The sequence below is a fragment of the Rhododendron vialii genome, chromosome 8a (assembly GCF_030253575.1).
Source record: "Rhododendron vialii isolate Sample 1 chromosome 8a, ASM3025357v1".
NCBI lineage: Eukaryota > Viridiplantae > Streptophyta > Magnoliopsida > Ericales > Ericaceae > Rhododendron > Rhododendron vialii.
In genome coordinates, this window is record NC_080564.1 from 12,568,017 (window position 1) to 12,625,368 (window position 57,352).

General features: G+C 37.0%; 4 protein-coding genes and 1 non-coding gene across 7 annotated transcripts in view; 2 read left to right on the plus strand and 3 right to left on the minus strand.

Moving 5' to 3' along the window:
- Nucleotides 1–3,646, plus strand: part of LOC131336676 (beta-amyrin 28-monooxygenase-like) — an 8,800-nt gene extending 5,154 nt beyond the window's left edge. The window contains exons 2-3 of one of the 2 annotated variants that reach the window (XM_058372593.1): nucleotides 2,062–2,249; nucleotides 2,898–3,646. In XM_058372593.1, the coding sequence (XP_058228576.1) occupies nucleotides 2,062–2,249; nucleotides 2,898–3,206 (497 nt within the window). In that variant the 3' untranslated portion in view covers nucleotides 3,207–3,646. The remainder of the gene's footprint in view (nucleotides 1–2,061; nucleotides 2,250–2,897) is intronic. The other variant, XM_058372592.1, reaches the window with a different exon arrangement.
- A 14,437-nt stretch (nucleotides 3,647–18,083) lies between these two features.
- Nucleotides 18,084–19,805, plus strand: LOC131298564 (beta-amyrin 28-monooxygenase-like). The gene is made up of 4 exons (XM_058324045.1): nucleotides 18,084–18,642; nucleotides 18,713–18,745; nucleotides 19,505–19,692; nucleotides 19,788–19,805. The coding sequence occupies exons 1-4, from the start codon at nucleotides 18,084–18,086 to the stop codon at nucleotides 19,803–19,805; spliced, it is 798 nt and encodes a 265-aa protein (XP_058180028.1).
- Nucleotides 19,806–22,125: 2,320 nt separating this feature from the next.
- On the minus strand, nucleotides 22,126–29,054 carry LOC131336677 (uncharacterized). 2 transcript variants are annotated; one of them, XM_058372594.1, is made up of 4 exons: nucleotides 28,549–29,054; nucleotides 23,617–24,240; nucleotides 23,149–23,324; nucleotides 22,126–22,975 (listed from the first exon to the last, which is right to left on the minus strand). In XM_058372594.1, exons 1-4 carry the CDS (start codon nucleotides 28,551–28,553, stop codon nucleotides 22,377–22,379), a joined length of 1,404 nt encoding a protein of 467 aa, XP_058228577.1. In that variant the 5' UTR covers nucleotides 28,554–29,054; the 3' UTR covers nucleotides 22,126–22,376. The 2 variants fall into 2 exon arrangements, with proteins under 2 accessions (XP_058228577.1, XP_058228579.1); XM_058372596.1 differs by lacking the exon at nucleotides 28,549–29,054 and adding an exon at nucleotides 24,380–24,522.
- LOC131299296 (small nucleolar RNA snoR100) lies at nucleotides 24,844–24,950 on the minus strand. The gene has a single exon (XR_009190681.1). It is a non-coding gene; the product is annotated as a small nucleolar RNA snoR100 (small nucleolar RNA).
- Nucleotides 29,055–31,054: 2,000 nt separating the features above from the next.
- On the minus strand, nucleotides 31,055–39,284 carry LOC131336678 (uncharacterized). The gene is made up of 4 exons (XM_058372597.1): nucleotides 38,898–39,284; nucleotides 32,649–33,272; nucleotides 32,184–32,359; nucleotides 31,055–32,015 (listed from the first exon to the last, which is right to left on the minus strand). Exons 1-4 carry the CDS (start codon nucleotides 38,975–38,977, stop codon nucleotides 31,417–31,419), a joined length of 1,479 nt encoding a protein of 492 aa, XP_058228580.1. The 5' UTR covers nucleotides 38,978–39,284; the 3' UTR covers nucleotides 31,055–31,416.
- Between the last annotated feature and the right edge of the window lie 18,068 nt (nucleotides 39,285–57,352).

A 57,352-nucleotide genomic window follows, 5' to 3' on the forward strand; every position in this document is an offset into this window, starting at 1 on the left:
CGCTTTGATTTTTCTGCTTTTTTTTTTTTAATGCAAGTCTTCGTTCGGAACTTGTGTAATGGATGGGCAGAGAAGGGAAAACTTAAAATTTTCTTTTTTTCCGTACTGTTTGGTTGTAGAAGAAATTGAAACAAAACACCAAAATAAAGTATTAAGCAATAAGCATAGTAAAATTTTTCCTGTACTTCTTCATACTTTCGTTCTTAATTATTTTTTCTAGACTTCCGCTCCTTTTCTTAAGTTACAAGAGGCTTTAAAGAACAAGTATTGTAGGAAATTTTTTTGCTACCCAGATGGACATCTCAAACATGCTTCTAATAAGGAACTTAAATGCGGACCTCATAGTTCCAGCTTTTTGGGTCATATTTTGATGATTCAAATCGTTCAACTTGTCTAAAACATATTTTTAATGGTTTCCGTAAGAAATCGGCTCAAAATATAATCGGGAAGTGCTTGATTCAAATATTTTTTACATAGAACAATTTCTGTCAAGCTTTATAAAAAAACTATTTGGATCAAGCACTTTTCAGTAATATTTTGAGCTAATTTCTTATGGGTATCTTAAAAACATGTTCTAAACAAGTTAAACGGTTTTGATCATTATAATATGACCTAAAAATGGAAGTCTGCATTTCAACAAAATGAGGAATCCCTTAGTAGAAGGGAATTGTCCCAAACATACGCTTTCATATATCATTTCCGACCGAAGCACCAGAAAAAAGAAAGGGAAATTTATAGAAATGGTCCTCCTAGTTTCATCCGAGTCTCATTTTCGTCCTTCAAGTATCAATTGTAACTCTTTTGACCTTCAAGTTTAGTTTTCGTACCAAGTTGGTCCAATTGATAACATCTGTCAGCCAAATTGGACGGAAAAAATCAGATTGAGGGCAGACATTATCAATTGGACCAACTTGGTATGAACTGCAACGTCCAAACTGCGATCAATCTAATTTTTTTCGTCCATTTTGTCTGATAGAAGTTATCAATTGGACCGATTTTGTACAAAAACCAAACTTGAAGGTCAAAAGAGTTGCAATTGATACTTGGAGGACGAAAATGAGACTCGGATGAAACTAGAAGGACAAATTTCCCAAAAAGAAAACACACACACGCACACAATATCCTTAGGGCGCTGTTATTCGCAGCTCTTTATTTTCTCTCATAACCCACTACATTTCGGTAAATGGTTGTTGAAAATCATACATAACATTTCGGTAAATAGCTGTTGAAAACAAGATTATATTTCGGTAACTACATGTCGAAAATATGTTCAAATTTCGGTAAACAAATGCCGAACATACATTTTCGGTAAATAACTGTTGAAAAAAATATTATATTTTGGTAATTGGATGCTGAAAATATATCTCAATTCGGTAACTAACTGTCGAGTATAATTGAAAATTTTTTAACGGCCTATGGGAGAAAATAAAGGGTTGCAAATAGCAGCGCCCTATCCTTATAGGACAGAGTTGCTTCTACTTGTTTTTGGGAAAAATTAGCCATAAGGACGATACAATAGTTTCATTTAGAGAAAGAACGCCAGTAAAATAATTTTTAGTGGAGGTCCTTCAACTTTTTGAGTTTTTTAACCATATGACCAAAACATGTTTAGGCACTTTCATAGAGTTTTAGGATGCACCTTCCTTTTATAGGTTTTAGTGATTCAGGCACTTTCATATGATACAATAGGGTTTTAGGCACTTTCATATATAGGGTACCCTAGGATTTTAGGCACTTTCATAGTACACATTTGTCTTTATGTTTGATTGCAAAAGGTGCTTGTTCTTGAGCTCAAAAAATATAAATATGAGAGATTTTTTGCTTAAGTCTCCCCTATTAATTAAAAGTACATGGTCTTGGAAAAAAACTTTTTATTTCTCTTATCTTAATTTCGGATTTATGCCTTTTAAGATTCATACCTGCATTGTGAGGTTGCGATTGCATTCAGAACAAACTTGCAAGATTTGTGGTACTGACCGGTAATCCATGGCAAGATTTTTTTGTCAATTAACTTTGATGTCTTTCTATGGGCCCTTTTTTTTTTCTTTTTTTTTTTTTAAGAGCAAATGCAGATTGCAAATGAAAAAGGACCCGAGGAGCTACTAACTTGGGGGGACATAAAAAGGATGAGGTATTCTTGGAATGTTGTAAATGAAGTGTTGAGGCTCTCACCACCCCTCCAGGGAACTTTCAGAGAAGCCATTACCGACTTCACGTACGAAGGGTTCCTTATTCCCAAGGGATGGAAGGTAAGTTTCACAACTTCACTTAGAAATGTTGGGCCCGGAGTGTCCACATGCATGGATTTGGTTACACAATGTCACTCTCTGCGACCGCTCTAAAAACAGAGTTGCGGGCGCGATGTCGAATGCCAAAAAAAACTTAATTGAAACCTTCCCTAGCTAACACCAATTGGATTTAGCAGAGATGGTGAAAAAACGGTCCGACAAGAAGAAAGATGAAAACTCGTAATAGAGACATAGGGGATGTTAATTTTTCGAATGGAAAATAATTTTTTTCGCTCCGCTTCATTTTATAAAATGAATTTCGAAATTTGTCTTTGGTGCAATGTTAAGCACTAAAAGATAAATTTTTTATGCATTAATAAAAAGGTGGAGCGCAGAAACGGTGGCTTTCTTTAAGAAATGCTTTAAATAGAATTTCCTGGGTCTTTTCCATTACTTCTCACTAACTTATCTTGAGATTGGAAAAAGGCTGCTGATTTTGTCACTCTATTTTTTTGTTAACGTCACTCTCCTGCAAGTATATTTTTGGTGTAAAAATACACTTGCAGAGAAATGACGTTAACAAAAAAGGGAATGACAAAATCATTTCCCTTGGGAAAATGTTAATGAAGTACTCCTAACTTTGATTGTTTTTTTTTTCTTTTCCTTAAGATACATTGGAATGCCTACTCCACACACAAGAACCCGGAATACTTCCCGGATCCGGAGAGGTTTGACCCGTCTAGACATGAAGGCGATGGACCGCTGCCTTATTCGTTTGTTCCGTTTGGAGGAGGACCACGGATGTGTCCTGGGATGGAATATGCCCGATTGGAAATACTAACTTTCTTGCATAATTTGGTGACCAAGTTCAGGTGGGAGAAGGTGTTCCCGGATGAGAAAATCATAATTGATCCGATTCCATTGCCTGCTAGAGGACTTCCAATTCGACTTCATCCTCACAAAATTCAGAATTCTTAAATAATCACATGAAATTGAGTACCCTTTCTCCGCGATTGCCTGTTCCCTGGTTCAACTTGTGTAGTAGAACTTCATCCTTTCATTTTGAATTCATCTTTGTCAGACAATTTCCAGTAAATGGGGCAATGCTACTCATCAGACACCTCACAAATACACCACGTAATAGCGTGAGTTCTGCTACCTATTTTGACGATCTAAACCGTTTCGTTGTTAGGCCTCTTCATGTAATTTGTTGGATACTACTAGCAATCTGGAAAATTACATTTCTTGGGAAAATTGGGCCATTATAATTCTCACCATTCATCAACTGATTGGAATCACGTACGTATTGATATTTGATCAATCTAATTTATTGCAACGAACAAGTTACACGTCGGGACTGAGAAAGTGAACGGCTCGGATGGTCATAACAAGCTGTGGGACCCAACACTTTATGGTGGTGTGTTTGAGAGGTCTATCCACAATATGTGTTGGTAATATCACTCAGCTAAAAAATAATGTATACCTTTTTATAATGTTCTTCGCTCGCAGAATGCTCTTCGTTTTATTTTCATGGTTGGCAATGCTTAGCATGTATTTAAGTCAATGAGTTTGAGAGTACATATACACGGCCTGTTTGTTAGCTTTTAAGAGCAAGTACACCAGTTTAGCTAAAATATGAGCTAAAAATGTTTGTGAACAGTGTAGATTTTGCTATTCTTTAGTATCACCACTACACCAATATTATTCATTTTACATACACTTCATTAAAATACTCATTTTGCTGGGTTCTCTTATACTACGTGTGCTGAGTTGGAGCTAGGAGAGAGGAGAGAGACAGCTAAAAGTAAAAATAATACTAGTATTTAATTCAATGCTTGTGAACAGGTCTTAGCGAAAAGTACCGAAGCATTATAGACAACGGTAAAATATATACCACTTTACCTAATCTGGTACACCTCTCTTTTTGAGTTTTTCTTCTTCAAAATAGCTAAAAATGTATTTTACATAGACTGATGTACATGCTCTAAAGAGGGGGATATAGCTTGCCCGGGGATATACATATCCCCCTTGCCTATATACCTTGTTTGTCAGAAAAGAAAACCAGGACTATTTAATACCATTAATCCCCTTCCAGCCTCCATAACTTTGGACACCCCTCCCCCTATCTAAAACTTATCCCCCTTCCCACTTTACCATAATACCCCCATGGACCCACGTTTTTCCCTTCTCCCGCCTTTTTCTTCCGCCTTTTTTCCTTAACTCTGTACTTGTACTTTTGGAAGGACATAAATGGAATTTTACATCATTTACATCATCCACCCCCTCGTATCAACTACAAAACAAACCAATCATATACATATCCCCCATCTAAAATAATCCCCCCTCATTTCATATCCCCTTTCTCCCCTCTAAAACATATCCATTTACCAAATAAGTCGATACTGTATTTAGAATCATTAGATGGAAAACCCAGTTCAAGAGAACAATAACACCATGAAGGCGCCCTTTTGTTACTTGTGCAGTTTCCACTTGTTTAATTCATTCATGGAAATTACAAAAAACAAAAAACAAAATGGGTTCACATGAATTTTTTACTATGAGTTAAAAATTATTTTTATCTCGTAATTTAGATTCTGTGGTTTTGTTATTCGTAACTCCCCCACCAAAGATCAACTTCCCTATGGTTCCTAATTCCTATTGCATTATTAGCCCTCCCCCATGGCACGAGTCTCTCACATTCAATGTTTTTATCTCATAATTTAGATTCTGTGATTTTGTTATTCATTGTTTAATTTCAGGTCATATCCGTAGATGGATTGTTAGAGATTTTCAAAATAAAAGAGTAGTCGTTTTGGTTTTGTAAATTTTCTTGTTTCTTTAGAATGCTTATTTTTCTCTTTGTGAGCTTTGTCCCACATTGGTTAGTTGAGAGATGTTGGAGTGGTATATATTAGGGAACATTCCTAATTTGATTAAATAATGATCTTGTGTGGTGCAGCTATATGGTGCTTTGGCTCACACACGCGCGCGGCGTGGGATGTGTGGCGTGGGCTATGGTGCATTGTGGTGCTTTAGCGGCGCACTTTGCACTTAGCACGTCAGCGCTAGGCGCCTTGTAGGCGCCATTTCTTATTGTAAGGTGGCGCTGACGTGGATGCCGCGTGTCACACGTGTGGCAGGTGAGTCACACGGAGCGGTTTCGATCAGGTGCAACTCGAGTCTACAGGTGCACTGGTCAGCGCTAGGCGCCTTGTAGGCGCCATTTCTTATTGTAAGGTGGCGCTGACGTGGATGCCGCGTGTCACGCGCGTGGCAGGTGAGTCACACGGAGTGGTTTCGATCAGGTGCAACTCGAGTCTACAGGTGCACTGGTTCGTGGAGGTGTGATCACAGCCATCGGCCGTGAATGGGCACGATCCAGACACCAGTTCGGTGTGACTGGTTGATCAAGACCGTAGGATCTAATCTAATGGTCAGGCTAGATCGGGTGCATATCCATTCACAATGGGTGCGTAGTGGCCTATGAATAGACCACTACTTGACAAAATCTGGACACACACATGCCGAATTTCTCCCACATCTCTCTCTATATTTTCTAGCATTCATTCTGTTTTGCTGCAGAAAATAAAATTTAGTGGTTCTTGGTTCTTATATTCGTCAGCAGGTATTCTGTCCGTTTCATTAGTGCAAACGCAAACGGAAGAACTTCGAGTTCGGGCTTCGATTTATCTTGAAGGCATATTTGCTGTAACTCTTTGCATACCATCTAGTGGGGGCAAATACTGTCTTTAGGAAAGCGACATAGTCGTAACTCGAAGTGTATTACAGCATTTGTGGAGGTTTCGCCAACAGTTCACTGTTTGCAGCAGACGTTTTTCCAACAATATAAAGACAGTATTCAGCGATGGCAATGTCTCTACAAAAGATGACGCGAGACTTTCTGAAATTGGAGTGGTTTGAAGGTGGGAATTTCAGGCTTTGGCAAAAGAAGATGCACTTCTTGCTAACCACCATGAAAGTGGTTTATGTTCTGACTACTCCAAGTCTGGTGATACCGAAGGAGCCAGATGATGAAACTATGGAGTAGGCTCGTGAAAGGAGCAAATGGGAGAATGATGACTACATCTGTAGAGGACACATTCTCAATGCGCTGTCGGATGCACTATTTGATGTCCCTCAGAATTCAATGACAGCAAAGGAACTTTGGGATGCACTCAACGATAAGTATCTTTCTAATGATACTATAAGTAAGAAGTTTCTTGTTAGTCAATTTATGAATTATCGCATGGTTGATACAAAGAGGTCATTGTCAGTTGCATGAGATTCAGCATATCCTCAGTCAGTTTAAGGTTAAGAATATGCATATGGATGAGTCTATTGTTGTCTCCTCTGTTATTAACAAACTGCCTACATCTTGAAAAGATTACAGAAAGAAACTCAAACATAAGACCAAGGAATTTACCCTTGATCAGTTGGCCCAACACCTTTGGGTGGAGGAAAAGACAAGGCGTCAGAAGGGTAAGGATAATTCTACTTCCAAAGTTCATGTGGTGGAAGAAAGTTCCAACAAGAAATGCAAGAACAAGGGCGGTGATAAGTCTTCTGGTAAGTGGAAGAAGCAGAAATTGGAAGCTACCGACACTAGTTGCTGCATTGCGGCAAAACTGGACATCTTAAGAAAGATTGCCGATCCTTGAAAAGGAAGAACTCTGGTGGAAATCTAGGAGCATCTAGGGCAAAGAATTCTAAATTCATTGCTGTTGTTTCCGAGGCGAATATCCTCGAAGATGCTGAAGATTGGTGGCTTGATTCTGGTGCGACAAAGCATGCAATGACAAGAGGTTCTTTACTAAGTATAAACCAGTTGCAGATGGCACCATTCTTTTCATGGGAAATGCATCAACTACACCAGTTAAGGGTAAAGGAAAAGTGGATTTGGAGTTCACTTCTGACAAGACTCTAACTCTTACTGATGTGTATCATGTACCGGAAGTTAAGAAGAATTTCGTGTTTGCAAGTCTACTTAATAAGTATGGCTTTAAAGTAGTGATTGAGTCGGACAAAATTGTTGTGCCCACGAGTGGTGTATTTGTTGGCAAAGGCTATGTAATCGAGGGGATGTTTAAGCTTAATATCAATAACACAGTTGTTTATGCTTATATGCTTGATTCTTTTTCTTTATAGCATACTCATTTAGGACATATTAGTACAAGGAAAATAGATTGCATGGTTAAATCAGGACCAATTCCTAAATCTGATAATGATATGGTTGATAAATGCAAGATTTTTTTGGAATCAAGGATAACCAAATTGCGTTTTCCTAATATTGAGAGGACTTCTTCATTACTTGAATTGATTCATAGTGATGTACATGATTTTCATAGCACTCCTACTAGAAGCGGTAAACATTATATGGCAACATTCATAAATGATTATTCAAAATTTTGCTATGTCTATTTACTTCATTCCAAAGATGAAGTGCTTGATATATTTGTTGCATATAAGACTGAAGTTGAAAATCAATGTGGTTTGAAGATAAAACATCTTAGGTCTGACAGGGGTGGTGAATATCACTGCCCTAATTATTGTGAATCAGTGGGGATAATACATGAAGTACCTGCACCTTATACATCACAACAGAATGGAGTGGCCGAAAGGAAGAATAAAACTTTATCTAAGATGGTGGTTGCTATGCTAAGCAATGCAGGATTAAGTAAATGTTTGTGGGGCGAAGCCATACTTACCGCTGCTTATATCCTAAATAGAGTATCTCTCAAAAAGTCTAACATTACTCCATATGTATAACGACTCGGATTTTCGACCCCATTTTTTTAATACAAATTTATATTGTTAAATTCCTAATTCAATAATTAATTAGATTGAATAATTAAAATATATTATTATTTGTACAATTGATATTATTTACACTATTGTATAAGATATATATTTATACTTTAGATATACAGGGAATCATGGATTCATATTCATCTCTTATCTTTTCTATCTAAACCCTAACTAGAACTCTATTCAAACTAACTCTTCACTTCCCTCTCACACTCTACCACCTCTATCTTTATCCTTCAAACTACACCCCACATTTAAGGGATTTTGTTCCCCTATTTCTCTCTTTCTCATCATATACATACACGCGTCCACATACATTAGAATTAAAGAAAACCCCACCAAATGTGGCACTTGTCTCATATTCTTCTTATCATTATTAGTATCCCTCTCCTTCACTCTCCTTCCCCATTCAACCACTTCCACACTTATCCTCTCACCTTCTTACTACCTTATTCTCTCTCATTATATATGCCCACATAAATTCAAAAATTGAACACCAGTATATTATTTCACTCTCAATTCTATTGTTGAGTCTAGAATAAAGAGAGAAAGAAAGAAAGAAAAACAGATTTCTACATAAAATTCATCCGTGCATCACATTCAGGTTCCCAATCAACAACTACATCACCAAGCATCTACAAACCACCTTCCAATCATTTCGAGTCAGCCCCGAGTCCCCCGCTGCCGCCGCCATCTTTTTCATTTTATCGAGATCGTCCGCAAACTAGTACTCGCTTTTTCGGCCGGATTTAAGGTAGATTAATCTCTATCCTACCATCTCCTAAGTATATTTAGTTCCTAGATGTTAGTTTTAATGGATTATAGTGCTAGAAATCGAGCCCATGCATCAAAACCCATGAACCGAGATTTTTCTCTGCTTTTCAGAAAGCTACTGTAGCTGAACATTGAGTTTTAAAAATGTTGTGCTAGAATTACACTTAGGTCCCTGTACTTACTTCCGCACTAGATTCGGCCCTCAACTTGTTTTTCACTTATTATCATCATTTACATTTTAAAGTATGAAATGACAAATGCATGTTTATCCATGATTAATGTTAATGTGATTATAATGTATATAAGTATACATTAACTAAACTGTAGGTAAAATAGTGAACATGCTAAAATAAATAATAATCTATAAGGGACTTATAAATGGATTAGATGAAAAGAGAAATTAGTAGTAATAATGAAAAAAAAACAAAAACAAAAAAATAGTTAAATAACTAAACTTACTGTTAACTTAAAAGATTTGTATTAACTGTTATATTAATGTCTTACTAAGTGAAAGTGTGAGGTGGATTGATCAAAATTAGGTATGTCCAAGTATTCTAAGGTTTACGAGATACTACAAGATTAATAATTTCAAGTATAATAAAGATGGAAACAAAACCTATTCAATAAAAACATAATAATCCGAAAGGCACCGGTCCAATTCAAAACCCTTATGTGTTTAATTACTTGCATGTATCAATTGTTATATTTTGTTATGTCATTGAAATGTATCATTTGTATGCGTTATCTTGTTATTGATAAATCATGTACGTGCTAGATTGGACTTAGGTTCACTGGGTGGTTATGAGTAGTGAATCATGTAGACGATGATAAGTAAATGGAAAATGATAAAGTGTTGAAAGTGTGAGTACTGTGTGGATTGTGAATTGAGTCATGGCGATGGCAAGGGTAACTTATGGGGCCCTGTGTTGAAATGGGTTACCTGCAGGGCCCAGTGATGAGATATGTTGTGACACTAACGTATGATACGTCATGGAAAGTTTCTCTTTGATGAAGAGAATGGGTCCCATGAAACGGTTATAGTTGGTGAGACGTTAATGTATGATACGTCATGGGAAGTTTTTCTTTAGGGAAGAGAATGGGTCCCATGAGACGATTATAGTTAGCGTAGCATATTGGATGTCCGACACTAATGTATGATACGTCATGGGATGACTCGATCCTCCTGTTATGGTCTTAAGTAAGAATATGTTCGGTACATAACTTAGGTGCGCTCACCCAGGATCCTGGTACAGGATAAACAAGATGAATGGTGGACCCATGAGACTGTTGTAGTTAGTGGATGTGGGAGGAAAGGATCTTGTAGAGATGATCCTTAGATTTCATGTAAGATGATGGATAGTAAAGAAAAAGACGATGTGCTATAATTCTGTACCTCTCGTGTATTATCAATTGTGATATTATTGTTATTATTGAATGCTAATTGTAGAGTAAGGGGTTGGTAGGATTGGGATTATTCTACTGGGTGAATTATCACTCACGGATACGTTTGTATCCTAGTAAATCGGTTGCTTCGGCGATCAATTTGGCAGAGGGTACAGGGTTCAATGATGGAGCAATTTGACACAGGAGGAATACCAAGAGTGAATACCGAGGATGCTTGAGATCTGTATCAACACTAGAGTCGCTTTGAAGATGTTTAAATAAAATGTTAGATTTTTTTTAATTTTTAAATGTAAATTTTGTATAACGACAAATAGGTGTAGGTGGACAAATTCAAGTAGTGCTCTGAATAGCACTGGAATGCAATGGCTTCGCGTGCCTCTCGAACGGAACCCTAGTTTGTCAATGAAACCCTCGTCCTGCAAAACAGACAAGGAGTGAGTGCACCTTTGCCTCTATTGGCAAAGGCCCTCCGATGGCTTTGTTAGTATTTCGTACTAATGGAGTCCTAATTATCAGTAGGTAAATATCGAATAATGCAATGAATTGCGTACCTTTTACCTCTAGGTTTACCTCTTTATTTATAGATTTGCATATGCTTGCTGGCCAAGCATCCATGTTGCCCTAGGATTCCTAACTCGTATAGGAAACCCAGGATATCAAAGATTCTCGTTTCCTTTATCAGTTTATTTCCTTAATCCTTGTAGGACTCTTTCCATAACAAGCCGAACATCCCATACTCGTTGGGTATCTTTCTTAGATCCTATATTCTTGGGATCTCATCCTTTAACGGAATACCAGTGATTCTGGACCCTTCTAGAATGTTCCCTCTAATAGGACTTCTCTCTTTGTTTGGCCATCTCATGGCTGAACAGACGGCCTGGACCAGTTACTTCACATGTAACTGGTCCTAAAGAAACAATGTGGACCATATCCTTCTTAAGGAGCTGTCCTCCTGTTCGGCTCTCTCTTGCCGAACAAGTTTCTTGAACAATGGCATCTCATGTTATTTTCCTTGTATTTGGTCCAATAACATCTCGTGTTATTGCACCGAGAATCGTGCAACCTCTCTGGACCATTGACTTCTCATGTCACTGGTCCATAGCGTGTTGACCTTTTCTTTGACCGTGCTCGGGCCCGTTTTGTACCTGTTCAGGAATACCTCCCTACAATAGGGACCTAGTAGTTTGTAAAATTCAGTGTATTTTAGGGTTAATGCTTCCGAAATTTCGTGAAAATTCGGGACGTTACAATATGAGCTCTGGTCAAAAAGGAAACCAAACCTGAGTTATTTTAAGACTTGGGAGTGTAGGGCAATTGTGAGGCTGCCTGGACCTAAAAGGAATAAACTAGGTCCAAAAGGAAGTGAGTGTGTATTCCTTGGATAAGTTTTGCACAGTAAAGCATATAGGTTCCTATGGCTGAGCCTAATGATGTTGTGTCCATCAACACCATCATTGAATCTCGAGATGCAGTGTTTTATGAAAATAGATTTGACAGAATTCCAAGGTTAAAATCTAGTAAGGATTTTGAATCTAATAAAGATTTGGAAGAGTTTCCTTTAATGTCCGAAAAGGATAATGAGCCTTTAGAGGTTCTGGTTGAAGGAAATGAACCTGAGGAACAGGTCAAATTGAGAAAGAGCAAACGAGTTCGAATAGAAAGAACGGTTGGTCCTGATTTCATAGTTTATCTAGTTGAAGGCACTAGAGAGACTTCATGTGCTTACAATGTGTTTTCACTTCATGTGGAAAATGATCCATTGACGTTTGAGGAAACAATGAAATCACAAGACGTGACTTTCTGGAAGGAGGCTATCCAAGATGAGATGGACTCTATTATGAGTAATAATACATGAATTTTGGCGGATTTACCACCTGGTTCTAAACCAATTGCTTATAAATGGATTTTCAAAAAGAAAATGAAAATTAATGGAACTATTGATAAGTTCAAGGCCAGACTTGTAGCCAAAGGTTTTACCCAAAAAGAGGGTATTGATTACTTTGATACCTATACCCCGGTTGCTAAAATCTCAACAATTAGAGTTTTAATAGCTCTTGCTTCCATATACAAGTTTGAGATACACCAAATGGATGTCAAGACTGCATTCTTTAATGGTGAGTTAGATGAGTAAATCTATATGAAGCAATCAGAGGGGTTCGTTGTGCAAGGTTATGAGCACAAAGTTTGCAAGCTTATAAAGTCTCTTTAGAGACTTAAGCAAGCGCCTAAGCAATGGCATGAGAAGTTTAACAAAGTGATTGTGTCAAATGGTTTTACAATACACCAATCTGATAAATGCGTGTATAATAAATTTAATGCAAACGAGGAGTCATTATCTGTTTGTACGTAGACGATATGCTCATTTTTTATACAGACCAAGAAAGCATTCAAAGTACAAAATATTTTCTTTCTGCTAACTTTAATATTAAAGATATGGGTGTTGCTGATGTAATATTAGGTATAAAAATTAAAAGGAATGGTGGTCATTTAATTCTATCCCAGGAACATTACATTGAGAAGATTTTAGAGAAGTTTAATCATTTTGAAAGCAAATCGGTGTCTACTCCGTATGACTCTCAATCGCCATTGGATCATAATAAGGGGAGAGCGGTGTCACAACTAGAGTATTCTAGAGTGATTGGCAGTTTGATGTATGCCATGACAAGTACAAGACCGGACATTGGGTATGCGGTGGGGAGGCTTAGTAGGTATACTAATAGTCCTGGGCATGTACGTTGGCACGCAGTACATAAAGTACTGCGATACCTCAAAGGTACTATAGATTATGGAATAGTTTATAGTGGGTATCCTTCGGCTTTAGAAGGATACACTGACGCTAGTTGGATTACTGAGCGGAATGATCACTCTTCAACGAGTGGTTGGGTTTTTAACTTGGTGGAGGGTCAATCTCCTGGGAATCTAAGAAGCAAACGTTGATAACAGACTCGACCATGGTAGCCGAGTTTGTAGCATTAGCTTCTGGTAATAAGGAGGCAGAATGGCTAAGAAATCTATTGCTGGAAATTCCAGTGTGGCCTAAGCCTATGCCACATGTATCGCTATATTGTGATAGTCAAGCTACGTTGTCACGAGCGTATAACCAAGTGTATAATGAAAAGTCCAAGCATATAGGACGAAAACATAGCGATGTGAGACAATTGATTGTTGATGGGGTGATAGCCATTGATTTTGTTAAGTCAAGTCAAAATTTAGCGAATCCTTTTACGAAAGGCCTTATAAGGGATTTGGTGTTGAAAACATCAAAGGGAATGAGACTTTTGCCCAATTAGTTTAATCACTCCGTTCAAAACTCAACAGCTGCAACCGGTTGATACTCTCAATCTCTTGAATTCAATGAGAAATTACACCACATTTTCGTGATTGGAAACACTCTAAAGTTATTGTACACATTCCCAAGGTAAAGTGTTTTGTACCTATAATGTGAATACAAAGGAGGTTGAACTACTTAGTTCTTAATAGATTGATTTGTGTTAATGTTATAGGAGCATGGATAGCGATCTACCTATGTGAATGTGGAGGTGGTGCCGCTTCCTATAGGTCACAGGGGCTAGACCTTAAAGCGTTCATAAATTCAAGATAAAAGACCCAAAGCTAGTTCACGGGTTAACCGATTAGGATATCTGCATTATTTGGAGGATTATATGTGAGAGACGTCCGGTTGGTCGACAGAGGACAACTAGTTCAAAGACACGACTACTATGCTGCCCTGACCAGCTTTGATATGTTTTCACTAAGTGAATAGTTGTAGTTGCAAGACACTATTTATGTATGCATAAACCTTGTAATAAGAACTGAGAATATTTCATCTGTATTTCGAAAATGGTGGGGGATTGTTAGAGATTTTCAAAATAAAAGAGTAGTCATTTTGGTTTTGTAAATTTCCTTACTTCCTTGGAATGCTTGTATTCCTCTTTGTGAGCTTTATCCCACATTAGTTAGTTGAAAGATGTTGAAGTGGTATATATATTAGGGAACATTCCTAATATGATTAAATAATGATCTAGTGTGGTGAGCATCCGCAATGGGAATAACCAAAATCAATAACCAAAATGTGTCACGTCAATATTTGATTATCCATTTAGTTCATAATCAAACTTAACAAACTTTACCTCCAGATTGGTTATTTTTGCATCCCTATAAAAAAAAATCCTCACAATACGCAATGCACCTATGTCCAATTACAAACGAGTTCTAATCACGCACCCGACCACACCAAATTATTCTTCTCAATGAGACGATTCTAATGTGGGGTGTTTTTTAGTTTTTTAGTTTTGAATTTGGTTATTGGGTTTGATTATTGAGTTTTAGTTATTGGTAAAAGTTGTTAAGTTTGGTTATAGAATTGGTAGAATTTAGTTATTTGCTAAAAGACTTGTAACTTTGTTTATTACAATGTGAGGTATTTTTTTAGCATTATTGTTAAATTTGCTTATCCATACCAATTTGTTTATTACAATGTGGATGCTCTAATATGATTAAATAATGATCTAGTGTGATGCAGCTCTATGGTGCTTTGCACTATACCGGCTCTGCCAGTGCTTCGAACCAGTACACACTCACGCGCGCGTAGCGTGGACTATGTGGCGTGGGTTGTGGTGCATTGTCGCGCTTTAATGATGCACTTTGCACTTAGCACGTCAGCGCTTTGTAGGCGCCATTTCTTATTGCGAATTGGCAGTAAGGTGGCACTGATATGGATGCCGCGTGTCACACGCGTGGCAGGTGAGTCACACAGAGCGGTTTCGATCAGATGCAACTCGAGCCTACAGGTGCACTGGTTCGTGGAGGTGCGATCATAGCCATCGGCCGCGAATGGGCAAGATCCAACGGATTGATCAAATCCGATTGGGTGTGAATGAAACAGTACATCAATTCTTATTGCGAGTTGGCAGTAAGGTGGCATTGACGTGGATGCCGCATGTCACAAGCTTGGCAAGTGAGTCACACGGAGCGGTTCCGATCGGGTGCAACTCGAGCCTATAGGTGCACTGGTTCATGGAGGTGCGATCACAGCCATCGGCCACGAATGGGCATGATCCAATGGATTGGATCAAATCCAATTGGGTGTGAATGAATTCGGTGTGACTGGTCGATCAAGACCTTAGGATCTGATCCAATGGTTAGGCTAGATCGGGTGCGTACCCATTCACAATTCAAGATAAAAGACCCAAAGTCAGTTCACGGGTCAACCGATTGAGATTTTTGCATTATTTGGAGGATTATGTGTGAGACACATCCGGTTGGTCGGCAGAGAACAACTAGTTCAAAGACACGTCTACTATGCTGCCCTGACCAGCTTTGATATGTTTTCACTAAGTGAATACGTTAAGTCGCAAGACACTATTTACGTATGCATAAACCTTGTAATAAGAACAGAGAATATTTCATATGTATTTCGAAAATGGTGAGAGATTGTTAGAGATTTTCAAAATAAAAGAGTAGTCGTTTTGGTTTTGTAAATTTCCTTGTTTCCTTGGAATGCTTGTTTTCCACTTTGTGAGTTTTGTCCCGTATTGGTTAGTTGAGATATGTTGGAGTGATATATATTAGGGAACATTCCTAATATGATTAAATAATGATCTAGTGTGGTGCAGCTCTATGGTGCTTCGCACCAGTACACACTCACACGCGCGCGCGGCGTGGGCTATGTGGCGTGAGCTGTGGTGCATTGTAGCACTTTAACGGCGCACTTTGCACTTAGCACGTCAGCGCTTTGTAGCCGCCATTTCATATTGCGAGTTGGCAATAAGGTGGCGCTAACGTGAATGCCACGTGTCACACGCGTGGCAGGTGAGTCACACGGAGCGGTTTCGATCGGGTGCAACTCAAGCCTACAGGTGCACTGGTTCGTGGAGGTGCGATCACAGCCATCGGCCGCGAATAGGCACGATCCAACGAATTGGATCAAATCTGATTGGGTGTGAATGAAACAGTACATCAGTTCTTATTGCGAGTTGGCAGTAAGGTGGTACTGACGTGGATGTCGTGTGTCACACGCGTGGCAGGTGAGTCACATGGAACGGTTTCGATCAGGTGCAACTTGAGCCTATAGGTGCACTAGTTCATGGAGGTGCAATCACAACCATCGGCCGCGAATGGGCACGATCCAACGGATTGGATCAAATCCGATTGGGTGTGAATGAAACATTACACCAGTTCGGTGTGACTGGTCGATCAAGACCTTAGGATCTGATCCAATGGTCAGGCTAGATCGGGTGCGTACCCATTCACAATTCAAGATAAAAGACCCAAAGTCAGTTCACGGGTCAACCGATTGAGATTTTTGCATTATTTGGAGGATTATATGTGAGACACGTCCGGTTGGTCAACAGAGGACAACTAGTTCAAAGACACGTCTATTATGCTGCCCTAACCAGCTTTGATATGTTTTCACTAAATGAATAGGTTAAGTCGCAAGACACTATTTATGTATACATAAACCTTGTAATAAGAACTAAGAATATTTCATCTGCATTTCGAAAATGGTGGGGGATTGTTAAAGATTTTCAAAATAAAAGAGTAGTCATTTTTGTTTTGTAAATTTCCTTGTTTCCTTGAACTACTTGTTTTCCTCTTTGTGAGTTTTGTCCCACATTAGTTAGTTGAGAGATGTTGGAGTGGTATATATTAGGGAACATTCCTAATATGATTAAATAATGATCTAGTGTGGTGCAACTCTATGGTTCTTCGCACCATACTGGCGAAGCCGGTTCTTCGCACCAATACACACTCACACGCGCGCGGCATGGGCTATGTGGCGTGGGCTGTGGTGCATTGTGGCGCTTAGCGGCGCAGTTTGCACTTTGCACGTCAGAGCTTTGTAGGTGCCATTTCTTATTGTGAGTTGGCAGTAAGGTGGCGCTGACGTGGATGCCGCGTGTCACACGCGTGGCAGGTGAGTCACACAGAGCGGTTTCGATCGGGTGCAACTCGAGCCTACAGGTGCACTGGTTCGTGGAGGTGCGATCACAGTCATCAGCCGCGAATGGGCACGATCCAACGAATTGGATCAAATCCGAATGGGTGTGAATGAAACAGTACATCAGTTCTTATTGCGAGTTGGCAGTAAGGTGGCACTGACGTGTATGCCGCGTGTCGCATGCGTGACAAGTGAGTCACATGGAGCGGTTTCGATCGGGTACAACTCGAGCCTACAGATGCACTTGTTCATGGAGGTGCGATCACAACCATCGGCCGCGAATGGGCACGATCCAACGGATTGAATCAAATCCGATTGGGTGTGAATGAAACAGTAAACCAGTTCGGTGTGACTGGGTGTGACTGGTCGATCATGATCGTAGGATCTTATCCAATGGTCAGGCAAGATCGAGTGCATACCCATTCACAATGGGTGCGTAGTGGCCTATAAATAGACCACTACTTGACAAAATCTGGATACTCACATATGCCGAATTTCTCCTACATCTCTCTATATTTTCTAGCATTCATTCTGCATTCTGTTTTGCTGCAGAAAATAGAATTTAGTGGTTTTCGGTTCTTATATTCGTCAGCAGGTATTCTGTCCATTTCTTTAGTGCAAACGCAAACGGAAGAACTTCGAGTTCAGGCTTCAATTTATCTTGAAGGCAGATTTGATGTAACTCTTTGCATACCGTCTAGTGGGGGCAAATACTGTCTTTAGGAAAGCAACATAGTCGTGACTCGAAGTGTATTACAGCATTTGTGGTGGTTTCGCCAACAGTTCAGTGTTTGCAGCAGACGTTTTTCCAACATGGATTCACTGGGCTATACATAGATTTTTTAACTATATGTTTGAGCACATAATCTAGCTACCTGTGGATTACCAAATACTCCTCTAAAGTCTTTTGCATGTCATTGCTGGGAGAACCCATGGTAATCTTATGCGGTGCTGAGGGCAATGAATTCTTGTTCTCCAATGAGGGCAAGGTAGTCCAAGTTTGGTTTCCAAGTGCCATTAGCAAAGTATTTCCTAAACCAAAGGATGAGTCTATGCATGAGTCGGCGATAAAAGTACGCAAAATTCTTGTTCCGTTTCTCAAAGCAGATGCTCTTCACAAGTACATTGCTATTATGGACTCAGTAATTAAGCAGCATTTAGAAACATACTGGAATGGGAAAGAAGTAGTAAAGGTTTCGGATGTTGCCCCAAGGTACACAATCGCAATGGCGTGCCGATTGCTTTTAAGCATTGAGGATCCCAAAAAGTTTGAAAAACTCGGGAAGCAGATTGGGGATGTGGTGGAAGGGACCATGTCACTGCCTATTACTTTTCTAGGGACAGCTTTCCACTCTTCCATAAAAGCATCTCAGGCAGTGAGGAAAGAGCTTACAGGAGTAATCACGCAGAGGAAAATAGATCTTTCAGAGAAAAGAGTGTCTCCAACACAGGATGTATTGTCCCAAATGCTCATGGCCAGTGATGAGAATGGTTGGTTTGCTTCATGGTGGTACTTACACTCTCAATGCTGCGATGACTTTCATTATGATGTATTTGGCAGAGATTCCTCATGTTTACAATGAGGTGCTTAGAGGTTAATTGGACCAAAATTGACACAGCGGAAATAACAAAAAGATTAGTTGCGTACTAATTAAACGAATGATAGGTACTCATAGCCACGAGCAATTCTTGAATCCTCAAGAGAAAAGGACAAAGTCTAAATATTATTGATAAAAAGCTGCTTAAACATTAGGTTACAACCCCTTTTATAGGAAAAAGGCTTAGCAAAAACCTAACTCAAAAATGAAAATTCCCAAAATTTGGGGAAAATAATAAAATTGGAAAAAGGAAAGAAAAACATGACTTTTCCAAAAAGAATCAACTTCTACGGAATTATACGCTAAAAGCTATTAACGAAACAAATATTTCTTAAAACGGCAAAAACGTCCAATTTGAGGCCTAATCGAAGGAATTAGGCCCAAAAACACCATTGATCATCAACTAGGGTTAATGTTTATTGACAGCATCGCGAAAATAAGTCAACCATCAAGTTTGGGCCCGATCCGAGCTCATCCGAAAGTTGCCAAATTGGGTAATTTGCAATTAAACAACGTTTGGGCTTTCGAAGCTTCGACCAGTCCAATTGATCATGAAATTGGGCCTTCACGTGTTCTACATCAAAAACCTGTATGTGCATCAATTCATTTCTCCTTTGTGTTTTATCCCCATTAGTCTCCCTCCACAAATCCAATATACGAACTTAAGCTTATGGATTTTACAGCTTTGATATCAGTACGTCTGCCTAGCGAATCTTGGTGTTTGTATTTCTTGATTTGATTGTTTGGGGAAAAAGAGCAACTTGAGATAGCAATATCAAAAGAAGCGAAAGTGTTGCTTAATTGGGAGGACATAAGTAAGATGAGGTACTCATGGAATGTTGCAAACGAAGTGCTTAGGCGGAGACCACCATCTTTTGGTACATTCAGAAAGGCTATTATCGAGTTCACCTACTCAGGGTACAAGATTCCGAAGGGATTGAAAGTAAGCCATTAACTACAATTTTTCTCTATAAAATCTCTGGATGTTTGGATTGAAAATAAACAAGTATTGATGTTGACTTGTCCTGTTGTTCACAGTTACCCTGGATGTGCTAGAAAAAATAATTTGTAATCTTCTAGAATAATTATTTAAATATCTAAGTTAAAAATAATTAGAAGTGTGTAGAAGTAATAATTACACTAAAAGATATTTATATTTATGCACATGGGTAAAATTAGATAATTCTAGAAGATAGGAGATTCTTGTAATTAAAGCACATGTGCTTATCTCTAGACAAGGGCGCTGCTATTCGCAGCCCTCTATTTACTCCCATAACGCGTTAAAAATTTTCAATTATACTCGACAGTTAGTTACCGAAATTGAGATATATTTTCAGCATCCAATTACCGAAATATAATATTTTTTTCAACAGATGTTTACCGAAAATGCATGTTCGGCAGTTGTTTACCGAAAGTTAAACATATTTTCGACATGTAGTTACCGAAATATAATCTTGTTTTCAACAGCAATTTACCGAAATGCTATTTATGATTTTCAACAACCATTTACCGAAATGTAATGGGCTACGGGAGAAAATAAAGGGCTGCGAATAGTAGCGCCCCTAGACAATTCTAGAGAATTGGAGGTTGGTAGAAGTGCACCTTATAGCACCTCCCACCCATCCTTTCTTTATAAATCCCAATCTTTTGTCCAAATTACTTCAAAATCTAACCTAGCACCCCAACAGGATGTCCCATTCTACACAAAGACCCGGAGAAATTTGACCCATCAAGATTTGAGGGAAATGGACTGCCTCCATATACGTTTGTTCCTTTTGGATGGGGACCTCAAATGTGTCCTGGGAATTAAAGAGTATGCAAGGCTAAGGATACTTGTTTTCAGACATAATGTGGTGACAAATTTCAGATGGGAGAAGATAAATCCTCATGAAAAAGTTGTCAATGATCCTCTCCCAAGGCCAACTCAAGGACTTCCGGTTCATCTTCACCATCACAACCCCTGAATTGGCATGTCCATTTGACTCCGTTTTTGTTTTCTGCATGTACTCTTCTTGAAATGTGCTAATTACAATTTGAAATTGGAAAAAATGCACCTTCCTTGCTAGTGTTACGATACGATATTCAGGTACTAGGTAATTATTGATTTTGGCTCAACATGATAATTCTCACTATATAGGAATATGCATGTGTTGAGTTTGATTAGAACCCGTGCATTATCAGCGAGGTTTTAAGCTTTTTTTCAAGCTGGTGATTAAACCATGGAATTTAAGGTCAAAGCTTAATTCCCTCAAAGTGACACAGTTAGGAGCTGGAGAAAGAGAAAAAGTAATAAAATCGTCGGCCATTCCTTTATTCGAATAGAGACCTTTTAGTCGTCAGAACTCTTTGGCTAATAGAGCGGTCGACAAGGTTGATTTTGGAAATATGTGATCTGATGCAATTATATATACGTGTCAACAATGGGTTTGCTGGGTACAAATCGAATGGATATTCACTTAGTAACTGACTCAAAAGAACCAAAAGGTTTGCATTTGTACGACAAACACCGATGCACTTGTGGAATGTTGCAAATGAAGTATGGGGGACTAAAACAAAAAAATTACTGAGCGCTCACAGAGAACCGTCATTCCTTCTCAGAGACGTCTCACCATTGGCGTGAGCTCTACCCACAAAGTACGTGACTCTTACTCCAATATACTCCTATACTGGGAAAGGGTCCTAAAACACCAAGTAGCAGTCCTCCGAATAATCACTCTCTCTGACTAAAAGTATCACTAACTGGACCTATCACCTATGCCAGATCACTTATTCCAAACAATGAAAAACAATGATAGAAGGGCCTATAAATTCTCTACTGGTTTTGAAGGCATGCATATATGAATGAAAGTTGTTCACGATACCCTCACACTTGTTATTTGTAGTTATATTTTATCACAACCACCAGGAGTATTTTATTTTTGATGTGAAAATTAAACTTTCGTATTAGACCAATAATAATTTCTTCGCCAAAATTATTTCTAGTTTGGAACGAAAGGAGTACATGGGTTCATTTAATTGCTCGATGCGCTGTTACTATTTTCCATCTTCTTTAGGTAACCCCTTTGTCGGCTCCTCTCCTTTATGCTTTCATCTTATTTTCTTGCGTGTGTTCTCTTGACATAGAATTTCGCTGTAAAAGAAAATTTCCTTTTGTTTCTTTGAAGTATCTATTTTGGAGGAAAATGTTTACCACTTGAAAAAATAAAAGTTGCGATTTCATAACTTTCTTGATAACTGAACACCTTTGAAAGTTACAAAAAAGATTGATCTTCCCACAGTTTCTCATCTTTTCCATCTAACTACACGGGGCCTGCTCCTGCTTCCTCACTGTCCGAGCCAGCAGCTCTCAAAATAACGCATAAATGACAGGGTAAGCTTACAGAACATCACTGAGAATAGAATGAGTGAAGAAGTTAGTTTCTTCCCTACAATGCAGGTCTCCCGTTATAAAACATCCCTTGCGGAGATGCAAAGCGGATCGCTCCGCAAAAAAATGGCCCAAAGGCTAGCCAATACACAGTATGACTCACCTTTTAAGAAAACAAATCTCGATACGTGATGTCTCCAAGACATGATTGAAGAAAAACTTCTCCATAAATCAATACGCTGAAACCCCAATACAGCTGTTCAAATCATCGCTTCTTCCTTCAAACTGCCCATTCTAGCATTGTCGCGGTCTCTCCTGAAAAAACGATACAAAGGCGTGTAAAACAAGCAACACAAACCGAACGGAACTGCCATCATCGAGAAAAGCCCTCTCGACAATGCAAAGGCTTCCCTCGGAGAACCCAAAATTGGATCGACTGATTTCGAATCGTATCCATATATCTTCTCTGCAAGGATACCAACAACGGGGGCGGCAAAAGAAGAGAAGGAAACTTCAAAAGCGCGATCAAATGCATAAATCATGGTCCGGTGTTTCGGGGGTACCACCTCAGCAAACATGGGGCCATTTGCAGCAGTGGCATTCCAGCTGATGGTGAGACCCATGAGGAAAAGGGTGACAGCATAGGTATAATAGCTGCTGACTGACTGGGGGATCCCTTTAAGAAGGAACCATGAGAAAGGGATGCCCATGAAAGAACTAAACTGCGCACAAATGATTCGACCGTAGTGAGGGTAGATTTGTGACATTCGGTCTGCTATTATTCCACCGACGAGGGATCCAATTGCACATCCGGCGGCAAAAAGACTGAGTAGTGCAGCTGCACTGTTATGATCAAAACCTGGAAATAAAGAACCAACTCGAAGTCATGCATCAGACATGCTTTTGTAGATTTCTCCCTTTTCGAAGTGTTTGAATTAGCATATTCGCAAAGGAACTGATTTCCAATTCCAGCTATTTTGCACTGCAGACTGACTAAGGAAACAATTTGCCGAAATTCGGCTAAATGCTTACCAATTAGTTCAAACCACAATGTGAAGAACACCATGGCTGTCCATGGTAGTGAACCCACAAGGCCCTGCATAACAATAATCCGAAATGTCGGCACTTTCACAACTGCTTTTGTAGCTGTCCACGACTCCCGCCAAATTGATGCTGCATTGACAGTGCTCTTATCTACTAACTCTTCCCTGCAAGAGCAAACAACTGAGGCACTACTAACGGAAAGAAATTAATTGAAACTGGAAAGACTTTTGCGGTACCTCCTTTATGCTTTTCACAACCACAAAGTTTGACCTTTGTGGTATCTTCGGTTTTAGTCTCGAAAAAAACAGTTCATGAAGATTAAAGAAACATCTTTATGTATGTCATGAAAGTGGGTCACTGGGTTGTTTTCAGAAAATTTTCCAGAATTACTTCCTTAAATAAGTTTCTTGTGATCCTCAGAAACAGAAAAACTGCCAAACAGACCCTTCATATTACCTATCAGAAAAATCAGCACCATCGTGATCAAGGGTAACTCTTCGTCTTGGATCAACCACAAACAGAAATACAAGGAACCCAATAAGGGAACTCAGAGTAGCCATCATAATGAAGGCAACACGCCAGCCAGGCAGCCCCCAAAACTCATGACCAGCCATAACTGTAGCGAGAACGCCACCTCCAATTCCACCCACAGTCCCGACAAGATTCAAAAACCCAAATCCAGCCCCCCTCACACCATCCAAATAGCTATCAGCAATGAATGACTGAAGTGCTGGAATCACTATAGCCAGTCCAAACCCATTTACTGCTCTCCAGAATGCTACTTGCATAAGATGCTGGCTTGCGCCCACTGCAGCTGTTGATAAGGCCCAGCACAGGGTACCCATTGCAAGAACTGTAGGTCGGTCATAGCTGATTACTAATATACCTGCCAAGGGTGATGCCAGTCCCTGCACAAAGTTCCTTGTAAATGTCAGATACCCCAGATCAGATGGCCCAGCACTGAAAGCTTCACTGACTTCTTTGTAGACAGATGGGAGGAGGTTTTCATCTGCACGCTCCATTATAGCGGCCATGTTGATGATAAGTAAAGAGAGAGAAATCCCAAAAAGTTTTCTTGTTCTGTAAAAGGTAGGGGAAAAAATACAATCAGAGATAAGTGCAAGTGCAAAAGGTTACTTTATTCTGACAGAGCAACTAAATTATCGAAGCGATGACTGTACATCGAAGACCATCTCGACTAGTTGGACAAAATCCCTACCATTTCCAAAATTTGGCAGAAATGAGCAAAAGTGCAGCTCCATTAGTTGACCAATTCAATGTCAAGATTTGTCAAATCCATTTCGTGAGCCAAATTTGGCATCAAGTTTGGCTTTGGAAAACTTGCCACATCATAAAATGGTTCTGCCAAAATGAATGCCATTTTTTAGCCTTTTGACACTATAGTAAGCAAAGAATGACTAAACTTGCAAGATGGCAATAAACCAGAGATGCTCTAAGTTGCTTCCAATTCTTATTCTTGTAAGGAAAATGAAGCTAAAATTAACCTTATCTACAACAACAACAATAACAGAACACATCTAGTCCCCAACCATTGAGGGTATGGGCGGTGGAGGATTGGAGACAAACCTAACCTTTGGCAATACATTCATAAACTAGCTGCTCTCAAAATACCACTGAAACAGTGGCCTCCCTATACCTCCAAGAACCGAGGAGCTAAAGGGACATTTTGCTCCAGAACCATGCCGCCAAATCAAAGCGAAAGGCATCAGAGAGGGCATGCCTAGAGACCCAAATCAATTTTTGTGCACATTACCATGCTTCCTTCATTCCTAGTTCGGAGCATCGGAAAGCACAGCAATTAACCCTATCTACCAACAAGAAATATTGGGTAACAGAATGCACAAGGGAGCCCTTGGAGGGACTTATCAGATTTGATACCCAGGCTCTTGGGAAGTGTTTATCATTTATTTGAGAAACCAATATCCATTATCTACTCATAATTTTCCTAATTTGAGATGTAGTGGTATTCTACTTGATGCTTTCAAACATGGTCCAAAAAAAGATTTCAAACCACAGAATGGCATTAACTTAACCACGCATCAGAAATCTATGCTCCATGAGTAGTAGCTGCAAGAGAAAATGCTTCTCAAAGTAGTGATTCCAACATTTTGTGCTGCCAATCAGGAAAAAAATAGCAAAGAAAACGAGTAGCAGCTGGTTTTCAATGCAAATTAGCAAGCCAACATAGTAAACATTCTCCACATGGTTACAGCTCGTCCATCTTAACATCTGTATATCAGCTGCTATCCAACCCTCATCATTACTAGCATTTTCTAACATAAAGCATGCATACTAGCATTATTTATGACTTTCATGCTTTGTTCAATCACACAAAACAAGAGCCATAGAAATATTCTGATGGACAAATTCTCCATATGCCTCTCCATTCGGCACCTGTTTTGGCGTAGTAAAACATCAAAGTACGAGAACCACACTTCTTGGAAGGATCAAGCAAAAGATTAGGATTAAGACTAATCGTTAAAAATATTCTCAATAGAAGTTATGTTCAAACTAGGAAGAACTAACTCCACTACATTATTCTTGCATGATTCAATGAACTACAGGAAGAGCCCAAGAGACCTGATGCATAAATAAAACCAGGTTTGGTCAGAGGAGCTTTAAGATTCATAAAGCCTTCACCAATCAAATCAGGCCACTTAGGGCCCATTTGGTAACTCACAAAGAACTAGTAAGCGCCATAAGTAAGTCCAATAATAAGCAAACTTGTTTGGTTACAAATTCATTATTCTTCATTGTCGAGGTTCGTTTATTTTAATAAGCAATTGGGGCGTGCCTGATTGCTTCTTTTGAAGCAAACAAGCAAGGTAACCAAACTTTCCTTAATGCTATGATGAAGTGTCAAGGACTAACGGCACGACATGGTAGGTAAAAGAACACTTAGCACTAAATCAGAGCAACGTTCGGATGGGAGTTTGTAATTACCTGGATGTGCAGCAAATAAAGAAAAATAATCTTGAAATGTCTATGAGAACTGGAAACTACAACTATTACAGAATGAGGACACCTGGTTCTAACATTAGACATGTTCAATAGGCTTCATTTGGGTGGCAGGAATAGGAGTTGTGGAACAAAATTTCATTACAAACAATCACACTATTCTAGCAAGACTCCTAACCAAGCATAGTCATAGATCTTATGGAAAAATTCTCTTTCAAATTTGGTCTATGATTGGGAATCAGATATGGCCTTTGAAAGAGAAAATGATAACAAAAATAAAAGGCAATGTGAAAGCAGCCCTGCCACTTCATTTCATCTAATAAAATGTGTGGGCGTGGAAGACATTCATTATCAATTTTGCTGCAAATCCCCATCGAGGGACAAGAGAACAACTAAAAGCTACAGATGAAATGGCATTTTTCTAGCAGCTGTGTCTCACAAGACAGATGGTGCATGAGAAGTTCTCATATTCATCTACTATGTGTACTGTAAATATGTTACTGATGTTTACTTAACCCACCCACCTGCTACCCATAAGAAAGAGAGAGAAAATGGACAAGAACACAAGACATGAATATGGTGCAACATCCACACGCTGACACCAAAATTCAAGACCGTCACCACACAATTAGACGGGAACACAACAATAAACAAAAATAATTTTGCTGTGAACAATTGTTTCCTCAGTTTTACATGACATTACAAGACATCTACAATTTATCTCATCTTGTTTAATGCTCATCAATAATTTTTATAGATAAGACATCAAGAGGATGCCACCCATGTACAAAAGAAAACCAAGAACAAAAAGGTTGCCTAAACCAATGTAGGAAAACCGTGCACTCTAGTGCTCCACTATACTCCATCCTTGAAAAATATCTATCATATTAAGGAATTTGTCAAGGGTAGGATTTCATACCATCCACTCCCAACTATGCAAACTAGAAAGGAAGGGAAATTTCCTATAAAAAACAAAAAAAACTAGAAACGAAAAGAGTCAAAAGACTCTTAAGCGGTAAGCCTAAACATAGGCCTCTCCGCCACATCAAACTATCTACTATTTTGCTCTCTCCAATAAGCCATATCAAGGAAAGGAAGATCAAAATTCAGAGCTTCTGTCTTCATCAACCCCCTCCAGCTGCGAACCATTTTTGAATTAGCTCAACCACTGTACATGGAAAAACCACAAAATATTCCACCATACAATTTATTGTATTGAGCAAGTAAGATAGAAATTCTTGCATTGTACAATTCCAAATAGCAAAAAGTCATGGTATCAACTTTAGAAATCTCTTTCAAGAACAAATTAAAAAGTTGTGACTTTAAGAGTTCCAGTGCGAAGTGTAAAGAAGAGGATATTAATAGCCGTAAATCCATATTGTTTCTACCATTAAGTCTAAATTACGTTGTTCAAACTTACAACGTACTTCATGTCTCTCTAAGCATTTGACACCTGTGTCATTGAATTTTGTCCGACAAGTGTCTATACGACGTAAGTTTTACCCATTCATGTAAAAACGCTGGGAACATGCTTGTTTCAAGTTGGACAAAGATGGGAACAATGCAGGGTTGACTTAATTTTTAACAATATATGTTGCGAGTTAAATTACAATATTCAAAAAGTAAAGAAGCTATGCCATTAAAAACAATCTCAACATAATAGAACCCTCGCTTAACTTATAACATATAAAAAATTAAAGGTTATGAATTGCCAACTAAAGGATTTTTGAACATAATGTTCGTTGAATAGCACCTAATGACATCTTAAAGTATGCATATTTATTTCTGTAATCGCTCATCATGTTCTCCTCCATGTCCGCGTTCTTGTATTTTGAGAATCGTCGTATGTCTATATATGCGTTCACATCTGTATCCACGCTTCTCAGGTGTAATCTATGTTTCTTAGCCTCCCCCAAACTATTACAAGGCATGACTCCAACATTGCGTTGTTGGTTAGATGGAGGCGATCCTTATCCTTTTGTCTACATCTACTAAAACAAACAAAGCAACCAAAAGGAGAGTAATGAACGGAGAACAAGCCGATGAAGTAAAGGAAGTTGCACGAACACAAAGACCCGTCCTAAATTGGCCAGTATTCTCTGTATATTCATAATGTTCATAAATAAGGAGTTTGAAATACGAAAGGGAATTTATCTGTTCAATAAAACAAAAATCAAAAAAGTGGGGGCAACCAAACAGAAAGTGTAACTAACAAATTCAGCAGTAGGACTCCCATTATTTGTCCACATATACCAATCAAACAGTAGTAATAAATAGCTACCCAGAAAACTATAAAGGCCGCGGGCAACCAAACAAAAGAGACGGTTAAAAGATGAATCAGTACAGCAACAATTCATAAGCATAGGCTGAAATCAGAGAGAGAGAGAGAGAGAGAGAGAGAGAGCATACTTCATGATGGTTTTGAGTTGTGGTGAAGGAGGGGGGTTAGAATTGGATCGAGGGTCAAGACGACTAAATCTGGAGGTCCTAAGGCCCTTGATCGATGACCCAGTTGCAGTTAGTCTGTCAAAATACTACTAGCTAGTGGTCCTCCGTCCAACTCCAACAGCTACAAAATGGGGGATATCGATCTTCTCCTTCTCCTTCTCCCATGCTGATTGATTACACCAATATACACACCGTTGACGATGATATTGTTGTTTATGATGAGAGAGTACTAGTGTAGCGCAAAAGGACCCGCCGGTAAGTAATCTCAGAGAAAAGCATATTCTAAAGAATCTAAACTGTTTGAATAGTGGTTACTATCATGTATTCATGTGCATCTTTGTTTTTTATCATATCAGACAGACACATGTATCTCGATCCATGGATAGGTTAGTACGTACTTGAGTTTTATATGAAACTGACAAAAGGAAAAACCAGACAACTGAAGATTCATCTCTCTCTCTCTCTCTCTCTCTCTCTCTCTCTCTCTCTCCAATTGGAGTAACGGTTTGGAAAAGAACTGTGCTACACACAGCAATCTGTGCACAGATTGTGCACAGATTTTGTTGTGGGGCCCATCACGGGTCCCACACAAATCATCTGATCCGTTCATTAAATGTAAAATATTTTTTTAAGGGTCCCCATAAAAAATAAGCTTAATCCAATACCTATAGGTACTTCATCCAACCATCTAACTTTTCATTCAGATTTTCGGATAATTAAAAGTTGTATGATTGGATCGAGCACCCATAGGTATCGGATTGAGATTATTTTTTGCAGGGGACCTTTGAAAAAATGTTTTACATTTAATGAACGGCTTGGATGATTTGTGTGGGACCTGTGGTGGACCTCACAATAAAATCTGTGCACAATCAGTGTACAATCTTTGTATGTGTGTGTAGACTTTCTGTTTGGAAAAACGGAGGGGGTAATTCCGTAATTGGGTGGAAATATTTTCTGGAAAGTAAAGAACTGACCAAGCCGACTGAACTGATTTTTTTCAACAATTCTTAAAAAGGTACTCTTAGTATTTTAAACAAATGGACCGGGCTCCGATCATTTGTGTGAAGTCCCGAGATGGATTCTACACAACGAGGTATGGAAATGATGTACCCCAAAGGTGTAGACTCCTCCATCCCCTCTCTCTACAATTGTAAAAGATTGGAAAAGCCGAGGAAGGTAGCCACCATTTTTTAAGAGATTCTGCAGAGATGGGTGTGTACATGTAAATAATCTGAATCGTTCATTAATTTTAAAATAATATTTCAAGTTTTTTTGTTAAAAATAAACTCAATCATATAAATAGAGGTGATTGTTCCAATCTTTCGAATTTTCATTCAGGACCCTATATTCTGAATGAATTTTATAAAAAAAAATTGACAATTTGATCAAATAATTACAGCCATTCGATTGAGTTGATATTTTACGAAGAAACTGGAAAATTTTATTTTAAACTCTGGGATTGTTTGTGCGAGAGATTCCAGAATTGACTCCACACACCCATCTATGCAGAATGCACAAGTGGCTGGTCCCCATAATTTTACGGAAACGAGAGGGGGTTGATTAATTAAATGGAAATATGGGATTTGGATAACTGACTTTTTCTTTTTTCTTTTTGCTGTTTTGGATAACTGACTTGGGAGGTTCTTTTGATTGTGCCGGCCTGAGATTTGATTTGACTCTGTAATACAGATGCAGCTTCATCCTGTCCTCTTAGTTACAATGCAGTCCGGTCCAGTCAGCCCTCTATCTATGCATCCCGAGCAAATAAAGATAATCTGAATCACTCATATCATCAAATTCGCTGAGGACTAAGATGTGCATTTACATTGAAAATTAAATTGCTCAGTCATTGGTGTTCATGTGGACAAAATAGATTTGCTTCTAGATAAAATAATAAAGCCGGAAAATTTCGAACTGTGTTTGTTGATCCCTTTTTTTACCAAATAAATTTGTTTTGTTCGTGTACTAATCAATGTCTGACCAATTTGAATTTTGCATTAAAGATCTTCTTGGCAGTTTTTAAAGTATATAAACTGTTGCAATTACTTCTATGAACCCAAGATTTGCTCTCTGAGAACTAAAATGTTTCATTTACATTGAAAATTAAATTGCTCAGTCATTGATGTTCATGTGGACAAAATAGATTTGTTTCTAGTCTAGATAAAATAATAAAGCCGGAAAATTTCGAACTGTGTTTGTTGATCCCTTTTTCCACCAAATAAATTTGTTTTGTTCGTGTACTTATCAATATCTGACCAATTTGATTTTTGCATTAAAGATCTTCTTGGCAGTTTTTAAAGTATATAAACTGTTCCAATTACTTCTATGAACCCAAGATATGCTTACGAAAGAAGTAAATGGACCAGAATGGATGATTATGGAGCAACTAGATGGGAGCTTCCTCCCTGCAATCCAAAAAAAAAGAAAGAAAATGTGAGCAAACAATTTCATGCTTGAACTCGATAAGTTCTACAAAATGAACATTTTCAATCATTACCATGAGCCCATACAAAAATCCAAAACTCTCTCTTAATCGTTGAATCGTTAAGCAGCTTAAAATACACATAAACCACAGGGTAAGCTTACAGAACATCACCAAGAATAGAATGTGTTCAGAAGTTGGTTCACTACGATTCTAGTCTACCTGTTACTATAAAGCATCCCGTGGGGAAATGCAAAGAGGATCGCTCTTTAAAAACAAAAAATGGCCTAAAGGATAGCCAATACACAATATGTGAAGAAAATTTCGATACGTGTAGTGATGTCACCTAGACTTGATTGGAGAAAATTTCTTGTAAGATCAGTACGCCTACAACCCGATACAGCTGGTCAAGTCATCTCTCTTCCTTTGAAACTTGCCATTCTAGCATTGTCGCGGTCCCTCCAGAAAAAATGATACAAAAGCGTGTAAAACAAGCAACACAAACCGAACGGAACTGCCATCATCGAGAAAAGCCCTCTCGACAATGCATAGGCTTCCCTCGGAGAACCCGAAACTAGATCAACTGATTTAGGATCGTATCCATATATCTTCTCTGCAATGATTCCAACAATGGGGGCGGCAAAAGAAGAGAAGGAACCTTCAAAAGCGCGATCAAATGCATAAATCATGGTCCGGTGTTTGGCAGGTACCACCTCAGCAAACATGGGGCCATTTGCAGCAGTGGTACACCAGCTGATGGTGAGACCCATGAGGAAAAGGGTGACAGCAAAGGTAAAATAGCTGCTGACTGACTGGGGGATCACCGTAAGTAGGAACCACGAGAAAGGGATGCCCATGAAAGCACTGAACTGTGCACAAATTATGCGACCCCAGTGAGGGTAGATTTGTGACATTCGGTCTCCTATTAATCCACCGGCGAGGGCTCCAATGCCACATCCGGCAGCAAAAAGACTGAGTAGTGCAGCAGTACTATTATGATCGAAACCTGGAAATAAATAACCAACTTGAAGTCATGCATCACACAGGCTTTAGCAGATTGCTCCTTTTTTAGTGTTTGAATTAGCATATTCCCAAAAGTAAATGAGTACCCATTCCATCTATTTTGCAGTTTGGACTAAGGAAACGGATGACTATAATTCAACTAAATGCTCACCAATTAGTTCAAACCATAATGTGAAGAAAACCATAGCTGTCCATGGTAGTGAACCCATAAGGCCCTGCAAAACAATGATCCGAAATGTTGGCACTTTCAGAATAGCTTTCATGGCTGTCCACGACTCCAGCCAAATTGATGCTGAATTGACAGTGCTCTTATCTACCAACTCTTCCCTGTAAGAGGAACTGCGTTAATGTTAACCAAAAGAAACTAACCGAAAAGCCATTTGCTCCTCTATGCTTCCCAACCACCAAGTTTGTCATTCGTGGTATCTTCGGGGTTTCATTTTTGAACAAAACAGTTAATGAAGATTAAAAAAACATCTTTTTGTATCTCAGGAAAAGTGAGTCACTGGGTTATTTTCAGAAAATTTCCCAGAATATAGTTTATCAAATAAGTTTCTTGGGCTCTCCAGAAACAGAAAATGGAAAAGCAGAAAAAATGCCATCTTCAGATCCATACCTATCAGAATATTCGACACTATCATGATCTGCGCTAACTCTTCGTCTTGGGTCAACAACAAACAGAAACACTAGGAGCCCAATAAGGGAACTCAGAGTAGCCATCATAATGAAGGCCACACGCCAGCCAGCCAACCCCCAGAACTCATGACCAGCCATAACCGTAGCAACAACTCCACCTCCAATACCACCCACCATCCCGACAAGACTCAAACACCCAAATCCAGCCCCCCTCACACCATCCAAATAGCTGTCAGCAATGAACGACTGAAGTGACGGAATCACGATAGCCAGTCCAACCCCATTTACTGCTCTCCAGAATGCCACTTGCATAAAATGCTGGCTTGCACCCACTGCAGCTGTTGATAAGGCCCAGCACAGGGTACCCATTGCAAGAACTGTTGGCCGGTCATAGCTGATTACCAATACACCTGCCAAGGGTGATGCCAGTCCCCGCACAAAGTTCCTTATGAATGTGAGATACCCTAGGTCAGATGGCCCAGCACTGAAAGCTTCACTGACTTCTTTGTAAACAGATGGAAGGAGGTTTTCATCGGCACGCTCCATTATAGCGGCCATGTTGATGATAAGAAGAGAGAGAGAAATCCCAAAAAGTTTTCTTGTTCTGTAAAAAGTAGAAAAACTCTAGGATTAGAGATAAATTCAAGTTTCAGAAGGTTACTTTATTCTGACAGAGCAACTAAATTATTAAAGAAAGAGACGAATTGCACATCGAAGAGCATCTCCACTGATTAGGAAAATCCCTCGCCATTGCCGAAAATTGACCGAAATGAGCAAAAGTGCAGCTCTGTTGTTGAGCAATTGCTTGACAAAATTTGTCAAAGCCTCATGTGCCAAATTTTTGGAAACTTACCATATGAGCAAATGGTTCTTGGTGAAAGGTAGCTCTGCCAAAATGGGATTGCACCAGTGAAGCAGAAATGCAATTTTTTGGCCATTTGACGATATAGGTACACAAAAAAGGCTTCACTTTGTAAAATGGCAATTGCCAGTGGAGATGCTTTAAGTGCTACCAGTCCTATTCTAGTAAAGAACATTTAGCTGCAATAAACAATGTCTATCAACAACCAATATTGGGTAGCAGAATACAGGGCGTTTATCTAGAAGTTGTGGAGTAGTTCTTGTAGTGTACTTTGTAGTCAAGTTGTTTCCACTAAACTAAAAGTTGTAGAAAATGTGTTGGGTGTTTTAGTTGAAAATGTGTTGGATGTTTTAATTTAGTGGAAACAAATTAACTTTTGACATAAAGTTTTAGTTAGTACGAACTACTTAACTAAAGGCAAAAAATTGTAGTGAAAACAATTTAGCGGAAACGGGGCCTAAGAAGCAGCAATTGCATTCTTCATGAAAAAGGCAATCTAAAGAAGCTTAGTGGCACATATAAAGGAAAGCGGCAGCACTTTCAGGGAAGGTTTATTGTTTATTTGAGAACCCAATATCCAATATCTACTCGTAATTGCCCCAATTTGAGATCTAGTGGTATACTATTTGATGCTTTAAAACATGGTCATAAAATATCTGCTCCATGAGTATATTATGCAAGAGAAATTACTTCTCAAAGTAGTGAAATGAACATTTTCTGTTAACAATCAGGAGATAAATAACAAAGAAGATGAGAAGCAGTAGATTTTCATTGCAAACAAGCAAGTTAGCTCTGTACACTCTCCGCATGGTTGCAGATTGTCCCTCTTTTTACTGTTCAGTAATTCGCATGAAGAGAAAACAACCAAAAGAAAGGCAAGGGTGATAGTTTTGAACCCCAGAACAATAACAAACCGAAAGCAACGAAGGCACGAAACCAGCCTTTCGGTAAACCACATACACCGCAGCCCACCCTCAATCTTTTTACCATGTCCATCTTAACACCTGTAGTTCAGCTACTTTCCCACACTCGTGAGTACTAGCATTTTGCAACATCAAGCATGGTTAGCAGCCTAGCATTATATATGACTTTCATGGACTGTTCAATCATACTCCCTCCGTTCCTAATTGTTAGTACCTCATTCCATTTTGGGATGTTTCAAATTGATTGTCCTTTTTCCAAAAATAGAAGTAGAAATTTGATGGAATTCCAAAAATGTCCCTCATATGTGAATACATGGTGCAACAGAGGTAGAATATAGGAGTAATGATGGAAAGTAGGTGTAATCATTATATGTCTCCTAAAAAAGTTGGAATTCCTAAGAGGGACTAACAATAAGGAACAGAGGGAGTTTAAAAGATGAGGACTTTTGAAGTACTCTGAAGGACGAGTTATCCTCTTGTCCACAATTCGGAACTGCTTTCCATGAAGAAATGCATCAAAGTATGAGAACTACTCGTTAGAATTCTAATTCAACCTCAGAAGGATCAAGCAAGAATCGGATAAAGACTACTTGTTAGAAATACAAGTAAAAGACTGCTAAACTAGAATTTAAAATTTAAGAGAACTTCTCCACTAAATCAATCTCATGATTCAATCAACTACAGGAAGAGAAAGACCAAAGGACCTGATGTACAAAACTAAAGGGTAATTTACAGCACGGCCCCTATAGTTTGCTCTCTCAATTTGGTCCCTACGCTTTCAATTGGCTTCCTTCAAGTTTAGATTGGTTTCAATCTAGATTCTAGTGCACTACACAATAATAGAGCTTATGCTTACCAAAGTCCGTCCAATGATTAAACAGGCTTCACTCAATATTCCCAAGCCCCATCCCCTTGAAGAAATATTTTTCAAGCCTGTCCAACTAATTTATTTACTTTACCCAAACATAGCACTTCAGAAATATCAATCACTCATAATCCAGCAGATCCCTCAAACATCAAATACAAAAACCAATGAAGGTTTTGCAATGTTTTAAGTGCTCCAATAGACTCTTCAACCACTCACTCACCGTTCGAATTCTTTTTCTCTCTCTTGAAATTTGACATTAGAGTAGCATCCCTAAAATACGAAACCCTAGTTTAAAAGGTGATTTGATATTTGAATAATCTATTGGAGTGCACAATTAAGGTAGCAAAGTACACTTTGGACAATAAAATTGGAAGAGTATGCTGGATTGCACTATAAAAACTCATTCTTCAAATTGCAGAGTGAGGTAGCACAATACAATTTTGATGAAAATTTTTGAGATATCTACTCCCTCTGTCCCATCTGTTGTAATAAAACATTTTGATGAAAAGTCTGATAGCCTTCTTTTGATTGCACTATAAAACTCATTAGCACAATACAATTTTGATGAAAATTTTTGAGATATCTACTCCCTCTGTCCCATTTGTTGTAATAAAACATTTTGATGAAAAGTCTGCTGGCCTTCTTTTGTTAGGAAAACCAACGTTAAGTATTGGACTAAATTGTCACAAATCTAAAACTTGAAGGTTAAAAACTTAAAATAAAAGAAATTAAAAATGGAGGGACCGAATTAAGAATTAAAACTAGGAGCAAACTACAAGGACCAATGTTGTAGTTTACTCTAAATTAAACTAGGCTTCGTCGGAGGAGCTTGAAGATAGGCAATAGCAAAAAAACAAAACAGCTTTCAAATAAGACCACTTAGGGCCGGTTTCATTATTCGTAAGAAATAAGCAATAAGCAAGTCCAATAATACACAAACTTTTTTTTTTTATAAGTAATAATAATAATACACAAACTTGTTTGATTACATATTGCTTATTCCACATTATGGTTGTTGGTTTCTTTTAAATAAGCAATTGGGCTGTGCCAAACCCTCCTATTTTCTCAATGCTTCATTTTAAGCAAATAAGCAAGGCAACTAAGCTGGCACTTAATGTTGTCATAAGGTAACCAAAGTAGCCCTCATAAGATTTTGAAATTTTTCAGCTCGCTTTTTCATTATTATTAGGTAGGATGAGAATACAATGGGGTTGAGGGAATGAATTCCCACTTAGTTTTGTAATCTCATTCCGCCATGAACGGAACCACGCATTACTTTACATGCCTAGACACAGCCAAACAACAGAATAGAGAAGAAATGGAAGAAGAGTTCTGTCTACTTCATTCCTGCCACCAGACATACGTAAAGGACGAAGACTACAATGCCTCCTCAAGAAAGAGTAGCAAGGGTTAAGCTAAAGGTTCCACATATACGACAATATCAACAGGTTTAGGATTGGAGAAAATAAGTAATATGGTCAATTATTGGAATCAGATACCGCCTTTGACAGTAAAAACGGTGACAACAATAAAAGGCAATTCAGGTAGCAGTGTAAGCCTTGCCATGTTAAGTTTTATTTATTAAAATGTGTGGGCTTGGAAGACATTCAAAATAGTCAGGACACAATTCGACAGGGACACGAGTCACATGACAATAAAGAAAAGTATTTCTTATTGTGAACAACTATTTCTTCATTTTTATATCGACGCTGCGAAACATCTATAATTTATCTTATCAAGATAGAAATTTCTACATTGTACCATTCCAAAAGAAGTGTATAGCAAAGAGTCACGGTATCATCTCCAGGAAACTCTATTAAAGCAAATTAAAAGTTGTGACTTTAGCAGTTAAAGTAAGAACTAAGAAGTGTAAAGAAGAGAGCATTTATAGTCCATAAATACGTATTGTTTCTACCATTAAGTCTAAATTACTTGTTCGAACTTACTATGTATTTCATGTGTCTCTAGTTGACATGTGTGTCATTTAACTCTGTTCAATCATGCAAAACTTAAAGCAAGTCTTGATGAATCCAACGAGTGTCAATTTCATGAAGCACTGACACACCTAATTAATTAGTGTATCTTGTGTCGCTGTATCCATGTCAAGACACGCCGAACATCTAGATACAAAACGACGCCCACATGACGTGTCTACCTACTTTTCTTAGTTTTTAAGCAGGGACCACACTGTTCACATGTGAGTTTCACTTCATTGGAAGTCACTTACTGGTGTCGAACATTTGGCGGACAGCAACGCTCTTCAGACGCGTCCTAGTCTCAAATCAAAAGTGTCTTAATTTTTTTTTTCCGACAATATTCATTTGAACACTCGGGAGACACCCTAAAAAATGCTAGGACACATCAAGGCACTCTATGGACACTCAAGGGGGTCATCTTTTTGCGTGATAGGTAAGGGTTGAGTAACTATACAAACATGTATGAAAGAATCAATGCTTTTGGTTGGATCCCTTTTTGTGAGTTTAGAACAGGTAAACGTGAAAAATGCCATATATGGTAGTTTATTGATGTAGGAAGTTTGTTTTTATTGTTATCTTGCGTCTTTGTAGTATATACAAATTATTTCTTTTCCTTATTGTGTCCCCATCGAGTCATCGTCTCGAATTTTCGGAGATTTGTGTATTGCATTGTCAAGGCCATGTTTGTCTCGTGTTACGTTTCTGTTTCTATGCTACATAGTTTGAAACCTTTAGGGAAGATCAATTTATATTTATGAAAACTATTTTCGAGGTTAAACTATAACTTTCAAAACGTTCAAAAAAACATGCAAGTGAAGAAAAGTTCAAGAGGATAAACCCTTGTTTGACTTATAATATATAGAACTTAAAGTTGCTATAGAAAACTTAAAGTTAAGAGCTGCAAAGTGATATATTAATTGTTTTAGACATAATATTCATATGAATAGCAACAAAATACGTTTGTATTTAATCATGTTATTGTGTTCCTTGCTCTACTGCATCCGTGATCTAGTATTTCAATAATTGTTATGCCTATGCCTCTGTCCGTGCCTCTTAGGTGTTAATCTATGTTTCTCAGTTTCCCCCAAACTATTGCAAGCGATGGACTCCAGCATGGCATACTTGGTTAGATGGAGGCGATGTTTATCATTTTATCCATTATATCAATCTCAAAAACTTAGGCTTTTCCAATTTTCATATCAGAACTACAAGAAGGAATTTCTAAAGCTGGTCCCGCACTGCATGATCTGCTAATGATTATCAAATTGGAGAATAAATAAAGCAATAAATCCCATTGGAGCTTGGAATCTCAAATTCAGGTTCCAAATTATACAAACGAGCCGAGCTTTTGAATATTGAGCTCGGCTCATTACTAAACAAGCCTAAAATTCGAATTCGAGCTCGGACTCGATTACTAAACAAGTCAAGAGTCGAACCAAGGCTCTCACTACTCGCGAGCAGGTCGGTTCGTTTGCAGCCACCCATACAGAGCAAACAATATGGTACAGGAATCAATACAACTATATATGCTAGAGTATATTCTTAATAGCATGGGCTGAAATGAGAGAGAGAGAGAGAGAGAGAGAGAGAGAGAGCATACTTGACATTGGTTTTGAGGTGTGTTGAAGGAGGGGGGTGCGAATTGGATCGACCGAGAAGACGGCGAAAACTGAGGCCCATCGATGGAGGACCCAGAAGTCAAAGTATACTTGTTGTGGTGGTACAGCTGCTTTCTTCTTCTTGGACCATGGTGATAACTCTGTGGCCGATCTGGGACGGCCAAAGATCTCCATTTGACGATGAAGTACATCGTAAGATAGGGTGCGACGACCCGAGAGTAGTCACAGGAGGACACGCCGGTAATTTCAGAGAGAAGAATATTCAAAACTGGAGTATAGTAATAATCAAATACTATGTATCTCGATCTCGATCTGGGGTTGGAGTAGTTAATGAAACTGACGAATGAAAAGGAAAGCAAGCCAACTCATTGTACGGGGTAATTTCAGAGAGAAGAACTCTCTCTCTCCATTGTACGGAGTACTAAAAGATTGAAAAATGGAGGTCGCAGGAACATCTCCGAATCATACTCCATTTCTTCATTTTGGAGGAAAAACATTCTCCAACTCATCCTCTAAAACTCTTTTCCATTTGGAAGTATGAACTTTGATACTCTAAGAGCATCTCCAATGCATCTTCCATGCCTCTATTTCTCCATTTGAGAGAATCATTTTTGGAGGAAATATCATTCTAACACATTCTCTATTTTCTCCGGAGGATCAAGTTTGGTACTCCAAATATGGAGAATGGAGAAAAAAATGGAGGATCTCCTCCATTTCACTATTCACCCTCACCAAATCCCATTTTTTTCATCAAATTAGTTTTTATACACTAATCCTTTATAAAATTGGTACCAATCAAAAAATATATACAATATTTTCAAAATAAGACTCATATTGAATATTTTTTTAATGAAGTTTGAAAAATGAAAATTTGAGTTTTCCCTAATGAAGTTAGAAAAATGAAAATTTGAGTTTTGAAGGGAAAGTGGGGAAGTTTGAGATTTGAGATGAGTTTTTAAAGAAATACAAGTAGAAATAGAGTATTGGGTTAGAGTTAGATTTTCTCCAAAATCAAAATACTCCCAAATGAAGAAATGAAGGAAAAAATGGAGTATTGGATTGGAGATGCTCTAAATATAGAGGATGAAGGAAAAAATAGAGGATCTCTCCTAAATATGTGTTGGAGTTGAGAAATAGAGTATTGGGTTGGAATTAAAATAAATAATACAGTCCTCTAAGTCTACTTTTCAAATAAAATAGATTAATTTGATCCTCTCAAATAAAAATTTGGAGGGTGTTGGATTGGAGATATTTTAATTAGGATGGAAATACGGGCCGGGTGCACTCCATGTAGTCAGAAGACAGAAATACTTTGGGCCTTGTTCCTCGGAGAGATTTAGGGGCTTTTTGGGTTTTTGAGTCTTTTTTACCTAATTTTTTTTGTATTTTTTAATTTTGCATCAAATTTTTACAAATTATTATTTTGTCTTGATGGGTGAAATTGAAAAATTAATTTTTTTTATTTTTATCTAAATATTTTTAAAAATATCCAAAACAATGTCCAAATATTTTTATCAAAATTACTTTTTCGATTCCATTCTTAGATACAAATTTATAATTCACAAAAATTTGACACAAAACTAAAACATACAACCAAAAAAAAATTGAATGAACACAAAAAGCCCCTAAAGCTAGAGGAACAAGATTCCATCCCAAATTGCCCATCTATTATCACTATTTTAGACCTTGTCCATATTTTTTAATTTTTAATATTTTTACTTGTAAGATGAATATTCTTGTTTGATATATTTTAAAAGAAATTATACATTATGAAATATGGAAAGATATTTTTAAGTGGCATGAATGTCCAAAAAGAGATGAACGCTTTGGGACGGAATGTGTATAATTTAGTGAGGAACTATAAAATGCAAACGCCAACAAAATATATTCAGTAATAGATGGCAACAAGAAAACAATTTTTGCACCGGAATAAAATTGAAGTTGACGTATTCATCAATAAAGTTATTCATCGGCAATAAATTATTGCCACGCCATCGTCAAATATATAAATGTATGAGAGTGTACTAGCTCATCCATCCAAATTCAATTTTTTTTTAAGAAATTTATCCTTTACCATTTTTTTTAAAAGGTGAATAACTATCACATGATAACTTTCAATTTTTTTTAATGGTGGGTGTCTCAGGAAAGCTTGCGCATACCTCGGACTATCCGTACAGCCCCCACTTACAATTATTTCACACGCTTACGCATAGGGTGAAATGGCTCTAAGAGTTGTTAGTAAGGGAATCGAACCTAAGATTATAAGATGTAGCAAACACGTAAGTTTCAGGCCAAGACCACTTGACCAATCCCTTGGGTTTCACGTGATCAACTCTTTTTAGCTATGAAGCGAAACTAATGCAAATAACAAACTTATTCCCAACAAATCTACTACCCTCATGAATTTCTATAATACAAAACAGAAGGTGTAGGGTCCTTAAAAGATAAATTGTTGCAATGGTTAGGATTGAATTGATTCAGTGGCTGATGTGTGTTCTCCTACTCTTAAGAATGTACCCACACTTTTTCAAATTTATTACAAAAATGCCCTAAATTTTTTTTCCAGATAATCAGTCATGTCGACATGGGTAGCACGGACAAAGCCTAGTTTCTATAATGATGAAGTAAAATTAGTAGATAGCTTTCTTACCATGGTAAACAAGGGAATATCCTTTAGCCAAAAAAAAACAAGGGAATATCCAAACTAATTGTAACGCCCCGATTTTCCAAAGAATTTCGGAAGCATTAACCCTAAAATACACTGAATTTTACAAAATATTAGGCCCCTATTTATCCTTATACAAAAATTACAATCTCAAAATAATACAAAAATCTATGTAACAAAAGCAACTCCAGAGCGACTCTAGTTTTGATACGAAATTCCAAGCAATGTTGGCCCAGACTCCGTTCCAGGGGGTCCCACCTGTATCAACTGCTCCACTGTGGAATCCTGCACACTCTGGCAAATTGAACGCCGAAGCAAACGATTTGCCAGGATACAAACGTATCCTGAGTGATAATTCACTAAGTAGAAATCCTAAAACCCAATACCACAATATGCAGATCAACAATATAATAATTCATAATACACCGAAGGTACAAAATAATAACACATCGTCTTTTTCTTTACTATCCATCATCTTACATGTAATCTAAGGATTCTCTCCGCGAGATCCTTTCCTCCCACATCCACTAACTACAATCGTCTCATGGGTCCACCCTTCCTCTTGCTTGTCCTGCACCAGGGTCCTAGGTGAGCGCATCTAAGTTATGTACCGAGTATGTTCTCACTTAAGACCATAACAGGAGGATCGAGTCATCCCATGACGTATCGTACATTAGGGTCGGACATCCACTACCCCACGCTAACTATAACCGTCTCATGGGACCCATTCTCTTTCTCCAAGAGAAACTTCCCATGACGTATCATACATTAACGTCTCACTAACTATAACCGTCTCATGGGACCCATTCTCTTCCTCGAAGAGAAACTTCCCATGACGTATCATACGTTAGCGTCACAACACCGGGCCCCTCAGGTAACCCATTTCAACACAGGGCCCCATAGGTTACCCTTGCCATCACCATGGCTCAAATCACAATCCACACAATCACACTTCCAACACTTTACCATTTTCCATTTACTTATCATCGTCTACATGATTCACTACTCGTAACCACCCCGGGAACCTATTTGTTCAATCTACAATCACAACAAAATACCACACAGTTCAACATTTCAACTAAAAGTACTAACATGCTAACAACACATAACCATGCAATAAAATTTATCCTACCATAGAATTAATCATGTGAGTAACAAAATAATATTCAGTTAAATAATTAATTACTACACTTAAAATTAAGTCTATTTCTCTCATTTAGAAATTTTATAAAACATTTTTACTATTTAAATATTTTCTTTAACTCTCATATTATTTATAGATTTTACAAACTAATTTTTTTATTGAAAAATACTTATTGCTAAATTTAGCATTTACTAACTATATTAAATATTAATATGAGATTTTTATAACAACAAAATTATGCGAGGCTATTTTAGTCAATATTTATTAGAATTAAAGATTAACTAATATATAATCTAAAATATTTCTTGTTTACAATCTAAATAAAGTTTTACTTATAAAATATTCTTGTTAATGTTTCATAAATATTTATCTACTCCAATAATTTATTAACCACGTAAACGTCCATTCAAATACAAATTAACAATGCAACATCAATAATAATTTCACAATCAAACATTTGTTAAACGATCATAAATTTTCACAGGGTATAACACTAATCATTCCAGCACAACCAGACTAAATTTTAATATAAACAGGACTAAAAATAAATTAACAATTTAACAGCAGATCATCGTCTTCAATAAACTTTAAATCTAAGTAACTCCATTAAAATGCAGATAAAGGTTTTGGGTTTTCGGAAAACTACCTCAAACGCGATTCTAAGTCCGGATAAGTGTTGTCGGTGTTCGTAGATCGCCATGGTGGTTCTGAAATCTCGGGGCAGCGTCCGGCGGCATTCCAACAGGGCCCGCAGCAGCGGTGTGCACACACCTACGGCCACAACTCTCTCTCTCTCTATTCTAGACTCAACAATATAATTGAGAGTAAAATAATATACTGGTGTTCAATATTCGGATTTATGTGGGTATGTATAATGAGAGAGAATAAGGTAGTGAGAAGGTGAGAGGATAAGTGTAGAAGTGGTGGAATGAGGAAGGAGAGTGATACTGATAATGATAAAAAGATGGGGGACAAGTGCCACATTTGGGGGGTTTTCAATTCTAATGTATGTGGACGCATGTATGTACATGGTGAGAATGTATCTAGACGCTTTTATGTATAGGATGAGAGATAGAGAAGTGGAGAGTTAGTTTGAATAGAGTTCTACTTAGGGTTTAGATAGGAAAGATAAGAGATAAATATGAATCACTGATTCGTATATCTAAAGTTTAAATACATATCTTATACAATAGTGTAAATAATATCAATTGTACACATAATAATATATTTTAATTATTCAATTTAATTAATTATTGAATTAAAAATTTAACAATATAAATTTGTATTAAAAAAAATTGGGTCAAAAATCCGGGTCGTTACACTAATCACCTCCAATCACAACAAAGAAATTCTTTACTTTTATGGTGATGAACTAAAGACCAACTTTTTTCTCTAGAACTAAGGAGAAAGAATGGCTTTGGGTATATATAACAAAGAAATTCTTTACTTTTATGGTGATGAACTAAAGACCAACTTTTTTCTCTAGAACTAAGGAGAAAGAATGGCTTTGGGTATATATATATATACATGTACACACATTATTTATACTACTAATCTCGTTCCGTTAAAATTCTTATTTTTAAGTACCCTATTACATAATTTAAGGAGTAGGGACTACATCAAATAGACTTGGTGTATTGTCTAATAAGGGCGTAAACAGTTTGGTTTGACCGATTTATTCTGTTTTCCTGTTTGTTACTCATGCTACGTCATTTAATAAGAACAATAACCACTAAAGACTTCCACATTTTAATCTTCATTTTAAACTACACAAGTTAGCACTAGTCCAAGACCAATAAAGAACAACAAATAATATGTTGCGATGAATTCTTCAAATGCAGTGGGTTTCGTTATTTTTATTTAGCCTCATATTTTCTGTTTAATTATCCAGTGTATTTAAAATTCCTCTCACATTGGACAAAGCACCCTACTCAGAACACGAGCCAGCATACATGACGGATACGAAGCGCCTTAATAAAATCATTGGAAAACACAATGTGACAGAATGCGGCATTAAGAAAAAATTATTCCAAATTAAATTCAATTGAGGAGTGCATGTGCCTCGAAAAACAAATTTTCTGAAAAAATCAGCTTTTCTTATCTTAGCACAAGTAATTGTGTATTCTAGGGTTAAGGGACTGCAAAATTCGAGGGAGTAATCAACAAACTGTAAGAATAAAATATTCAAAATAAAGCCCTGTCTATATATATTTTACTGTTGTGTGAATAAATCTGGTCCGGTCCGGTTCGGTTTATTTCTGATTGGAGGGTGGTGAAATGGATCAAATCGATTATGTTCTAATTGGTTAAAACTCAAACCAAACCATTTACCTCTAGAAACCACACCAAATCACTAATCTTGTCCGGTTGCAGTTTGATTTACCGATTGAAATTAAGGGTGTTCAAGAGAACCAAAACAACCGCTAAATCATGTTCGATCCTGGCTGAACCGTCACATTTGGTTTGGTTTTACATTTCAGTGTTCTAGCTATGGTTTTGAAAGAATAAAAACTACCGGTCCTCTTGCTGGCTTGTTGGCAATTAGATTAGCTTAGAAAGAATAAAAACCAATGTTTTTGTTCAGTTATAGTTCTTAACTTTAAAATCATGGTTAGAACTGAACCTGAATACTGTTTAGCTATTTAACGGATTGTTTTCATTAATTTGAAGTTGCTTTAGTCATGGTTCCCAATATTAATGAAATTCGTATAAATATTCTATGAGTTGTTTATGCACTAAATTGTAAAAGTGTCTGAGTGTTAGAATCAGAACAGAACCAAAACCGATTTGAACTTGCAGTTTGATTTTGGTGGGGTTGATCAGAATTTTGAGTTATTTATTTACTTCTATAGTTTTGCACAATAAAAGATGTTAGAATTACAGAAAGGAAAAGACGTGGCCCTTGTTTTGTTTGTTCTACTTCAGGTGAAGCAACGTTTAATTTGTTTCCAGGTCGTGATTGCGCAAGAGCAAGTCCAATGGTGGTTGGAAAAATAAGTACAGTATGTCATTTCCATAATTTGGCACCCAAGAGTGCTTTTGGGCCAAATTATTGGAACTGCCTCTGCAATGGCAATGGTTGGTTCTATTTTGGTTCTATTTTGGAACCAAACATTTTCAAATTTAACTTTTTCTCCACCTTATTTTTCTCTACTTTCTGAACCTCAATTCAACTACCGTTAGGAAAAAAGATCACCATTGAATGACACTATTTTTCTTTCCTATAAAGAATGTTGGTTGTTGAATGGAGAATGAGGAAATACAATTGTTGAATGGAGATTGAGAAAAATGTGATTGTTGAATGGAGATTGACAAAAATGCATATGATTGAATGGAGTTGTTGAATAAAATTAAGCTCTATAAAAGAAGGGGAAAAAATATGGGGGAGTCTTCTCAAAGAACAAGGAGAAATTCATTTACTATTCCGATCAAGACATTAGTCAGGATCCAAATATCGGCAACTTGCAACCACATCCAAATATCGGCAGCAAGTCCAAATTAAAATAATAGAGCCAGTTTTGCAACCCCATTGGACTTGCTGCAAAGGAAAACGAACAAATGACCCTCGTAAACTGAAGATAGAGCTGCAGAGGCCTGATACGGTCCGGGATACTCGGTTTATGAAAGTGTCTGGGAAAGGAAATGGATGGTCCTCCTTCACAATACTGAGAATTTGGCCCATTTATTTTCTTTCCCGAACATTTTTATGGACCGATTGTCCTATATCCTAACGCTTTTGCTGAAGATTAACTTGTACCAAAAAGAAGAAGAAGAAGATGACATCCCATAGGACCCATACTGTCTGCAACAGTGCTAATATGGGCTGAATTCTTCTAAACTAAACTTATTTATTTGTTTTGTTTGTCTTTTTCTGAATTTTTGTAAGATTCGCATGATTTTTTTTGGATTAAGCATCTATCTCGACGAGAGGAGTCTAAAAAGTACAAAATTATGACCAAAAGCAAAAAAAAAAATCACTAAAGACGAAAAAATATCAAACAGCTATTTTTGGAGCTTAAGTGTCATTTTATTTGAATTTTTTCAACATTGGTCCATATTTTTATACTTTTCCGATTCGTTTCGTTGAGACAAATGATTAACCCCTAAAATCACATCAAAAAATTACAAAAAATACAGAAATAAGTTCTAGATTTGTAAATTTAAAAGAACGCAGCTGTAGTGCTACCTTAAAAAATGAAAACTACAATAAGAGCCCATGGGCCATGGTTCTGTTTAAACGAGAAAGAAAAATACGAGCCCATGACAGATTCGCCTCTTGAGTCCAGTAACAATATATATCCAAATTAACATCATGGGTTAACTTAAGAGGCTTCCGTTTTTCTCCGAACTTAAAAAGGCTCAGATCATATCCAACCTCGGCTTCAAAAGTGAGGATGTCAAATCTTTTTCAAAGACTTACGTAACAATTTGACATATTTGGCATCTCTAAAATAGTCGCTCCAACCAATATGTCAAAATTCTTATTTAGGTATGTCTTTTCACCTTATTAAAAAGACAAATATTAAAATGTGCTTATCAAAAAGTGAAGTGTCAAAAATCAATTACCAATATCTCTAAAGGCGGCCCTATTTTTTGAGATGAAACACATGACAAAATCCGCATGCACAAACACTGTTGACTAGTCTTCGAAATAATTTAAGCTGTGCGGGTCCAATATGTGGTGAGGGTGATCACCATTTGGCGGATGCTTGATAATTTATTTAGTTGCAAATGGAGTGGAGTGCAGTTGGAGCCCTTATACTCTTGTGTACATTGGCAAGCATTCGATTCCCGTAAGCATATATTCTCCCCAATCTCCTAGGATTAGAGTAGATTAGAATTAGGATCAACGAATAAAAAAAAAAGAGATTATTTACTTAGTTGCAGTCCAGAAATCCGTCGTTGCATGTGCTCATCTTTCATTCGTGAATTACAACAATATTACTCATAATAAGGCCCAAATGAACTCTCTCGGAAGTCGCGTTGAATTTTTCACTTTTGTTCTTCACTAAAGGGGACCAGACCCAATGTAAAGCTATGGTGTCCCTTATCCAAAAAGGGACGTTGGCTATAAACGATATAACAAATGACAAAATAGCATAACAAATCACCCTAAGGCATAATATATTTTAAAAATGACATAACAAATGTTATGCAATTATTACAAAAATGACATAATATAACCACTCGAAAACATAACAAAAAACTTTTAAAAGACATAACCGGTGATAGATGACACCACAACGTTTGCCATTTATATACATTCGTCGATTATGGAAAGGATCAAGACTCTCCACGGTCAACCAACTTCTCGATTTCAGGAGGCATCATAACTCACCATAGGTCTCTGTGCAAGAAAACTATGCACTAGAGCATCTGCGACCGTAATAATCAAAATTAATAATAAAAATGTGTCACGTCATCATTTAATTATTCATTTAGTTTATAATTAAACTTAACAATCTCTACATCCACATTGGTTAATTTTGCATTCCTAACAAAAAAGACTCCACAATACACAATGTACATATATCCAATTGCATATATACGAGTTCCAATTACACACCCGACCACTCCAAATTATTCGTCTTGATGAGACGATTCTAATGTGGAGTGTTTTTGAGTTTTGAGTTTGGTTATTAAATTTTGGTTATTGGTAAAAGTTGTGAAGTTTAGTTATGGAATGGGTGAAATTTGGTTATTTGTTAAAAGAATTATAACTTTGCTTATTACAATATAGGGTGTTTTTTTAACATTGTTGTTAAATTTACTTATCACACTAATTTGCTTATTACAATGAGGATGCTCTAAGAGCATCCGCAATGGGAATAATCAAAATCGATAACCAAAATGTGCTACGTCAGCATTTGATTATCCATTTAGTTCATAATCAAACTTAACAAACTTGATCTCCACATTGGTTATTTTTGTATCCCTATAAACCCCCCCCCCCCCCCCAATACGCAATACATTTATGTCCAATTGCAAACGAGTTTCAATCACGCACCCGACCACATCAAATTATTCGTCTCGATGAGACGATTCTAATGTGAGGTGTTTTTTAATTTTTTTTGTTTTGAATTTGGTTATTGGGTTTGGTTATTGAGTTTTGGTTATTGGTAAAAGTTGTTAAGTTTGGTTATTCAAAGGTCAAAATTTGATAAGTTGCTAAAAGGTTGCTAAGTTTGGTTATTACAATGTGAGCACTTTTTTGAGCAAACATTGCTAACTTTAGCAAAATTTTAGTTTTGATTATTACATTGTGGATGCTCTAAGGATTAAATTCTTATTCTTCCTCTGGAAATAGCAACAAGCTTCAAGTGATAATAACAACAAGCTTCTAGTTGTTTGGCGTGACCCAATGCAGATAATATAAAAGAAATACTGTATTAAATTACATGTAAAAAATATTAAATTTTTAGCACGTTTTTTTTTAACCTCGGAGGATTCGCTTAAACCCTGTGAAAGCCTAGCTAGTGCAACCGCCAATGTATGGGTCCGCCAATGTATGGGTCCGCAATAGGTTGATTTGCTATTCATATTATTCGTATGATTTATATTCGAGTCTTAAAATGCTTTAGAATTCATTATTTTTGGTAAGCCAAATAATATTAAATACCCCTAATGCCAGCAAAAACTTATGTTGTCAGTTTTTTTGAGAAAAGATTAACAACTGACAATTACTACTTCTTTTTTAAAGAATTTTGTTCATATTATAGTGTGTTCTACTAATTAAAATATATACTTATGTTTTTTGAATCAAGGGTGATGTAAGAGAATAATTTGTCTCGTAAAATGAGAAATAAGTATTTAAAAAATAAGAACGGTAGCAAAATAAGGCCAGTCTGATGGGTTTGTTTTTGTAGATTTAATGCAGGGCACAAAAATTTAGGCTTACTCGTTTTGGATTTTGAGTGAAGAGAGATAAAGAAAGAAATTAGAGTAATAATTGAGGAAAAAATTTATTATAGACCATATGCTAAGAGAATCCAAAATCTCAAAACTCAAAACGAACAAGCGTGTTTGTCAGTGTGTTTGACTATGATTAGCATAGAGGTTCAAAGAATAAGGACTACGATACAAATCATCAATTTATATAATAAAACACAAGGACGTGGGCCTCATACAGATATAAGTTGTTAAAAAGGTTGAGATTCATTTGATCCAATAGTTGATATGTGCTCTCCAACTCTCTTAAGAAAGTACCCATACTCTTACAAATATATTACAAAAACGCCATCAAGTTGAGCCACTATTAAGATTCAAATGGTAATTTTAATTTAATTGGGGTGGGTAGTGCCATAGGCACGGACAAACACTCGTTATTATATAACCACAAACACATACACAAATACTTACCCACACTCATATCTTTTGGGGGGTCTTATACACACTAGAAATGTAGTGTGTGTGGACCTCAATGTAAATGTGAATGAATTTGTGTAATGCTCCATTTGCTTCGATTTAAAATATTTTTCACGTAAAATGTTTTTTCAAAAAACAAATTTTAAACTTTTATTTTTTGATGTTTGATTGGCACTTGAAAATATTTTCAGAAATCGAAAAAATAATGTAAAGAGAGGAGGGGCTTAAACAGTAGAAAGATTTGAGAATATTAGAGTTAAACCTGAATCATGACTAATAATCGAGGAAACTAAATAATGAGAATTGCAGTAGAAGGTAACGAGTTTATTTCAAAAAATAACTTACGGAAGATTTAAAGATAAGTCATTTTTATCAAATTAATGAAAAATATTTTACATATATAAATTTTTTTTTCCATATTTTACACAATTAAATATCAAAAAATAGATAAAATATTTTACGCTCAACCGAACAGAACTTTCTAATGTGATTGCGATATGAAATTTGTGAAAATCAACCCCACGTGGGTCAGTTGTCTTGAACTACTGCTACTACTCCAATAATGAACACGCTCATTAAAGGAAGCAAGTGGGGTCGAGCAACGCAATATCAAACGGCACGTGTTGGGAGGTCTTGTTAGTTGTTGCCTTGTGCCAGCTTGCAGCCGCGCCAGATACTATTATTATAATTTAAAAAAAAAAAAAGGCTTTGCAGCCGCGCTTTAGCTTAAACCGTCCCGATCCATCGCTTTCATCCGTCTCTCTCCTGCTTACCTGTATCCGCAGATTCCGCACGTGCCTTTCCCCCTCCAGCTATCACTGCTGGAGTATTTGGAAAAGATATCACTCTTTTTTTCTTTTCTTTTTTTATCGGCATTTTATGAAAGGAAAAATCTAAAATCAGCCGGGCTGACAATAAAAAGTGTGAATGTGTATTAAAAAGTGTAAAAAAATATATAGAAATACGTGTTTTTTTTATTCTCTTGTGTGCTTATTGTCAATCCACTGGCTGACAATAGAAATACCGTTTATGAAATAGTATGAATTGGGGAAAATTCAAAGAGATTGCTATAATCTTCTAAAGAGAATTAAAATATGTTCACTTTTTCACAAAAATCTTTTTGAATTTCGTAAATTCATCCATTGTCTAAAGAGAATTAGAATACTAAGGCTCTGTTTAGAAAAGTTTTTATTTCCAGTTTCTTGTGTGTTGTTTTCGATATTTTTTGAAATCGACACCATAAACATGTTTTTGTTTACAATATATATAATCAATTCCACTAATTTACGAAAATTTTAAAAACATAAAAATTGCGTTTTCATTTGTTTTGAAAACACTTTCGGCAGCCCAAAAAATAAATAAACAAAAACTATTATGTCACCAAACATGTTTTTTGTTTTTTATTTTTAATAAATAAACAAAAATTCATTTCTTGTTTTTCATAAAAGAAAAACAAAAAACTGACAACTTTACCAAACAGAGTCTAAGATTACCTTGATTTTTTTTATTTTTTGTCGACAGTCAGGAATTTCCAGACCAGTTGTTTATGCGCACCTCAACTAATCTTCCTCTCCAATTCGATCAAATGCACTCCATCCACACTGGAACTACTAAATTTACCAAAATAACTTTTTTGCGGACTGACCATTGAAACTTGAAATTGCCAACATAGTACTAGTTTTGTGCAATTTCTTGGAAAAATTTTAAAATGGCACCTCAACTTTCTCTGCAATGTCACAGAAACACCTATACTTCACTTTATTTTAATTAAACACCTGGACTTACAAAATCCCTAAAATGAGGCACCTGTCGTTAGCCTCCATCCATTCCATCCACAAAATTACTGATGTGACATACTTCACCCGTTAAGTGGGCCCATTTCACATGTTAGGAAGCAAATGAAATGCACACAATCACAACCCAACACTACCCTACTTCACTTCTCTTCACCTTTTAATTGTGCGCACAATTAAAACTCCACGGATCTAAAAAATCAAAAATCAAAACCCCATAAACCTCCAATTTAGTCCCCTTCGCTAAACCAGTCGGAGAAGTTCCCACAGCCACTGATGAGGTTTCTTAAGAGCAATTTCGGTGGTCAAACTAGAGGTAAATCGCGTTCCAGCCCAATGTTCATCCACAAGAAGAACACTCGCAACCGAGACCCATGAACCGTCCTTTCCTAAAGTTACTGGCATCGATCAAGTTGGAGCCCACTGACCCATTTCCTCCAAACTGCGTTGTCGCGCCCTACCTGTGGGTCAAAACCAGTTTATTTTGCACTAAAGTTTGTTTTGCCCCCATTTCCTTAAACAAATCAAACCCAAATCGTTTTGCTCCGGTTTCAACAAATGGGTCGGGTCTTTCTGGTTCGAATGGTGCGAAAAAGTCAAAGTTAGAGACGAAGAGGAGCGAGAAATAGAGGATGGCCATAGCTAAGAAGGTCGGATAGGATCAAGACATAGAGATGACAATGGAGCTGAGAGGTTGGGTAAGAGACGGAGGAGGGACCCACATATGAGGTCAAGCCTGATTCTAGAGATTTATTTTCAGAATCAAGGATTGTTGAAGAAATCGAACCGAATTTGGGAGAAATTGTGGATTCGGTTGATGGGAAAGCAGAGGAAATTAGGAGGGTTCAAGAAGTGGAAATGACGATGGATCTAACGCAATGAAATGGTGGGGTTTTGATTGTGTGCATGTCTTTTACTTCATAACATGTAAAATGGGGCCAGTTAACAGGTGATGTGTGCCACATCAGCAATTTTGTTGACGGAATGGATGGATGCTAATGGTAGGTGCCTTATTTTGGAAATTTTGTAAGTCCAGGTGTTTAATTGAAATAAAATGAAATCTAGGTGTTTCAGTGACATTGAAGTGAAAGTTTATGTATTATTTTGAAAATTTTCCCAATTTCTTGCTGCAGTAGCCAATAGACTTTTGACTCAATGATATCAAAAAGTACACTTATGTGCTAAGAGTCCTCTAAGTTGCTAATCAAAATATTAACTTTTGGCAAAACAAATTATTACGCCACGGTGTATTCAGACCAATTATGGGTACCAAATAAAAAGAGTATCCAAAATGTACAACAACTTGCGGGGCTCACTTTTGGGTCCCGCATGAATTATTCAAATTGTTCATTAATTTTATATTTAAAAAAAAATGAAAAATTGGATAAATCACTTACACGCATATTCAAAAGAGCTAATTTTTTGCAAAGCTATTTGAAAATTAATGAACGATCTGAATTATTTCAAAAGTGAGCCCCACAAACCGCTGTGCATTTTCAGTAATCCTTTTATTCGATACCAGGATTTTCATTTTTGTTACTCCATTATGGAAGTGAGGTCCCTGCAGTTATTATTATAAAAATCACTCCATCTGTTTCAAATTAAGAATCCATTATTTCATTTTGGATTGTTCCAAAATGATGGTCATTTTTCAAAAAATGGAAGAAAAAATTTGGTGATTTTCCAAAAGTGTCCCTCACAAGTAAATATAAGTGTTATAAAATAGGTAGAATATAGAGGTAATTGTGGAAATGATAGGTATTATAGATATAATTATTGCATGTCCTCTTAAATAGTTGAAATCTCCAAAAGGGACACTCAATTTGGAACAAATGGAGTATAAGGCTTCGTTTGTTTGGGCGTAAAATATTTTTCCTGTAAAATGTTTTACCTATTTTTCTAGTGTTTGATTGTGTAAAAAATTAGAAAAATATTTTACATGTAAAACATTTTTCATCAATTGAATGAAAATGACTTACCCTTAAATTTTCGTCAAGTAGTTTTCCTGAATACCTACTACATTCTACCGCAATTCTTACTGCTTTCCTCAATCGTCAATCATGCCCACGTTTAATTTTAATATTCTTAAATATCTCACCTTTTAAGCCATCCCGTTTCTCTTTACACTATTTTGTTGATTTCTAAAAATATTTTCAAATACCAACCAAAAATCAAAAATAAAATTTTGAAATTTGTTTTTTGAAAAAATATTTTACATCGAAACAATCGAAGCCTTGGGCTTCGTTCCGGAACTCATTTTAAGTACGTATTTTTTAAAAAGGAAATTTCAAGCTCAAAAATAAATGTATCTACGCAAATAATTTTTCTAGCAATATGAATCTTGTTTAATAGATCTTATTAAGATCTTTTATATGGTGCAAAAAAAAAATTATTTACATTATTTTTAAGTTTAAAAATATGAAATAAGGCTCCGTTCTTGAACAAAAAATAAGTCCTTATTTTTTAAGAAGAAAATTTTGAGCTCAAAAATTATGAGTTTATTGAAATCTAAAAATATGCAATATAGATATTGTTTGAAAGATCTCGATGAGATCTTTTATACGATGCAAAAAAATTAAAAAATTATTTTTCATTTACTTTATTTTTGAATTTGAAAATATGAAATAAGCTGCTTATTTTTTAAAAAAATTTCTGAAATAAAATTTAAGTATTTATTTTTTAAGAAGGTGTTCTGAAATAAAGCTTAAGTCTAAAAACAGATCAATCATTCACACCCTCCCATGTACCTGTAAGATCCCATCAGGCGATTAAATGTGTGGGTCCATACGTTTGTACTGTAAGAGATGTGTGATCGGTTGACGTGGCTGTTAGCATTATTGACAAAAGCAGATGGCAGAGCCGAGCCGTGCGATTCCTGCCGGCTCAGGGAGGAGTATAATTTTGGCGGGGACCACGTTCACGTGTTGCATGCATCGGTTAGCGCGTCAAAAAATGCCCGACGTGGGGTCCCCCAAAACAGCCAGTTTTTCTGTGTCGCACGTGTGGAGGAGACTGGAACTGCGGAAAAGCACCGCCAGATGCGTAATAATTATGATTTGAATATTAAGTAATTGTCGTGTAGGCCCCGCCCATTCTTTTCTGAAGCTCCTTGCTTGTCCTTTTGTCTCCAGAAATGATATTGGTACAGACATAAATCTGTATTACTGAGTATAAACGCTTTTTTAGGCATGTTTTAGGTTTAGAAAAGATGATCAGAGTCGTTCATTTTATTTAAAATACTTTTTTTTATGGTCCTTGCAAAAAATAAGCTCAATCCGATACCGGTAAAGACGTTTACAAAATATCCAACTTTGCTTTAGAATTCAGGTCTGAATTCTATGACAAAGTTGGATGTTTTGTACATACCCTTACAGATATTGGATTGAGCTTATTTTTTGCAAGGATCATAAATAAATTATTTTAAATAAAATGAGCGATTCCGATCATTTTTTTAAAACCTAAAAGAGGCCCAAAAAGTCATTTGTACTCACTGGTACAAATATTAAATCTGTACCAGTACACCATTCTTCTGTCTCTATAACTGTCCCGACTAAAACACCTACGTCATTCGGACGGACCCCAACCAACCCCAAGATTGATAAAAATGAGCATGCGCAATTTTTTTAATAATCGAATGTTCGGGTCAATTTACATGTACTTTAATTAATTTATAGAGATTATGAAATTAACGATGGAACGAACCCTCCAATGGCTAGGTTTTGGATGTTAGGCATTCATGGGATTCGAATCAACGATGCTAACCACACAAATTGTGCACATATTTTGTTGTGGGAACGAGTCCCACACAAACAATTCGAGCCGTTCATCAAATGCAAAACATTTTTTCAAGGGTCTCCGCGAAAAATCAGCTCAATCCGATACCTATAAGTATTTGATCCACTCATCTAATATCGAGTATCTATAAATATCGGATTAAGCTAATTTTTTGCGAGTACCCTCAAAAAAAATGTTTTATAATTAATGAACGGTTGTGATCGTTTGGGTGAGACCTATGGTGGATCCCACAATAAAATTTGTGCACAACTTATTCGCAATTTATCTGTGTAGACAGACTTACTGAATTCGAATATGCGACTTTACAAATGAAATATTTTTTACGCCACTTGGCCAAACCCTTTAAAATTTTGATCTTACGTCCGCAATATTTGGAACTCACTTCTTAAAGATAAACCATTTAACGAACATCATTATTTTTTTGACGATTTAAACATTCATTAATATAAGTTTAAAAGTATAATAACCATGTAGAATATTAGGTTGATACTAATTTGAAAAATTTTATACTCCATTTGTCTCGACACCAATGGACTATTATAATCGGCACCTTCATGGCATCTCATCAATTGATTTGAATAATGTCTTTATTTATATTTATTTAATTAATACTAGTACAATTTATGACATGTATAATTTAAGTACGAGAGATGAAATAAACAACTTGTGAGAAGTAAACAACTTGATTTGTCAAAGGAATGACTTGTGCAACCGCACACTATGAGGCAATAGTATTTTTGAGAGGTGAGATTGAGAGTTAGGCCTGTTCCCGAAAGAGAAATAAGTGTTTAGTTTTTAAAAAGATAATTTTAAGCTAAAAAATTATGTGTTTACGCAAATAATTTTTCTATCAATATGGATCTTATTTGATAGATCGCATTGAGATTTTTAATACGGTTCAAAAAAAAATTGAAAATTTATTTTTCATTTACATTATTTTTGAGTTTGAAAATATGAAATAAGCACTTATTTTTCACGAAGGTGTTCTGGAATGGGGCCTACAAGTAGAATGATCTTGAATTTCTGAATGAAACTTGGAAGATTGAATCAACTATTTATCTATATTTAATTGAGATAATTTTTGACAGGACCACTCGAAAATTATTTTAAAAGTAATGAACGATTCGAATTATTCGAGTGGAGTACATTTTCGGTACTCAGAGGATCGATACCCCTGCCGATTGTGCAAAGGTAGAGGAGAGAGGGAGGAGGCATCTTTTGCACGCATCATTATATAATTTATGTTGCGGCAATAAATCGATTTTCCATTATTTTTTGTGCAAATAGTACAGTACATTCTTTTCAGGGAGGGAGGCTTGTGGTGGGGGAGATGGCACATGCTACCCTCACACGTAGGTTCCACCTTTTCTGGCTTAACCTTGCCTTTGGTACTTAAAGAATTACTCCATTCAAGTTTTAACTTCGTCCTCAAAGTTTCAATTGGACCGATGTAGTCCTTGAACTATTCAATTTGTGTCAACTAAGTCCTTTGTGTTATTATAATTACTGTTATTAGAACAAAAGTGCCATCAAGTAGTATAAACCCCCTCTAAATTTCTTAATAATAGTTTTATTATAAGTCAAAATTGTCTCATAACGAATAAGCTCTATTTGCTCATAGCTGCTCAATTTGGTATTAGAGTGTAGTTTTCAACCAAAACCGGTCACCGTATA

Coding starts and splice junctions, on each gene's coding strand:
- LOC131298564 (XM_058324045.1), top strand. CDS start 18,084: ATGGTAATCTTATGCGGTGCTGAGGGCAATGAATTCTTGTTCTCCAAT. Junction 18,643..18,712: donor CATGGCCAGTGATGAGAATG/GTTGGTTTGCTT, acceptor TGTATTTGGCAG/AGATTCCTCATGTTTACAAT. Junction 18,746..19,504: donor TTACAATGAGGTGCTTAGAG/GTTAATTGGACC, acceptor TTGGGGAAAAAG/AGCAACTTGAGATAGCAATA.
- LOC131336677 (XM_058372594.1), bottom strand. Junction 23,325..23,616: donor GGTGCTGATTTTTCTGATAG/GTAATATGAAGG, acceptor TTGCTCTTGCAG/GGAAGAGTTAGTAGATAAGA. Junction 22,976..23,148: donor ATTGTGGTTTGAACTAATTG/GTAAGCATTTAG, acceptor CTTTATTTCCAG/GTTTTGATCATAACAGTGCA.
- LOC131336678 (XM_058372597.1), bottom strand. CDS start 38,977: ATGGGCCTCAGTTTTCGCCGTCTTCTCGGTCGATCCAATTCGCACCCC. Junction 32,360..32,648: donor AGTGTCGAATATTCTGATAG/GTATGGATCTGA, acceptor TTCCTCTTACAG/GGAAGAGTTGGTAGATAAGA. Junction 32,016..32,183: donor ATTATGGTTTGAACTAATTG/GTGAGCATTTAG, acceptor ATTTATTTCCAG/GTTTCGATCATAATAGTACT.